Source organism: Macaca mulatta, chromosome 12 (genome assembly GCF_049350105.2).
Source record: "Macaca mulatta isolate MMU2019108-1 chromosome 12, T2T-MMU8v2.0, whole genome shotgun sequence".
Classification (NCBI taxonomy): domain Eukaryota; kingdom Metazoa; phylum Chordata; class Mammalia; order Primates; family Cercopithecidae; genus Macaca; species Macaca mulatta.
Genome location: NC_133417.1, coordinates 81,091,752 through 81,162,996, shown reverse-complemented (window position 1 = coordinate 81,162,996; position 71,245 = coordinate 81,091,752). Strand labels below are relative to the sequence as shown.

Genomic DNA, 71,245 nt, shown 5'->3' with positions numbered 1-71,245 from the left:
GAGGCTGTCCAGATGAGACTGGTGCAGAGAGCAAGATGGACAATGGTGAGAGTGGATCTCAGGGGCAAATGGAAGCTCTCCAGCACAGCTATGCTTTTCCATTCTCCAAGAAACTGTGTCTGTAAAACCCCACTCATTTCAAGTGAAAAAGACCTCCTTTAGACTAATACAGTGAACCAAAAGCAAATAGAATTAGGGAAACAAGACCCTACATTCTAATCCCATTTCTACCAGTAATTTGTTGTGTGAGGCGGAGAAAAGTAAGTTTTCTGCATTTAGGCTTCTTTCTTTGTATGCTGCTCACTATCTCTTGAGAGTATTGTGAGGATATTTGCAGCACTTGAATATGTATCAGCCTCCTTTTTTTTATTCAATCACTTTCCTTTATAGCATAACTACCAGGTGCTTCCTTGATTCTCTTTGTATTCATTTCTTCTCTCTCTCTCTCTCTCTCATTCTCTCTCTCTCTCTCTCATTCTCTCTCTCTTTTTCTCTTCTTTCCCACTGTACTTTATCTCATATTGAAGTCTGCCTTGTGGTGTACTGTGAATACTGTGTTGTGGTTTAATTCTGTTTGTTGTAGTTATTGTTTAGCTCTGTAAAAAGCTGATCCTTCAAATTCATGTTGAATCATCCCAATGATAATTTTATTACAACTTGTTCAAACCACGAATATTGCTCACAAATATTGTTCTAATCTCCTTGCACTGCAGAATATGACAGAGACAATAAAATGCCAGGAGCTGCATTACCCAAAGAACAACCTATTCTGTAGGATTGTGTTTGTGATGATAATGACAATGATTAGTCAATAGGTGTTTATATATTACATATGTTTACAAATTACTAATAAATAATTTGTATTTACTATGTGGCAGGAACCATACTAAGTAGTTTGCATATGTAATTTTATGCCATTATTAATAGGTACTATTAAGTGTAATTATTATCCCCACTTTGTAGAAGAGGAATATGGGGCTTAGAAAGTTAAGTAACTTCCCCACAGTTGTAAAGTATTACTGATTCAGGACTCAAATCCAGGTGTGTCTAACTCTATAGCCCATGCTCTTAGACACTACAGTTTGCTTGAATTTTAAAAGTTAATAGACACGTGATTTAAACCCTCTGACCCTATAATCACACTCAGGAGCATTTTTCCTAACCTAAAAGAAAAACAGTATCATTCTGATGTTACATGGTGAAGATAGTTGCACAACAATGTAAATGTACTTAATACCATTGAACTGTACACTTAAAAATGGTTAAAATGACAAAATTTATATTAGGCATATTTTGCCACAATAAGGACCACAATAATTTGTAAGAATCAACAGGAACAAAAAAGAAAGCATTATGTCAAACTAATAAAGCAACTTTGCAAGGTTGCTTTAAAATTAATGATGAAATTAAATATCATAAATATCTATTACCTACTTTGTTTCCGTGTATAAAACTGTATATTCAAGCTGCTTAAAAACTTTGAAAAACTATATTCTTATTGGGGAGATGGAATTTTTCTTAAGTTTGATATTGCCATGTATTTGGGCATGACAATTTTCAATATAAAATGAATAGCTGTCTAAGCTAATACTTAATGAGGAGAAAAACAAAGATAGCTTTGGATATGATCTGACCCAAATTTTGCTATCCATTGACCACAGAGGATTATCTGAGGAGTTATTACAGCAATTACCAAGGAAGAGAATGGCATGGGAGAAATTGAAATGGAGAGGATAAAAAGGAAAGTACTATAGAAACAAAGATTCTGATTGCAACATTATTTTTAATTGCAAATGAACTATAGGAAGTAACTGAAATGCCCACCGAGAATGAGTAAATTAGCTGTTTTATAGTACCTTCACTTGAGAGAATATTGTGCAGCCATTAAAAATTATAATTATGAAGATTTTTGTAGCAACATGGAAATACTTATGGCTTAATGTTAAATAAAAAATAGGATGCAAAATTTTATTCACATTATGCTTACAGTATAAATATATGTGTGAATATGTGTGCAGACTGAAATAAAACATGCAAAAACTAAAACAATGTTTGTGATTCAGTGGTGAAATTATGGGTGATTTTTCCCCTCTATTTTCCAAACTTTCTTTAATGATAAACTTCATTGTTGTGTTAGTTATCTACTGTTATAGAACAAATTACCACCAAACTTAGAAGCTTAAGACAACAAGCACAAATTTTCTCACAGATTTTGTGGATAGAATCCAGGCATAAGCTTTGCCAGCTCTCATAGCCTCAAGACTGCAGTCAGCTCAAGTCTTGACTAAGGGAATATTCTCTTCTAACGGTTGTTAACAGGATTCACTTCCTCTGCAGCTGTCATATTGAGGGCTGGGGTTCCTCCCTAGCTGTCACTTGGAAGCCTACCTCAGTTCTTTGTCACATGACCTCTCCATAGGGCAGCTCAAAACATGGCAGCTGTTTTTTCATCAAAGCAAATATGTGAAAGAGCAATCAAGGGCAAGTATCATGGAAACCAAAGTATTTCTGTAGCCCAATCTCAGAACCAAAATCTTATTACTTCGGCCTTATTCTGTTGGTTAGAAGCAAATTACTAGGTCTAGCCCATACTCAAGAAGTTAGGGATTATTGGGACTGTCTTAAAGGCTGCCCACCACAAGAGTTATTAGAACTGGAAAAAAAAAAAAAAAAAAAAGGATGAAATAAGGGCACTTGGGCTGGGCATCGTGGCTCATGTGTGTAATCCCAACACTTTGGAAGTGATTTCCATCCTCCGAAATGGGAGGATGGCTTAAGGCCAAGAGTTTGAATTAAGCCTGGGCAGCAAAGTAACACTCCATCTCTACAAAAAAATTTAAAAATTAGCTGGGCACGGTGGTCCCAGCTACATGGGAGGCCAAAGTGGGAGGATCACTTGAGCCCAGGAAGTTGAGGCTGCAGTGAGAAGTGATCTGGCCACTGCATTCCAGCTTGGGCAACAGACCGAGATCCTGTCTCCAATACACACACACACACACACACACACACACACACACACAGCTGTTCTTCTGATCATCCAGCAGGATCTGAAATCAACTCATAGCCCATTATTCTTTGGGAATAGGATTTAGCAACTCCTTTTCATGTGAGTATCAGCAGGAGCAATTATCATCAGAAGCGTTTTGATATTGAAAAGCTTATGCTTGTAGGCATGTAAAGAGGCCCGTTGGGGCCCTTTCTGAAAGGGCTGGAATGGAGGTGGAGGCTGAGGAGTGGAGGAGTGCAGAAACAGACTGCTACTATTACCTAGGAATAGAATGATACCTCCCCTAACTCTACAAATCCTAAAAGATTTCATTACGTTTTGTTCTTGACCAGCATGTCTTTGAATCTTTTGACTTAGGAAAGACCTATTATATTTTTTAAAGGATCAGAGGGGGAATTAAAAGGCAATAAAGAACAACAATTCTAGCCAAGCCCGATCTGGCAGTTCATCACAGCTACATAGAATTCTACTATAAAAGCTGCATGCATTTTACAGAATGGTAACTTACATCTTTTCACTGGGAGGTACTGGGTATCCCTGACAGAACAAAAAACATGTGCAGGAAAGTGGGAGGAAGAATGGGGAAGACAAAGTTGATCCCATCCTCCCAAATAGTCAGAAAGAGAAAGAAAAAGATGCATCAATGATGGGGTGTTAGTATCTAATTATGCCCCAGATACCAGTAAAAACCACTGTCTGTGAAATTACCTACCCACGGTCTGTCAATACTGTAGTTAATGTCTTCATGTCTCCAACAGGGGATTACAATGTACGCTCTGAGGAAAGGGGAAGCTTGTCCAGCTTTCTTCAGCCCAGGTCAGATTACAATGGTACATCTTTCAACTATTCCCTTCAGACAATGGCAAGAAAGTTATTGTTTGCCTCACTTTACTTTTTTTTTTTTTTTTTTTTTGAGATGGAGCTTCACCCTGTCGATTATTGGATTATTGGTGCAATCTTGGCTCATTGAAACCTCCACCTCCCAGGTTCAAGCAATTCTCCTGCCTTGGTCTCCCAAGTAGCTGGGATTACAGGCATGTGCCACCAGGCCCAGCTATTTTTTTTTTTTAATTTTTATTTTTAGTAGAGACGGTGTTTCACCATGTTGGCCAGGATGGCCTCGAACTCCTGACCTCAGGTGATCTGCCCACCTCGGCCTCCCAAAGTGCTGGGATTACAGGCGTGAGCCACCGAGCCTGGCCTTAGTTTACTATTTGAAACATTAAGTGAGCCCCCAAAGGACTCAAACCTCAATTCTGCTTCTGTGACTGTCACAAATCTGGGAAGTTTCCCCAAGCTAGACAAGGCTCACTTGGAATCTGTGATTCAAAAACAGTTGCTCCCAATCCTCAAACCAAATGACAAATCTGTCCAGCTGAAAAGGGTTTTTATTTCACTCTCCTGAAAAAGAGAAATGGATTGCCTTTTCTGTTGTTGTTTGTGTTTTGTTTGGGGAGGTTGTTGTTATTTAATGGGAGCATGGGAAGATTTTTTTTTTCTACCTTGTGGTAGGCAATGTCCATGTCCTAATCCTCAGAATTTGTGAATATGTTACATCGCTGGACAAAGAGGAATTCAGATTGCAGATGGAATTATGGTTGCTAATCAGCTAAACTTAAAATAGAGAGGTTATTCTGGATTATCTAAGAATCACAAGAGTCCTTGAAAGTAGAAGCAGCCAGGCGCAGTGGCTTATGCCTGTAATCCCAGCACTATGGGAGGCCAAGGCGAGTGGATCACCTGAGGTCAGGAGTTTAAGGCCAGCCTGACCAATATGGTAAAACCCCATCTCTATTAAAAATACAAAAATTGACAGGAATCCAGTATCTGGCCTCACTGCCGCCTGAGACATGGCTTCTGTTCGAATTCTTCTTACCCAAGGAAGACAGTTGTTTTCATGAGTCCATTTGGTCATGCGTTAAGCATCAGATGTGTTAAAAATAAATACAGAGGAGATCTGTTCCAAGATGGCCGAATAGGAACAGCTCTGGTCCGCAGTTCCCAGCATGATCGATGCAGAACACGAGTGGTTTCTGCATTTCCAACTGAGCATCCGCTGGTGATACCCAGGCAAACAGGGTCTGGAGTGGACCTCCAGCAAACTCCAACAGACCTGCAGCTGAGGGACCTGACCAGTAGAAGGAAAACTAACAAACAGAAAGGAATAGCATCAACATCAACAAAAAGGACATCTACACCAAAACCCCATCTGTAGGTCACCAACATCAAAGACCAAAGGTAGATAAACCCACAAAGTTGGGGAGAAACCAGAGCAGAAAAGCAGAAAACTCTAAAAATCAGAACGCCTCTTCTCCTGCAAAGGATCACAGCTCCTCGCCAGCAACGAACAAAGCTAGATGGAGAATGACTTTGACAAGTTGACAGAAGTAGGCTTCAGAAGGTCAGTAATAACAAACTTCTTAGAGCTAAAGGAGCATGTTTGAACCCATCGCAAGGAAGCTAAAAACCTTGAAAAAAGATTAGACGAATGGCTAACTAGAATAAAGAGTGTAGAGAAGACCTTAAATGACTTGACGGAGCTGAAAACCATGGCACAAGAACTTCGTGATGCATGCACAAGCTTCAATAGCCAATTCGATCAAGTGGAAGACAGAGTATCAGGGATTGAAGATTAAATTAATGAAATGAAGCAAGAAGACAAGGTTAGAGAAAAAAGGGCAAAAAGAAACGAACAAAGTCTCCAAGAAATATGGGACTATGTGAAATGACCAAATCTACGTTTGATTGGTGTACCTGAAAGTGATGGGGAGAATGGAACCAAGCTGGAAAACACTCTTTAAGATATTATCCAGGAGAACTTCCCTAACTTAGCACGGCAGACCAACATTCAAATTCAGGAAATAAAGAGAACACCACAAAGATACTCCTCTACAACAGCAACCCCAAGACACATAATTGTCAGATTCACCAAGGTTGAAATGAAGGAAAAAATACTAAGGGCAGCCAGAGAGAAAGGTCAAGTTATCCACAAAGGGAAGCCCATCAGACTAACAGCAGATCTCTCAGCAGAAACTCTACAAGCCAGAAGAGAGTGGGCACCAATATTCAACATTCTTAAAGAAAAGAATTTTCAACCCAGAATTTCATATCCAGCCAAAGTAAGCTTCATAAGTGAAGGAGAAATAAGATCCTTTACAGACAAGCAAAGGCTGAGAGATTTTTGTCACCACCAGGCCTGCCCTACAAGAGTTCCTGAAGGAAGCACTAAACATGGAAAGAAATGGCCAATACCAGCCATTGCAAAAACATGCCAAATTGTAATGACCATCAATGTTATGAAGAAACTGCATCAATTAATGGGCAAAATAACCAGCCAATATCATAATGACAGGATCAAATTCACACATAACAATATTAACCTTTAATGTAAATGGGCTAAATGCCCCAATTAAAAGAAACAGACTGGCAAATAGGATAAAGAGTCAAGACCCATCAGTGTGCTGTATTCAGAAGATCCATCTCACATGCAAAGACACAAATAGGCTCAAAATAAAGGGATGGGGGAAGATCTATCAAGAAATGGAAAGCAAAAAAAAGCAGGAATTTCAATCCTAGTATCTGATAAAACAGATTTTAAACCGACAAAGATCAAAAGAGACAAAGAAGGCCACTACATAATGGTAAAGGGATCAATTCAACAAGAAGAGCTAACGATCCTGAATATATATGCACCCAATACAGGAGCACCCAGAATCTTAAAGCAAGTCCTTAGAGACCTACAAAGAGATTAGACTCCCACACAATAAAAATGGGAGACTCTAACACCCCACTGTCAATATTAGACAGATGAACAAGACAGAATGTTAATAAGGATATTGAACTCAGCTCTGCACCAAGCAGACTTAACAGAGAGTTCTATAGAACTCTCCACCCCAAATCAAAATATACATTCTCAGCACCACCTCACACTGTCTATTAAGCTCAGCACTACACAGACTTAATAGACATCTACAGAACTCTCCACCCCACATCAACGGAATATATATTCTTCTCAGCACCACCTTGTACTTATTCTAAAACTGACCACATAATTGGAAGTAAAGCACTCCTCATCAAATGTAAAAGAACTGAAATCACAACAAACTGTCTCTCAGACCACAGTGCAATCAAATTAGAACTCAGGATTAAGAAACTCACTCAAACCCACACAACTACATAGAAACTGAACAACTTGTTCCTGAATGACTACTGGGTAAATAATGAAATGAAGGCAAAAGTAAAGGTGTTCTTTGAAACCAATGAGAACAAAGACACAATGTACCAGAATCTCTGGGACACATTTAGAGCAGTGTGTAAAGGGAAATTTATAGCACTAAAAGCCCACAAGAGAAAGCAGGAAAGATCTAAAATCGACACCCTAACATCACAATTAAAAGAACTAGAGAAGCAAGAGCAAACACATTCAAAAGCTAGCAGAAGGCAAGAAATAACTAAGATCAGAGCAGAACTGAAAGAGATAGAGACACAAAAAACCTTCAAAAAATCAATGAATCCAGGAGCTGGTTTTTTGAAAAGATCAACAAAATTGATAGACCGCTAGCAAGACTAACAAAGAAGAGAGAAGAATCAAATAGATGCAATAAAAGATGATAAAGGGGATATCACCACTGATCCCATAGAAATACAAACTACCATCAGAGAATACTATAAACACTTCTATGCAAATAAACTAGAAAATCTAGAAGAAACGAATAAATTCCTGGACACATACACCCTCCCAAGACTAAACCAGGAAGAAGTTGAATCTCCGAATAGACCAATAACAGACTCTGAAATTGAGGCAATAATTAATAGCCTATCAACCAAAAAAAGTCCAGGACCAGACGGATTCACAGCCGAATTCTACCAGAGGTACAAAAAGGAGCTGGTACCATTGCTTCTGAAATTGTTCCAATCAATAGAAAAAGAGGGAATCCTCCCTAACTCATTTTATGAGGCCAGGATCATCTGATACCAAAGCCTGGCAGAGACACACACAATAAAAGAGAATTTTAGACCAATATCCCTGGTGAACATCAATGTGAAAATCCTCAATAAAATACTGGCAAACCGAATCCAGCAGCACATCAAAAAGCTTATCCACCACCATCAAGTTGGCTTTATCCCTGGGATGCAAGGCTGGTTCAACACATGCAAATCAATAAACATAATCCATCACATAAACAGAACCAATGACAAAAACCACTTGATTATCTTAATAGATGCAGAAAAGGCCTTTGACGAAATTCAACAGCCCTTCATGCTAAAAAACTCTCAATAAAGTAGGAATTGATGGAACATATCTCAAAATAATAAGAGCTATTTATGGCAAACCCACAGCCAATATCATACAGAATGGGCAAAAACTGAAAGCATTCCCTTTGAAAACTGGCACAAGACAAAGATGCCCTCTCTCACCGCTCCTATTCAACATAGTGTTGGAAGTTCTGGCCAGGAGAATCAGGCAGGAGAAAGAATTAAAGGGTATTCAATTAGGAAAAGAGGAAGTCAAATTGTCCCTGTTTGCAGATGACATGTTGTATATTTAGTAAACTCCATCATCTCAGTCCAAAATCTCCCTAAGCTGATAAGCAACTTCTGCAAAGTCTCAGGATACAAAATCAATGTGCAAAAATCACAAGCATTCTTATACACCAATAACAGACAAACAGAGAGCCAAATCATGAGTGAACTCCCTTTCACAATTGCTACAAAGAGAATAAAATACCAAGGAATCCAACTTACAAGGGATGTGAAGGACCTCTTCAAGGAGAACTACAAATCACTGCTCAATGAAATAAAAGAGGACATAAACAAATGGAAGAACATTCCATGCTCATGGATAGGAAGAATCAATATTGCAAAAATGGCCATACTGCCTAAAGTAATTTATAGATTTAATGCCATCCCCATCAAGCTACCTGTATTCTGTGAAGAAAGTTTCTTCTTCACAGAATTGGAAAAAACCACTTTAAACTTCATGTGAAACCAAAAAAGAGCCCACATTGCCAAGACAATCCTAAGCCAAAAGAACAAAGCTGGAGGCATCACACTACCTGACTTCAAACTATACTACAAGGCTACATAACAAAGGCAGCATGGTACTGGTACCAAAATAAAGATATAGATCAATGGAACAGAATAGAGGCCTCAGAAAAAACACTACACATCTACAACCATCTGATCTTTGGCAAATCTGACAAAAACAAGAAATGGGGAAAAGATTCCCTATTTAATAAATGATGCTGGGAAAACTGGCTAGCCATATGTAGAAAGCTGAAACTGGATCTCTTCCTTACACTTTATACAAAAATTAATTCAAGATGGATTAAAGACCTAAATGTTAGACCTAAAACCATAAGAAATCCTAGAAGAAAACCTAGGCAATACCATTCAGGACATAGGCATGGGCAAGGACTTCATGACTAAAACACCAAAAGCAATGGCAACAAAAGCCAAGGCATGGGCAAGGACTTCATGACTAAAACACCAAAAGCAATGGCAACAAAAGCCAAAATAGACAAGTGGGATCTAATTAAACTAAAGAGCATCTGCATGCAAAAGAAACTATCATCAGAGTGAACAGGCAACCTACAGAATGGGAGAAGATTTTTGCAATCTACCCATCTGACAAAGGGCTAATATCCAGAATCTACAAATAACTCAGCCAAATTTACAAAAAAAAAAAAAAACCCAGACAACCCCATCAAAAACTGGGCAAAGGATATGAACAGACACTTCTCAAAAGAAGACATCTATGCAGCCAACAGACACATGAAAAAAATGCTCATCATCGCTGGCCATCAGAGAAATGCAAATCAAAACCACAATGAGATATTATCTCATGCCAGTTAGAATGACAATCATTCAAAAGTCAGGAAACGGGCCGGGCGTGGTGGCTCAAGCCTGTAATCCTAGCACTTTGGGAGGCCGAGGTGGGCGGATCACGAGGTCAGGAGATCGAGACCATCCTGGCTAAAACGGTGAAACCCCGTCTCTACTAAAAAATACAAAAAACTAGCCGGGTGAGGCGGCGGGCGCCTGTAGTCCCAGCTACTCGGGAGGCTGAGGCAGGAGAATGGCCTGAACCCGGGAGGCGGAGCTTGCAGTGAGCTGAGATCCGGCCACTGCGCTCCAGCCTGGGGGACAGAGCAAGACTCCGTCTCAAAAAAAAAAAAAAAAAAAAAAAAGTCAGGAAACGACAGATGCTGGAGAGGATGTGGAGAAGTAGGATCGCTTTTATACTGTTGGTGGGAGTGTAAATTAGTTCAACCATTGTGGAAGACAGTGTGGTGATTCCTCAAGGATCTAGAACTAGAAATACCATTTGATACAGGGATCCCATTACTGGATATATTCCCAAAGGATTATAAATCATGCTACTATAAAGACACATGCACACGTATGTTTATTGCAGCACTATTTACAATAGCAAAGACTTGGAACCAACCCAAATGTCCATCAATGATAGACTGGATTAAGAAAATGTGGCCCATATACACCATGGAATACTATGCAGCCATAAAAAAGGATGAGTTCATGTCTTTTGCAGGGACATGGATGAAGCTGGAAATCATTATTCTCAGCAAACTATTACAAGGACAGAAAACCAAACACTGCATGTTCTCACTCATTGGTGGGAATTGAACAATGAGATCACTTGGACGCAGGGCAGGGAACATCACACACTGGGGCCTGTCAGGGGGCGGGGGCCTGGGGGAAGGATAGCAATAGGAGAAATACCTAATGTAAATGACGAGTTGATGAGTGCAGCAAACCAGCATGGTAGATGTATACCTATGTATCAAACCTGCACATTGTACACATGTACCCAAGAACTTAAAGTATAATAATAAAAATAAAAGAAAATAAAAATAAATTTAAAAAATAAATAAATAAATAAATAAAAATACAAAAATTGCCTGGCACTGTGGCTCACACCTGTAATCCCAGCACTTTGGGAGGCCTAGGTGGGCGAAGCACCAGGTCAGGAGTTTGAGATCAGCCTGGCCAACATGGCAAAACCCTATGTTGTCTCTAGTAAAAATACGGAAATTAGTCGGGTGTGGTGGCACATGCCTGTAGTCCCAGCTACTCAGGAGGCTGAAGCAGGAGAATTGCTTGAACCCGGAAGGCAGAGGTTGCAGTGAGCCAATATCGTACCACTGCACCCCAGCCTGGGCAACAGAGCGAGACTCTATCTCAAAAACTAAATAAATAAAATGAAATTTTAAAAAATACAAATACAAATACAAAAACAAAAATTAGCCAGGTGTGTTGGCATGCACCTGTAGTCCCAGCTACTAGGGAGGCTGAGACAGAAGAATTACTTGAACCCAGGAGGTGGAGGTTGAGTGAGCCAAGATCGCGCCACTGCACTCCAGCCTGGGTGACAGAGCGAGACTTAATAAATAAAAAAGTGGAAACAGAAGGTGGAAGATAAGTGTCTGAGTGATTTGATGTGAGAAAGACTTGCCCAGCTGTTGCTAGTTTGAAGATGAAAGGGGACCATAAGCCAAGAAGTATGGTGCTTCTGGAAGTTGGGAAGAAAAGTACAAAGATTCTCCCTAGCCCCTCTAAAAAGAAATGTACCCCTGCCAACACATTGATTTTAGCCCAGTGAGACCCAAATCAGACTCTGACCTCCAGAATTACAAGGTAATAAATTTGGGTTGTTTTGAACTACTGAGTTTATGGTAATTTGCTAAGGCAATCATAGAAAACTAATAGCAGCCACAAGCCAAACAAATTGCTAAAGTATAGCTTATTCAGTCTCAGACTGAATGGTTGTTTTATTGGGAGAAGTTGCACAGAAATGGATAAGGATTGGTTTTGGCCTGGTTTACAGGAATATTATTTAAGCAGTCTAAGCCGCCACGGTGATCATTAGAAGTGGTCGTAGAAACAGCAGTCTTAAATTTCTCATTGACTTTTCACACTGAATTGTGATAATAACTATCATCCACTGTAGAAATTGATTTCAGTTAGTGGAGAAATTGGAAAATACAGATTTGTTTATTTCATTGAAAAATGAATGGAGAAACAAAGACATTTAACCTTTACTAAAACTCTGAGAGCACAAAGCCTGCTCTCAGCTTTCTTTAAGTCCTGCAATTTAGAGACACTCTGGATTAGGCCAAAAAAAAAAAAAAAAAAAGAAAGAAGTCCTTTTATGCCCATGTAAATCAGAGAGGCCAGTCTTTTTAAAGCTTGTCCTTCATAAAATAAGTTAGAGGAAATCCCATTAACATTATCTAGAAAGATAAAGAGCAAAATCCATTCTCCAGGGATGAGAACCTGTGATTACAAAGAGTTTAGCCTTTTTAAAGCTAAGGTTATGGTGTGGTGAACTGGTAAGTATAAAAAGATGGACTTCTATTGCTTAAAAAGCTTCGAAAATGCTATGAGATTTTCTTTCCTTTTCCTCCGACCTTTAAGAGTCTGTGAAATGGAAGACTGACAGACGACTGTGGCTCTTAAGAGGTATACTCTTCCGGTGATGCATTTGTGCAGCTTCCATTAACACTTAGGGGAATTATGTGCAACTATCAGTGAGAGAATATATCCCTAGCACTCTATTTTTAATTTTTTTCAATTAACAGTTATGTTTAGTCAATCCCCAGCAGGGTTTGTTAGTGAGATTGCTGGCTTCCTAATGCAAGTTTCTTTTTAGTTAGCCGAGCTAATGCTGATGACCTGTTTTTACTTGATGATGCATTGTTAGATATATCCAATATCTACCTAAATGGATTTGTGAATTAAATCTTGTCTGGGAAGGTTTGCGCATTCAACCTAGGGATTAGAAATTATATTGACCCAAGAAGCAAGACTTGCTATATTTAGTCTGGATCAGTGCCAAAAATTCACAGCCAGACCAAGGACCTTTTTTACTTTTACTCCAGCATCTTACAAAACATAAAGATTAGCAATTATGCTACATCATTTGAAAGATACAATTCTTAGGTTTCAATTGTTTTAAATTTTGTTTGGAGCCTTATTTTCAAATCAATGCTATTCAGTGCTCAAAGGGAAAAGAAGAAACTAGAAGGGGAAAGAATCAGCCTTTACCAATGACCAACTGATATTTTAATTCCCATTCTGTGATGAGGAAACTAATACACAGATAAACTAATTATGTAAATTAAGAAAGGTACAATTGAGTTGGTAGCAGGATCAACATTCTGCCCATACCTATCTGAATCCAGATCCCATATAACTGTCTTTTGATTATTAATCCTACCTTGATATGAGAGAAAAGGGCTATGTTTCATTTCAGTTGGAAAAGTAAAGAAGTGAGACAATTATAATAATGGAATAGGTTCAGAACCTCCCAAGGAAAATCAAATAGCTTTTGACTCAAGCTTCCATTCCTTTTTTAGACATTTTCCTCCTCTCCTCTCTTGCCTTTCCTTCCTAATAAAAGCGCTGTTGAAATTAAACATTAAAACTGCAGGAAGAAAAAAATCTCCAGGAGGGCACAGATTGCAATTTATCTTTGTATCTCCAGTAACTTGTACAATACCTGGCCCAGAATAGGTGCTTGTCACTGGCTCATCATAGGAAAGAGAGAATTAATAAACCACTGAATCAATGAAGATTGTTCTATTTATAATGCTCTTTGGAACTGCTGTTTCACTTTCAAATATAAGAAAGTATTATGTTATTATTTTAAGCCAGCTTTGAATATGTTAAATGTTTCAAATTTCTGACTTCTATTAAGAAAGACATGTAACTATTTTTCTCTCTCACTATGTACAGATAAAACCATACATATATATTTAGTCATATATTTTTATTACACCTCCAAAAATGATTTGAAACAGTTTAAATTCAGGGGTGTAAGCACTCTGACCTATCCAGTAACATTCTTAGAAAGAGCCTTTAAAAATTCCATTTATTTATTTATTTATTTATTTATTTATTTGAGATGGAGTCTCAGTCTGTCACCCAGGCTGGAGTGCAATGGCGTGATCTCAGCTCACCGCAACCTCAGCCTCCTGGATTCAAGCGATTCTCCTGCCTCAGCCTCCCAAGCAGCTGGGATTACAAGTGTGTGACACCACGCCCAGCTGATTTTGTAGTTTTAGTACAGATGGAGTTTCACCTTGTCGGTCAGGCTGGTCTCAAACTCCTGACCTCAGGTGATCCGCCCACTTCGGCTTCCCAAAGTGCTGGGATTACAGGCGTGAGCCACCATACCCATCCAAACTTCCATTAATTTAAAATAAAGAAGGCCAGGCACGGTGGCTCACGCCTGTAATCCCAGCACTTTAGAAGGCCAAGGTGGCCGGATCACAAGAGGTCAGGAGTTCAAGACCATCCTGGCCAACGTGGCGAAACCCCATCTCTACTAAAAATACAAAAAAATTAGCCAGGTGTTGTAGTGGGTGCCTGTAATCCCACCTACCCAAGAGGCTGAGGCAGGAGAATTGCTTGAGACCAGGAGGCGGAGGTTGCAGTGAGCCGAGATCAGCCACTGCACTCCAGCCTGGGTAATAGAGCGAGACTCTGTCTTAAAAAATAAATAAAATAAAGAGACCTTTAAAATGATAGTATTCATAGACCTCTCTAAAATGTAGTGCCTCTTGGACAGGATTTATAAATTGCCCAACTGTAATAGAGAATAATTTCAAACCTTGGGTAAAACATGTGGATGATGTTACCATTAACAAGATTTTTTTTCAGTAGTTCATATTTTAAATCAGGCTGCATTTGAAGTAGTGGTTTTATCCATATCCACCCAACCCCAAAGAGCAGTCAAAAATTTCCAGAAGTAATAGAGTGATGCTCTGAGAGTTCTTCTCAAAATGTACACCTAATATTTCCCACATTAGGTTTTTCTCTAGAAGAAAGTACAGTATCTTAAGTGCCTTTCTAGCCAAAAAAAAAAAAAAAAAGACAAATTTCAGATTTTTTTCTCATATAACATTCCATGAAATGCCTTGTTTCCAAGTGAAAAAAAAAAAGAATTCTAAGGAATCATAATAAAATTTGTTTTGCTTCAGTAAAAAGACCATTCCTAGAACTTTATTTTTTGTCATGTATGTGACATTTCCTATGAAAGACTTCAGTTCATATTCTTGAGAATAGATAATTTTTAAAAATAATACCACCTTTGTAGAATGTATTGGTATAATGATAATGTCAGTACCCATAGGTCATACATGAGGTGTGCTTGGATTGATTCTATCTTCCAATAGCCTGAAATCTAAATGAAGATATTTTTTAATAAGAAGCTAATAGGACTATAGAGATCTTTGTATGACATAAAATACACAGAGAGGTGTGTTGTAATGTGAATAAGACTAATTGATCTTCTTATTGGAGAAACACTTATCTTGAGATGAAAAATGGCCACACTGTTGTTTGACATTTGGATGGTCGATGGCTTGACCAGAAGAATCCTTGGTCAAACACTCCAGAGACAAGAATAGTTCAAGAGATCAGTTGCTTGCCAAAGGTCACTGATGGAATAATAGGGTTTTTTTCTTCACAGTCTTAGGAAAGTTATCTGACTCTACTTATATCCTAGTGAAGGGGAAATAAACTGATGGCCAAAAGTCATCCTTTCATTAAAAATAACATCATTCAATATTACAACCCATATGACAGGACAAACCAAAATTTCCTCATAATATTATAAGTCCCTAAATAGCATACTTAGGCCTATAACCCCTATACTTTGCTCATGTGGTATATATCAAAAGTAAAATATTGCATTATTTTTTAGCATAAATAAGCTAAGAAAACACCTGAGTTGAGTCAGTATTTATCTAGCTTGAAAATGATCCAAATGAGTAGAATTCTCAAATATACATTTAAATCTATATTTGTTTTTAAATTTTCATAGAAAAAGAGAGTTTAGGTAGGCTTAAAATGATTTTTAAAAAGTAACAAAGAAAGAGATTCAATCCTCTCCTCTTACCACGGAGTTAAGATTTTCAAGGCCGGGCGTGGTGGCTCAAGCCTGTAATCCCAGCACTTTGGGAGGCCGAGACAGGCGAATCACGAGGTCAGGAGATCGAGACCATCCTGGCTAACACGGTGAAACCCCGTCTCTACTAAAAAATACAAAAAACTAGCCGGGCGAAGTGGCGGGCGCCTGTAGTCCCAGCTACTCGGGAGGCTGAGGCAGGAGAATGACTAAACCCGGGAGGCGGAGCTTTCAGTGAGCTGAGATCCGGCCACTGCACTCCAGCCTGGGCAACAGAGCCAGACTCCGTCTCAAAAAAAATAAATAAATAAAAAAGATTTTCAGATAGAAGAGTTGGTGAATGTTCTTAGTCATTTCGTGCACCTTTGCTCATTTTATAATTTCCCATCTCCCTGAAGCAGCTCACATTAAGAACTGTAAATTAAAATAAAGAAGTGTCTAACCTAAAATGAAGGAATATCTGAAATGGTGACATTAATAAGTCTGTCTAAAATATAGGTTGTCTTGAACAGGACTTATAGATTATCCAACTGTAATGAAACATAAATTCAAAAACTCGGGAAGATATAGATGATGTTACCGTTAGGAAGAAATTCATTTTGAAAAACAGTAGTTCATATATAATTTTTAAATAGTTGTTCATTTTTTAAAAATTGTCTGTAATTTTAATGCCACATTACCTAATACCTCACAACTGAATTATTTAACAAGGTGTTAGTAACAGTGCTAAGATGTGCTGGTGGACATGAGGCACTTCCAAACCTTGAACTTCTCACTTTGTGCCAAGAAAGGTTTTCACAAAACCACCCATTTTAACTAGTACATTGCCTCTCCAAGCGTGCAACGACATCTAGGATCATCTCTGGGAAAGTTAAGATGTCTTTACTACCACCCCACCCAGTAGGGAGACTTGAGAGCAAAAAGAAGTCAAAACAATGCAACGGGAAGCCTGCATTGTGTGCAGGGGAAGGGAGAGAGGCAGCTCCATTTCCCTTTACCTTGGTAAGAGTTGGCTGTACGTGAGCTTCAGTGCCACCTTTTTGACTCAACCCTCCTCTCACACAACAGATACCCACTCCTTCCTTGGCCATCTTGGTCACTCTAGCAACAAAGGGCCCTCTAAGAATTATTGCCCCAATTCACTCTACCCCCAGGGATTGTTCTGAGGATTATCTGCTGGTGTTAGGTTAAGTAACTAAATTAACCACCAAACTTTTTTCTGCCCACAGCAATGTGAAATAAATTTTGGGTCACTTAGGCATGCAAATCTTATCTTGTTGATTAATGACATTATTTGTCAGTAAGCTCTGAAAAATACAGCACAGTTTGGATGAAGAAAGGTTGACCTAATAACTGAATTACTGTGAGATCCAGATTCTCACTAGTACTTTATCCATAGGTGTCTAGGCCATCTCTTACAACTTGAATTGCATGGAAGAAGCTCAACAATATTTCATCTGCTCTCTTCAACCAGGAATCCGTATTTTTAAATCCCGAAGGAAAACGCATGGGTCTCTAAAATACTCTTTTCCAAGTGGTTAGCAGTGCTTGAGTTCAGTAAAATTAGCTTATTACAAACATTAATAAGATTATTTTGCAGAACAAAGTGTTATTTGCAGTCAAAGATTACCAAAATCCCATAGATTCTTTTTTTTTTTTTTTTTTTTTTTTTTTGAGACGGAGTCTCGCTGTGTCTCCCAGGCTGGAGTGCAGTGGCGTGATCTCGGCTCACTGCAAGCTCCGCCTCCCGGGTTCACGCCATTCTCCCGCCTCAGCCTCCCAAAGTAGCTGAGACTACAGGCGCCCGCCACCACGCCCGGCTAGTTTTTTGTATTTTTAGTAGAGACGGGGTTTCACCATGTTAGCCAGGATAGTCTCGATCTCCTGACCTCGTGATCCACCCGCCTCGGCCTCCCAAAATGCTGGGATTACAGGCTTGAGCCACCGCGCCCGGCCCAAAATCCCATAGATTCTTATGAGCCATATATAAAGCGTAGCTATTCCACTGGACAGGCAACTACCTTTGGAGCTGAAAGATTACTTGAGACCAAAGTGTCATGAAGTACCAAGCTGAACTGCTGGTCCACAGTAAGATGGTAGCATCTAATCTTCTGTCTGATTTTGTGGGTAGGTTATATCTTAACCAAATCACTCAAGGGTTTGAACAGTTTTATCATTATCGCCTCTGAATCATAAACTAAGTTAAAATGGTGAACCAGAGCTCCCAGAAGGCACCCTGTTCACCAAGTGTTTCTGACTAATCTTAGAAAGAAGTCCATGTCAATAATTCTAAAACTCTTTCTCTCCTCTATCTCATTCTCTTGTCCTCTACTTTTTAGAGTTTATAATAGTCACACTACTTAATAATTAAGTTCTCAACAATGGACATTTCACTAGGAGTGAAGATGTGTTGAAATTTGTTTCATATCAGATTGTCGGGCAGCAGATCAGCTGAACATTATGAACCTATGATTTCCTAGTTGTGTGATCCTGGGAAAATTATTTAACTTATTTGGGCCTGTTTTTCTGTTTTCTGTTTTTTTTTTTTTTTCCATTAATACAATGTAACAAATAATCCCTGCCTCACCAGGTAGACTGTAAGGATTAAGTGACATATAAAAGAACTAGAATGTTACAGGCATATAAGAGATCTTAAATATTTTAAACAAAAATTTGAGTTTATTTATTTTAAAAACTTGTTATGGATGTATTTTTCTTTTGACAGAAATACTTTTACTGTTTTGTTTTTTGTTTTGTTTTGTTTTTTGAGACGGAGTCTTGCTCTGTCACCCAGGCTGGAGTGCAGTGGCGCGATCTTACCTCACTGCAACCTCCACCTCCTAGGTTCAAGCGATTCTCCTGCCTCAGCCTCCCAAGTAGCCGGGACTACAGGCACATGCCATCAGGCCCGGCTAATTTTTTTGTATTTTTAGTAGAGATGGGGTTTCACCATCTTGGCCAGGATGGTCTTGATCTCCTGACCTCGTGATCCGCCCGCCTTGGCCTCCCAAAGTGCTGGGATTACAGGCATGAGCCACCATGCCTGCCCCTGACCTTTACTGTTAAATTATCTTTATTCACCATTTTAAAAGTAGAATAATCAAGCTTGTTTAAGATTTCCATTATTTAAAGTATTTATACAAATACAATATTACATTGCTTCTACTTTTGAGTTAACTTACATTTTTTAATTTATATAATCACATAGTCTTTATCATATTCATTTTGTGCATTCAAAATTTTCATAGAGTGATGTACCATAATTATCTCTTTCCATTATTGGACATGTATTTGTTTGCAATTCTTCAACACTATCATCAATAATATTGGATAGGAGGAGAAACTTTGTACACAAGAGCTTTTTTTAACTTGTCAATTGTTAATTTCTTGGGATACAGTTCCAGAACTGAAATTACTAGATCAAAGGATGTGAAGACATTTTTATGGTTCTGCTCTGTTTTGTTGATTTGAAGTGCATGGAAAGGAGAAACTACTGTAAGAAAGGATAGTCAGAAGTCTCAAGTTGTGGATTTGGAAGGTTGGGAAAAGAATATTTCAAAAAGAAAAAAAAAAATCCTTAAAAAATCAGAATCAGGCCGGGCATGGTGGCTCACGCCTATAATCCCAGCACTTTGGGAGGCCAAGGTGAGGAATTCAAGACCAGCCTGGCCAAGATGGTGAAACCCCACCTCTACTAAAAATACAAAAAAATTAGCCAGGTGTGGTGGCGCATGCCTGTAATCCCAGCTACCTGGGAGGCTGAGGCAGAAGAATTGCTTGAACCTGGGAGGAAGAGGTTGCAGTGAGCTGAGATCATACCACTGCACTCCAGCCTGGGCAACAGAATCAATACGAATAAAAGGCAATGGAAAATTCACCTGACTAAAGCTGGGTGCAGTGACTCGCACCTGAAATTCCAGCAATGTGGGAGACCTAGGCAGCTTGAGCCCACGAGTTTGAAACCAGCCTGGGCAACATAGCAAGACAACATCTCTACAAAGTGCTTTAAAAATTAGCCAGTGTGGGCGAGGTGGCGGGCGCCTGTAATCCCAGCTACTCGGAGGCTGAGGCAGGAGAATGGCATAAACCCGGGAGGCGGAGCGTGCAGTGAGGTGAGATCTGGCCACTGCACTCCAGCCTGCGTGACAGAGCGAGACTCCGTCTCAAAAAAAAAAAAAAAAAAAAAATTAGCCAGTGTGGTGGCATGTGACTGTAGTCCCAGCTGTGAGGGAGGATCCCTGGAGCCCAGGAGTTGGAGGCTGTAGTGAGCTATGATTGTGACTCTGCACTACAAACTGGGTAACACAGTGAGATCCCATCCTAAAAAATGACTTCACTTGGGAGTAAAAGATTTATTTTGGCAGTAGTGAGAAATCCGGCTGGACAGATTGAGAAGATTCTTAAAAGAAGGGGCCCTTGAGAGTGAAATAAAATAAACTGAGCTTTCTATAGTATGCCTAAAGTCCAGGACAGTAGCAAAATTGAGAGAAGCGGATGGTTTATGATGAATCACTGGCAGTGGGATTGAGGCTGAATTGGATGAGGACGTGAAGTTGTGGAAAATAGCTATAATTAAAACTTCACATGTGATATTAAAGAAGAGGAAAATAGAAAGCAAATACAGACCGTTGAGAGAAAAATAAAAGAACTTAAAAAGAAGCAGTGTAAGAGAGTGAAGAAAAGTATAGTTCCCCACAGTTGGCACCTGAGTGACTAGAAGTGAGGAGAAATAGTTGTCACTCAAGTGACAGCAGTAGGGCAATTTTGGGAAGGGGAGTAAGTTTATTGGAGGGGTGAAATGGGCAGGAGATAACTGATTTTGAGTTGAGAGTAGGATATTCAGGTGAAAAGGCCAAGTATAGCCTGTTGGAAGGCTTTACATTCTTCAGGACTTTAATGGTTTAAGTTGGATACAGGCAAAACAAGTTTATATTGCAGAACAGGGCATTTTTACCAGAAAATGGGGAAGATACAGTGGAGTTTCTGAGATGGTCTCATTAGCCAAGGCCTTGGACCAAAGCAGCAAGTGATCCTGGCTTATCAGCCATGGCCTCCCAGGATTGATCTAGTGTCGGAATTTCATCAGAAATCATATCCCATTACTATGGTCTCAATGTTTGTGCCCCCCTCCTCCCCGCCACCAAATTCCTATGTTGAAAGCTAATCTCCAATGTAAAAGTATTAAAAGGAAGGGCCATTGGGAGGCGATTAAGCCATGAGGGCAAAGTCCATGTGAATGGGATTAATTCCCTTTTAAAAGAGGCCTGAGGAAACTTCTTTGCTACTTCCACCATGTGACAACATAGCTGGAAGGAAGGCACCACCTATGAGGAAGAGGACTCTTACTAGTCACTGGTATGCCAGTTCCTTGATCTTGAACTTCCCAGGCTCCAGGACTGTGAGCAGTAAGTTTCTGTTGTTTATAAGCCACCCAGTTTATGGCACTTTTGGTATAGCAGCTGCAATGGACTAAGATACTCATTCTCTAGTTCTACCATCGTATGTGGTCAAACATAATTGTGGTGGCCGGGCGCTGTGGCTCACACCTGTAATCCCAGCACTTTGGGAGGCTGAGGCAGGTGGATCACAAGGTCAGGAGATCAAGACAATCCTGGGTAATGTATTAAAACCCCATCTCTGTTAAAAATACAAAAATTAGCTGGGTGTGGTGGCAGGTGCCTGTAATCCCAGCTACTTGGGAGGCTGAGGCAGGAGAATCACTTGAATCTGGGAGGCGGAGGTTGCAGTGAGCCAAGATTGCACCACTGCACTCCAGCCTCGGTGACAGAGCAAGACTCCGTCTAAAAAAAAATAAAATTAAAAAAATTTAAAAAAGCATCAGGACAAGAAAAAATGAAATTTAGATTTATTTAAGGTAGATGCAAAACTAGCAATACTATTATAGGCTCAACTCATTGTATTTGGGGGCCAATGACATATAATTCATGAATAATTAATTTTTTACTTTAGAAGGTACCTGTGTCGAAAGACTCCTCTAGGCCAGGCACAGTAGCTCAATCAGTAATCCCAGCATTTTGGGAGGCCAAGGCAGGAGGATTGCTTGAGCCAAGGAGTTCAAGACCAGTCTAGACAACATAGTGAGACCTCATCTCTATTAACTCGGGAGGCTAAGGAAAGAGAATTGCTTAAGCCCGGGAAGCAAATGTGGCAGTAAGCTGAGACTACACCACTGTACTCCAGCTTGGGTGACAGAGCAAGATTCCATCTCCAAAAAAAAAAAAAATTTAAAAATTAGCCGTGCATGGTGGTGCACACCTGTGGTCCCAGCTACTCAGGAGACTGAGGTGGGAGGATCACATGAGCCCAGGAGTTTGAGACTTCAGTAAGCTATGAACACACCACTGCACTCCAACCTAGGTGACAGAGCAAGACCTTGTCTCTAAAAAATAAAAAAAGAAAAAAAATATTTTAAAGACTCCTCTAAAATATATCTGAGAAACTCTGAAACTTGAAAACTCTTCTCCATTAAGATGAGGATGAATAGGTTTTAAGACACCACCCAATAATGAAAATTTGGCAGGCCTCCCACCTGCAAAAACTTACAGATAGACTCGTGTCCACACCAGACAGTCAAAATTCTGGATTCATCTTTTAACTATAGAAAATTCCACAAGAAGAATATAATAATCTCCTGGGTCACATACCCAGTATTCTAAATATAATCCTTTGCATTTTTCCTTAGAGGAATACTAATGACATGTGTGGACCATATGTTGCAGTCTAATATCTCTGCAATCAGCAAGGAATTTCCTTGGATTTTTTTATAGGATCCCTGAGGAACCAGAATTAGACAGCAGGAAAATTCAGTCTGAAGTAACCCTCTTAGATTGAATTAAATATAGTTGTATCTGTAATGGTATCAGGATCTGCTAGAAAATTTGGAGTGTACAAAGTGTTCCTGAATTTGTATGATTTATCTATTTTTAATTATTACTTTTAAATTCCTGGGAAAAAATATTTTATTAAAATGAGACAATTCCGGAATCATAAATAAGACCATTGGTTTAAGTAAGGCCATAGTTAGTCACCTCAAAAAAGGCTCGCGCCATCTTAGAAATGAATAGAGAATGCAACAGAATAACTCATAGCCAGTGCAACTGCTCATGGCCCAGGGATCCCCTAGCACAATGAAGTGGCTAAGCATTCTCAGTTTGCAGAAGGCTCTGGAAATTGCTATTGGTGAGTCACTCTAAAGCCCTGTATCAGAATCAAGCTAGGAGAGTGTTAGATACATCTATCTCCCAGGAGTTTTCAACCACAGGTCTCCAGGGTCTTCTGAGTACAAAAGATGCTCTGGCCCAGGGTCTCCTGCTTTCTTAAAATCCGCAAAACTAGAATGATGAGAGAAGGGAGGAAGAGACGGAGAGGGAGAGCATGGAGAATCACTCTCTTGCTCATTACCAGAGGTTATTTTGATTCTTTTAAATTGATAGAAGTATAGAATTACATATTTTTCCTTTTCTGTAGTTTCAGTAAATACGTTCATTGCAATTAAATAAGATTTTGCAGTCCATTACCTTGTAATGGATGTAGCCTTTGGGTATTTTTGAAAACTAAAATTAAAAGAAAAATGAGCAAGTGAATGTGTTGATTAATGCATCTATGAGGATCTTATACCAGCTTTTAAACAGACTAATAAACATTTTAAAGAAAATTAAAACACAGAAACAGGTATACTGTATGTTTGTTTTTATTCTACTTACTTTTCTTTTCTTTCTTTCTTTATTTAGACGCGGTCTCCCTCTATTGCCCATACTGGAGGGCAGTGATGCAGTAACAGTATGCTGCAGCCTCAGCCTCCTGGGCTCAAGGGATCCTCCTGCCACTGCCTCCTGAGTAGGGATTACAGGCACACACCACCACACCTGACTAATTTTCTAAATTTTTTTTTGTAGAGACAGGGTCTCATTTTGTTGACCAGGTTGGTTTTGAACTCCTGGGCTTAAGCCATCCTCCTGCGTCAGCCTCCCAGAGTGCTGGGATTACATAACGTTCATGAGCCATCGCACCCAACCTATATTGTATTTGTAATGACAAACTTGTTTTTCAAAACAACCACCAATGAATTAATATTGTTCAATACATTCTGAAGACAGAGACAGTAAGTCACAAGGAGATCACATTGCTATTGCACACTGTAACTTGGTAGAGGCACCAGCCACTAAAACTACTGCCCAGTCAGATAACAGTGATTATCATGAAATTAATCTAGAGTTTCAAAGCTGTACCAAATTTGCTTAAAAGAAGAATCATATGATCTATACTTTTTAGGCAAGGATGTGTTCTGAGGTCTGTAACTTCCTTCAAGGGCTGTTTCTTCGTGATTGAAGCTGGCTTTAGGGCAAGCAGGGGCTGACAAAGCTTGCTTTTGGGTCTTTCTACCACTCCCATTGGGGCCACTTTAAAGTCTCCCTCCATACCTCAATCCACCCCATGTTTCTCCTGTTCCTGAGTTAACTCATAATTAAAATTGGAGCTAAAGGTGGGTGTGGTTGCCAGCCTCCCAGATGGCCCCTAGTGATCCTCAATCCTGGATCTTCAGGTCCTTGTCCAGGTGCTTCCACACTAAATCAGAGCTGACCTGTGTGACCGCTAGAATATTCCAAAGTGATAGTATACAAGTTCAGAGGCTAGGTCATAAAGGCGTTGCAACGTCTACCTTGTGTTTTCAGATTGCTTGTTTTGAAGGAAGCCAGTAGCCATGTTTCAAGGATACTCAAGCAGCCCCACAGAGAGGCCCAAATGGAAAGAACTGACCTGCCAGCCATGTAAGTGAACCACGTTGGAAGTGAATCTTTTAGGCCCAGTCAAATTGCAGCCCAGCTGACATTTGGCTATAACCTTCTGAGAGATCCTAAGCCAGAATCACCCAGCGAAGCCACTCCAGAATTCTTGACCCACAGAACCTGTGAAGTTTAACAAATGCTTACTGTTGGTTTAAGCCACTAAGCTTGGGGGCAATTTGTACATGGAAATGGAAAACTAATATAGTAGGTTAATATGTAACTCCTCTTGAGGGGTATTTATACTTTAACCAGAGTCTTTACTAAAACAAAACCAAAAAATGGTGAAATGACTGACAGAGTGTGGGTGGGTGGGAAAGGGTCCCTCTGTGGTCTGTCCCTCCATCCCCAGGCAGCCCTTCCCTTCTCATTTAGTCCATCCTTCTTTCTATTGTGGGGACAGAAACTGCAGTGCTTTTGGTGTCAGGTGACTTTTTATCACTCAGACCTCAACAGAGAGATTCTTTTTTTTTAATTTTCTTGAGACAGAGTTTTGCTCTTGTTGCCCAGGCTGGAGTGCAATGGCGTGATCTTGGCTCACGGCAACCTCCACCTCCCGGGTTCAAGCGATTTTTCTGCTCAGCCTCCCAAGTATCTGGGATTACAGGCACCCTCCACCACGTCCACCTAATTTTGTGTTTTTAGTAGAGACAGGGTTTCACCATGTTGGTCAGGCTGGTCTCAAACTCCTGACCTCAGGTGATCCACCTGCCTCAGCCTCCCAAAGTGCTGGGATTACAGGCGTGAGCCACTGTGCCCAGCCAAGAGATTCTTAATTATAACCTGATGTTCTCCCCTCCTCCTAGCTCAAGAAACCCAGATAGCTATTAGGCACATAAAAGTTCTGGTGATTGTAGCTTCAATCCTGGCTGTACATTGAGCCATCAGGCCACATCTCTGTGCCTCATTTTTCTTCAAGACTAAAATGAAAGATGACTTACATAGAGTTAGTACTATTATATGTCAAAAACTACAGTAAATCCTTCTTTTTTTTTTTTTTTTTTTTTTTTTAGACTGAGTCTCACTCCGTTGCCCAGGCTGGAGTGCAGTGATGCAATCTTGGCTCAATGCAACCCCCGCCTCCCAAGTTCAAGTGGGTCTCGTGCTTCAGCCCCCACCCGAGTAGCTGGGATTACAGGCACGTGCCACCACACCTAGCTAATTTTTGTTTTTCTAGTAGAGACAGTTTTTGCCATGTTGGGTGAACTTAATGCCGCTGAATTATACACTTTAAAATGATTAAAATTGTAAGTTTTATTTTGTACATGTTTTCGCATGATAAATTCTTTAAAAAATCGTTGGTTCCTGGGGCTCTAAAGTCTGCATCTGATCTTTCTCCTCTTTCGCATCAGTTGCTAACTCCTTCCCATTCTTCCTCCAGAGTGACTGTTTTATGTTTTTCTGTCTTCATTGCCTCAAGCCTTCATCATCTCTCATCAAGGCCACTGAAATGAATCCCTAAATAGCCTCTCTGACTTCTTCCTCTTCCAGTCTAATCCATCTTATAATTCTGCTTTCTATGTCATCTGATGTTAAACTCTCAGTGTCTCACTCTTGTCTCTAGAAGTTTAAAACATATCGAGACAGCCTTATCTCTCACTCAGAGGGAAACCTGGTATGTTTAGGAGAGGACCTATTTTTAAATGTGCATTATTTCACTTCTTTCCATTATAAAATGTAACATAAATGCAGAAGAGTACACCAGACTTTGTATACAGTCTAAAAAGTAGAGGTTAAGCTAGAACACGCTAATTAGAACCTAGAGCTGCCTTAATCCACTACTGACTGGACAGTATTGGTAGGCCTGTACAGAGAGGCTGTTAGTGGCCGGAAGAGTCTCAGAAAAAGAAGAGACAGAGACAGACTTTCCCACTTCATCATTGTAACCCAAGCATGGGATGCAGTACCTTCTAGCAGGACCAAAGTGGGCAAACAGACAAGCCTTTTTAAAAACTCTTCTCAGTACTTACAATATGTAAAATGAACATAATACCCAATACAGCAAAAGTTAATATGGTAGAGAAGCTAGAGCTAGGAAGATGAATATGTTATAGCTCCTGCCCTGGAAGAGACAGACATGGATACAGATAATTGCAATCAACAGCAATTGTTATATAATAAAGATGTATACAAAGTGCAGTGTGGAGCACAGAAGGGTTTGGAAACAGAAGGAATTAAAATTAATTCAACCATGAAACTAAGCCAGAAGCAATTAGTATTGGGATCTTTGTCATCACTTAGTCCAACATTCCCACTTTGAGCTGAGAAGGAAAGTTCTTAGGAATCAAAAAAGTTGGAGGGGGAAAAAAATGACTTCACTTCTCCATTGCCAGAGTCTCTGAAGCAGCTAGCAGCAAATTACCCGTGGAAGTTGTGGAGTTCCCTTCTCCAGAGGTCTTGTGATCGACACTGTAGCCCTATGTTTTCAATGCACTGCCAAATTTGTTAAAGCAACTGGATGCTTGCCAGCCTGCAGCTTCATTTTGTGCTGTGTGGACACAGTGTGTCCACGTGGCATGTGAAGTGTCAATAAAGCACTTAACATTATTTTCGGACTTATCCAATTTTCCTTTCTACTGAGTTTGTAAGTTCCTTGAGGGCAGTGCATCACACTGTGTTCTGAGTGGCAAACATTGGACCCACTAAAGGTAGCTTAAAAAGGAAAAATGATTAACTTTAGTTATCTCTAGGAGGGTTAGGAAACTAGGTTCGAAGGGTACTCCACACCCAGGAGACAACAGCAACACCTGGAATGTAACTCTGGCACAGGCCCCAGAGCAGGTATCACTATCACAGGCACAGTAATCAGCTGTTCCTTTCCCCACAGAAAAAGTGTCGGGTTGTTAGAGGGACAGTAAATGAATACTGGGCAAGCCAAAACAATGGCAGCTATGTAGTAGATCCTCCACAGGATTTAAATAATTTCAGCCAAATGAAGATACCTAATACCATTAGAAAAAGAATATATCTGACAGTCAGGCAAGGTGGCTTACACCTGTAATTCTAGCATTTGGGGAGTCTGAAGCAGGCGGACCGCTTGATTCCAGGAGTTTGAGACCAGCCTGAGCAACATGGCAAAACCCCATCTCTACAAAAAATTAGCTGGGTGTGGTGGTGCGCGCCTATGTCCCAGCTACTCAGGAAGGAGGCTGAGATGGGAGGATCACCTGTACCCTGGGAGGTTAAGACTGCAGTGAGCCAAGATCACACCACTCCACTCCAGCCTGGACAACAGAGTGAGACCCTATCTGAAAATATGTCTGTTTTAAGTCCTCTCAGGCATACTCAGAGGGATCAAGTTGCTAGTGAAATAAACCAACTTCTAAATAAAAGTAACGGAAGGACTAGCATTTTCTTATCATGGTTACCTAACCCTTACTAACCTTCTTGAGGCTTACTTAGACTTGTATTTGTATGTATGTTACACAGACCACTATCAAATTTTATAAATCTTGCTACAACAAAAATGAAAGAATATTTTAGTGTTGCTCCCTAGAAAACTGCAAAGCTTACTGAGACTATGCATCCTTTAAAAAGTGTGCCTATATCTTTATATACCTGCTTTTAACATTTCTTTAATTTTGTATTATTATAAGTATAGAAAAATGATAAACAGAATAGTTTTCCACGTTTCTTGGATTCTCCATTTTACTTAAGCTAAAGGTATACTTTTCTTATTAGTTTGCTAATCGTGAATTCTGCTTTTATCAACACAGTTCAGAACTTGTTTCCAACGGGTAGGATGAAAATTGAACATATGTGACACTCAAATGCTCAATTCCCTATTGAAGAAATGAACGATAGACCCTATCTATCATTTATTTGACTCATGTGTACACGCATGTATATCGCAGACATTTTTATTTAATTATTCAAGAATCGGCACATGAGAAGCATTATCTAATTCCTCTGGGACCTTCCCCTGGCAAAAATAAATGCAATGACTGTGGCTACCAGATGAATTTTGCCCTTTTTCTTATATTTGTAAGTAATGACTTTATTATTTCTACATTTAATGATTTAAATTTTAAGCAAAACAGAAAATGACTACAAATAAAAAAGTCAATAAAATCTTACTCTGTAGAAGTTAACCATCATGAATATTAGGTGAACATCTTTCTTGACAGCTTTATGCAGACACTCAGATATTAGGAGTGATAGGTACATAGATAACTTGGTACACAGAAATAATTTTATGAAACTGGATACATATCATGCATGCTATTTTTAAATAAAAATATTAAATTTACATTGACTCAAATGTAATAAGAGAGAGAAACCAGATGAAACTAACAGATAACTGTTTCTTCTTCACTAATAACCTTCTAGGAGTATGGGAGAAAAATATTTACAAGTTTGGATTTTTTAGCAACCCAGAAGTGTTGTTGAACTTTATTAAAGTGTTCCTAAAGTTAAAAATATAACAAATAAAATAAACCGGTTGGGCATGGTGGCACACACCCGTAGTCCCAGCTACTGGGGAGGCTGGGGCAGGAGGATGGCTTGAGCCCAGAAGTTAGAGGCTGTAGTTAGCTATCTATAATTGTGCCTGTGAATAGCCACTGTACTCCAGCCTGGGCAATATAGTGAGACCCTGTCTCTAATTTTTTAAAAAAATAAGTAAATAAATAAACAAGTGACCCTAATTCTATATAATCTTAATTGAGAAAGTTTTAAGCTAAATCTATTCATCTTGAGTTCCAAATGATAATTACATGTTTTACAACTAAAATTGGAAAGAGGCAGAAATGGAACGTCTGAAACCTTTAGTCTCTTTATTTACATATGAATTGGAGCTAGCTTACCTTTGTCATTGTGATACTTGTTGAATTAGGGACAGGTATAAAGCAATACCTTTATTCCTCTTAGTTCATTCAGAACAAAGTTCATTCACTTCATCGGTGTAATAAAATATCTAAACTGCAATTGTTTGTGTTTACATGGAACGAGTTGAGATAACATTGTCCTCTAAAATATATAAAATTTTTAAAATCAAGGGCCAAGACCCAAATTACAAACCTTTAATAAAAAGAGGCTTTGACAATTCTCAGATAGCTTCCCCATGTGACAATTCTGAAGCACCTTCAGGCATACAAACACAGCTGTTTCTGAAGTTTCCAAAGGAATTGTACGCTGCTAGAAAAATAGATGATTCTGGTTGTATGTGTGCTTTTATTTGCAGTCAAAACAGAAGCATATTGGACTTCCTTGGCAGGTTAACCCAAGGAAGTTTAAAATTTAAATCTATTTAAGATTTTTAGGGACAAATAGTATGCTATCTTTGTCTGAATAAGAAATATTATCGTTTTAATTCATCATTTGAAGCTCATTTTATATATTCACATTGAATCTACCTTGTCTACAATTTTTTTTTTTTTTTTTTGAGATGGAGTTTCGCTCTCGTTGCCCAGGCTGGAGTGCAATGGCATGATCTCGGCTCACCACAACCTCCACCTCATGGGCTCAAATGATTCTCCTGCCTCAGCCTCCCGTGTAGCTGGGATTACAGGCGTGCGTCACCATGCCTGGCTAATTTGTTGTATTTTTAGTAGAGATGGGGTTTCTCCATTTTGGTCAGGCTGGTCTCGAACTCCCAAACTCAGGTGATCTGCCCACCTCGGCCTCCCAAAGTGCTGGGATTACACACATGAACCACCACGCCTGGCCTGCAATTATTTCATAAGCTCGTAGTTTCTTTTTTTCCCTCTGTATAAAGCTAACATGCTTCACATATTCAAAATGTGACTCAAGTTTCAAATGTAAGAGGAAGTGTAAACATTTACATATAATAGAGTAATTACTCATACAGGCAATTGAATACTAACACTATTTTGACAATTAGGTCATAAGCAATTGGGAAAAATAGAGTAATTTCTATTTACATAGAACTGTCCTTCAGCCATTAATTAGACCACAAAGTGTCCTTTTTGCCGTTCAGCCATTAATTAGACCACAAAGTGTCTTAATTAGACCAGAAAGTTTTTATTTATGTTTTTCAGTTTAAGGGTAGGTTTTTATAGACCCACAGTAGAAATAGTTACAATTTTATGCACAGTTGAGAAAATTCATAATTCCCCACTGCCAAAGTAGGTAGAGGGAAGAATTTCTTTCTGCAGCAACAAGAGTTAATGTGGTTGATCACTCCTGTTTTCACTTTGATGTCCACAGAACACAGTAACCCGAGCCTCTGTATTTTACAGAATGATAAATTCAACCCAGGGGAGGTGCTACAATGTAGGAAATGTATGTAAATCATCATTGCATTCTAATTTATGGCACCTGACCTCCAAAGTGCCATGCATGTGAATTCACATGTCCTTTTGGATAGGAAAAAATTGAACAAAAGTGTGATGGATTTAAGTTTTCTGCACTCAGAATGAGCCAGTAAACTAGAAGCAGTGGGTAATGGCCTGACACCTCTTCCATCCTTTATTTCTCCCGGGCTTCTTCTAAGATCTTGGAGTCTTAATTTAGTGAGTGCCCAGCCGTTGCAGTCATCAAGCGTTCATTAACTGCCACTTTCCTTTCCTCTGTTATTATGTACCACCAGTATTTTGCTAAATGTATTGATAACCCTAGACTTTACTTATTCTCTCCAGCCATATCCGCTGCAATGATTCTTCCCTTCCCAGTATCTCTTCATTCCTAGTTGGTAATAGTCTGTGCATGGCACCTGGAAACTCAGTACATATTTGTCATATATGTAAATATTTCTTTCCCTCAGTCCCTGTCTTTCCATCCTAGATGCCTATCACAATGCTCATTACCCATTCTGTCTTAATAGTTAGCAAATGTTACACTAGACATTGTGCTAAATGATCCACATGTATTATCTCTGCTCTTCCTCACAAGTCAATGAAGTAGAGACATTAATATTCCCATTTTTAAGGGAGGAATGTAGAGCTGAATGATACTGAGTCATCTGTCCCAGGATTTGTGCCCAAGCCTGTCTGCTTCCAAGGTTCACTGTAATAACTACTACATTTAATTGTCTCCAGAAACTCTCTGCTAGACCTCATTTGGTTTCATCAATCTTTCTCTAGGAGTTCTGTTTCCATAAGGTACTCCAACAACTATAACAAGTAACAAATACAATATATTAAAAAGCCTCAAACAACAACCAAAATGCATTATAAATTACATTCTGTAAGAATAAAAGGGATTGGCCAGGCATAGTATCTCATGTCTGCAATCCCAGCACTTTGGGAGGCCGAGGCGGGTGGATCACTTGAGGTCAGGAGTTTGAGACCAGCCTGACCAACATGGCGAAACCCCGTCTCTACTAAAAATACAAAAATCAGCCAGGTGTGGTGGTGGGCGCCTGTAATCCCAGCTACTCAGTAGGCTGAGGCAGGAGAATTGCTTGAACCAGGGAGGCAGAGGTTGCAGTGAGTGACCCAAGATCGCACCACTGCATTCCAGCCTGGGCAACAGAGTGACACTCCATCTCGGGGAAAAAAAAAAAAAAAAAAAGGAATAAAAGGGATTGTTTTCGATAACATTCACACTTTATTGGTATACAAAGCATTTAATCAAAAGAATGTACCAGATGCATAAGGAGGAAAGTCTATAAGCTCTCCCTCCTTCAGCTTTCTAGCCTCCTATTTGTATTTTACTGTGTAGTCAAAAATCACTTGTATTCTATTATAAGTAATGAAATATAGAGAATACTTAGCAAATAAGTCATCAGAGTGTTCCTCACCTGGTAGAAAGCACTTGATGAGCAGCACTGTAAGCTTTGATCCACATTCAACATTCAGCAAATGGTATAGGACCATTATTATGTATAAAATACTCAATGATAGATGAAATATACATATGCCCATGGAGGGAGAACTAATGAGAGGGGAAGAAAGGTGGAAAGAGAAACAGACCTCTCATAATATGGCAGGAGATTCTAAGTGCTTAAGCAGATGATACAAACAATAAATACTACAGCAGCTCAGAGGAGTTAGCTTTAAGTTTGGATGATGTAAGAAAAAAGTTTTGTAGAGGTGGTGAGGTTTGAGCTGTGCCACAAAGGATGACTTTGGATAGGCAGAGAGAAGGTAGAAGTATGAGAGAGGAATGACATGAGAAAAGGTTCAGAGGCAGGAAAGCATAAATTTCTTGCAGGGAGTATAAACAGTCCACACTAACTGGGGGTAAAGTTTGTGTGTCAGGCAATGGTGGGAGATTATCAGGGAAAAGATAGCTGGAAACAGGTGTTGAGGGCCTTGAATCCCGAGTTAAAAACATCTGAGTTTCTTCTACTTGCTACCAGGAGCTACTGAGAGTTCAAAGTGCAACAATACAATGAAAGCAGGGCTTTCGAATGGATTGACTGGGAAGAAGACGGGAGGCAAGGAGACCAGTAAGGCATCAGTTGCATTGCTGAGTGAGAAATGATAAAGACTCAGCCAATGGAGAAGGAGAAATAGACAGGATTTGGTGACTAATGGAAAGGAGGAGAGATTTGTTTATGCATGTTTCTTTTCTTCAAAAGAACGGAGCATTCACTTCAGAATCCCATTTATCTGAAAGTAAGAGAAAAGACCCAATATCACTTCTCTATTCTGAAAGTTGTCAACTTTGAAGTATGGAATTAAGGACAAGGAGATTGAGAATCCAAATAGGAAGCGCTGACACCCATTTGAAAAATCTCTTGTTAAATCTCTAGTTTATCTCTTCAAAGGGAAGTGGTCTTTTTGGAGGTTCTCACCATCGTTAGCTTTTAGTTCATCAGGTAGACAAATGAGGAATGTTACCTAGCTCACATATACATATGCACATACACCCAGATTCTAAAGCCAGATAATTTTTAAAGGTCTCAGAAACTGCTTCAATACCAGCCTCTTGTTGACATTAATCTTACAGAGCTACAGTACTACTAAATAAACTCTTCAGTAATAACCAACAAAGGATTGTGAAGAAATGCTAAGGTGATAAGGGAATGTAATCGTCATCCAGACCAACCCACTTTGTTTTATAGGAGAATCTAAGACCAGGCAAGTTATTTTTCCTTTTAATCAGAAAATACAACTGGTACTGAAATCCAGGTCTCCTCCCTTAAGAATAATGTTCTTGGCCAGGGGTGGTGGCTCACGCCTGTAATCCCAGCACTTTGGGAGGCCGAGGTGGGTGGATCACGAGGTCAGGAGATCAAGACCATCCTGGCTAACAAGGTGAAACCCCGTCTCTACTAAAAATACAAAAAATTAGCCAGGCATGGTGGCGGGCGCCTGTAGTCCCAGCTACTCAGGAGGCTGAGGCAGGAGAATGGCATGAACCTGGGAGGCAGAGCTTGCAGTGAACGAGATCGCGCCACTGCACTCCAGCCTGGGCAGCAGAGTGAGACTCCGTCTCAAAAAAAAAAAAAAAAAAAAAGAAGAAGAAGAAGAAGAAGAAAAGAATGATGTTCTTACTGGGTATGACAGTGCATGCCTAAATTCCCAGCTACTTGGGAGGCTGAGGCAGGAGGGTCACTTAAACCCGAGAGTTCAAGACCAGCCTGGGCAACAAAACGAGATCCCATTTCTAAGAAAAGAAAAATAATAATGTTATTTTTTCAGGGTCCTTTACTTCAGCTTCAGTGGTTCCATTCTAGGAAATGTTTAGATGCTAACAATGTGGCTGCATTGTCTCCAGCTATATCTTTCTCTTCTGTTCATATCTTTGAGAAGAAAACGCAACAGAAGAGGACCTCTAGGATGAGGTAGGGTTCCCATTCTAACGCAGTGAAGTAAGACCACTAGTTAAAGTCAGCCACCCAGTAGCCCAGAAGAGCACAGTGAGATTGAGATGTTAAGACAGTAGAACAGAGTGCCAACCTGCCCTTGTCCCTATTATCCACTATTTGATGCATTTGAAGAGTAACAGTGACTCTGGCTCTAAGATGTTAGAGAAAAGCAGTCATTGCTATTATGTCACAGGCAATGATGGCAGTGGAGAAAAAGCAATGGTTTCAAGGAAGGGGCAGATATGGATTTACTATGAACCCAGTGAAATTTAAACTTCACTAACTTGAACCATTCCACATCCTGGGAATTTTGTATTAACAATTTTGTATTTTTTTCCTTAAAGAGGTTTCCCCAAATTGTATAAGCTTAGGCTCTACAAAATCCCTAAGAATTCAGTGTGCTAAAGAGTCTAGTACCTTCTAGAAATGCCACAAAAATGTCAGTTTTAATAAACTTGTAATAGTTTATTAGCTATTACAAGTCCAAATGACTCTCTTCGGCCCTTCTTTCCAAAATATATCAGTAAGATTTCTAGAAGGCGAAGAGATTGTGTTGAAATCTTTACAAACTAAGTAATAGACCTTCCTTCCACACCAATATTTAAGATTTTCATCCTCTTGGTTCATTATTGAATCTAGTCAAACAGTTTCTATAGAAATTTTATTTCTGAATAACACATACAATGTAATAAGCAATTACAAATGAGATGTTGACATAGAGTTATTTTGCAGATTATGTTGCATGTTCATGACTTGAAAACATTAGATAGAGGTAAAAACCATGAACATCTTTGTTTCTATTTAGACGGATATTTATCTTTATTTGTGAGATATGACCACTATGGTTTTACTTTAAAACCACAAATAAAGTTTTAACAATGGGCATTTTTCTTGTTGAGAGGTCTGTGGTCAGACTGAACATCTCTCGGAACCTGATTAGATCCTGAGGTTTTCAAATTCAATATTCAGCAAATATAGATCATTTCTTTGGCCAAAAGAAATAATTAAGAACTTCAGAGCTAATGCAACTCTCCTGAGCCTGCTTCTGTTTTTTTGGATGACATGATAATCAGACAGCCTCTTCTGGTGTTGCTTCTCACCACGTTTGAGATTGAGACAGCATAAATCACACACAATCTTTTGAAACTCTAGGTGACATTGCTTTAGGTTTTTATATCAGCAAAGCCTTCATTTTCTAGTACTCAACTTATGGGAATTTTATATATTATTAAATGTTTTCCTTTTCCTCACTCCCAATTATCCTGATCCAGAAAAGTAGACACATGGTCATTATGTGAAGACGAAGGAACATTGAATAGTTAATTATACAACAGCCAGAACTGTCCACAGTAAATTCATCCTTGTAACAGATTTCTGGAGGGTAAATTAGCATATCTAGTTAGAAATCTTGTAAAATAGAAATGGGATTGTTTGAGTAGCTGCAGTTTACATAGTAACCTCACACTTCATGGAGATCTGACTCAAAATAACACAAGGCTCAAAAAAATGGGAAAAGGAATGCTCTGTAAATGATCCACATTGCCTAGGTAACTCCACTGACAAGATGTATTTGATAGTGTCTAAAATCCTCTTTTCCTGTATAAACACAGTGTCACTGTAATCCTAGAGAGTACATTTGCTTTCTCTTAGAACCTAACTCCCTTCAAATGATAGGTCTAAAATAAAATATGCAGAAGTCATTAAATTGTAGCATTTTCATTGCTGGGAGGGACCTCCAGAGGTCACCTAGTTCATCCCGATCTCCAGCCAGGACTCTTCCTAATACTGAATATAGCTGTACAGTGATCTGCATTAAGAAAGCTTTTAAAGATCCCTGGGGTTGGGCAAAAAATAGCTAATATTGGCCTGATTCATAGAACAGCATTATACGAATGTCATAATAGCCACCCTCATCAAGAAAGACATCCATCAGGGCTAAGTGCTAGTGCTCGCTTCAGAAGGAAAAGCTTTATTTTCTCAGAGAAAATGGTGGTAGATTAAGGAAATGACCAAGCATGTTGGTATTTTGTTGTTGTTGTTGTTTAGGTGTACATTTAAATGCTTATCAAAAAGGAAACATTGTCATGTCAAAGACCACTGCAGGGAAGCCCAGAGGTGGCTGTAAGCAAGCAGATCACAAGTCCTTTAACAAGTTCTTTCAAATAGCAGCAGAGCTCAGAGGGGGGCTGTTGTTTCAAACAAGATTCAATTAGCATCAAGTTATTGAAGGGCAGATGGGGAAACATAAGAATAATATTGACAGACCTGCTTTTTAAGCAATATCTTTTCCCTCTAATCAGCTGAGTTTGTTAGAGCTGATCATTTCTTCAACTCCACTCAATTATAGGTGCAAAGAATGAGAACTTCAGTGTAACTCCAATTTTCTAAGAGAACTACTCACATTGCTGTTTTATAGAAAAGGTAATCTTTCACAGTTGCTTAGATTTAAAGCATTATGCTGGAATCTAGAAATATAGCTAAAAGAGCTGAGGTTCTTATCTGAATTATTTGGGCCTTTAAGCCTTTCTGTTGAACTAAAGAAAGAACTTAAAGATACAGCTGTAAAATGAGGAAAATAACCTACTCCCCAAAATTGTCTCAAGTATCCACTTGATTCTGTGTGTTTATGTTGCATCTTTTTCTCATATTTCTGCAAGGTTATATAAACTCTAGTCAACTATGAATGCCTCCATGATGAGAAATGGGAGGTTGGGTGGAAATAGATTAGAGAATAGGTTTTGTGGTTTTTTTAAACCACATACTCTCTTGTCAACTTTCAAATTTTGTGCTTGTACCTCTTCCAAAGAATTCATTTGAAAATATTTCATTTTTGAAATCAGAAAGGCACTGTCTGTGCTCTCTCAGCCAGATACTCAGTCTGGGTTACAGGAAGTAGAAATTTGTGACTATTAGCCTTTCCCAGCCTCCTTTGCAACTCTTGACTTTGGAAATGGGAATTCAGCCACTGAGAACTTTTTGATGTGCAGCTGCCTTTCTCAGGGAACACTAACCAAGAAACAAAGTCTTCAGGTCACCTTTCCTCTTCCTTTTGTGAGGACAGAAGACAAAAAGTACAAGATCTCCCTGAAGTGTCTCCTTGGCTTTACAACATTCCACAGTAGGCACCTAACACTTGAGTTAATGTGCAGACTACACACCTACCATAAAACTAGGACACTCAAGGCAAGGAAAGTATTTCCATAGTTACTTGGACATTTGGCAGAGTAGTTTTCTCTCTTAAACTACTGAGATAATTGTCCATAACTTGCTGGGCATGTACACAACCTGTAGGAAGTATAATTTTTAAAAGTTATCCACCGGGCGCCGTGGCTCACGTTTGTAATTCTAGCACTTTGGGAGGCCGCGGTGGGCGGATCACCTGAGGTCAGGAGTTCGAGACCAGCCTGGCCAACATGGTGAAACCCCCATCTCTACTAAAAAAAATACAAAAAATTAGCTGCGCGTGGTGGCTTATGCCTGTAATTCTAGCTACTAGGGAGGCTGAGGCAGGAGAATCACTTGAACCTGGGAAGCAGAGGTTGTGGTGAGCCAAGATTGTTCCACTGCAATCCAGCCTGGGCAACAGAGCAAGACTCCATCTCAAAATAAATAAATAAATAAATAAAGTTATCAACATAAACAAATTCTCATAGCAGAATCAAGAAAATTCAAATACAGGAAACTGAATCAACTTTAAAGAAAGAGAATCATGATTAAAGAATGTAAGAAAAGCAGACAGCAGCAGATTCTACAATTTTTATTACAAAAAAAAAACCCTTTACATGCTATGACATTAAATGTCACTTACAAGGTCACTGCAAGCAAATCGTTTTTAAAAATATACATACTGTATATATTTACATTCAAGTTTGATAATATTTGTCAAGATATAGTTCAGATTCTACTCTTTACCCACTCTGTGGATTTCTTTATCTAGTAACTAAACAGCGATTGTATCATCACTCAGGCACATAGAGAGGTAGAAACCGCTTCTTAAAGGAAAAAAAAAATGGAGTGCAAATGTGAAGATCATTGAAGCAGCTTAGCTACATCAAGGAGACCCTAACTAGCTTTGGTCATCTCAAAAAGCTGAATATATGTAGCCTTGTCCTTTAAATTAAAACCAGAAAAACTTTGGGCAGGTGCTCTTCTGAGCACATCAGAGTGCTGACAGAACTCAGCAGCTAATGGTCTGCCACTCTGCAACGAGAATTGCATATGACTAAGTGAGGCAAAGATAGCAGCAGAGCTGGGCTGGCAACTGGGCACCTTTTCCCTGATAAGACACAAATCAAAACCAAACAAGTGGCTTACAAGACAGCCAATTAATATCTGGACATATAGTCTGGGATTCAGAAGCCAACTAAAGTACTTCATTTCCCAAGTGAAACCCCTATTCATTTCTGTTCTCCCACCTCCATCCCAAACTGAGTTCCTAAGTCTAGATAGGGGTAGGGGTGACCTGGGACTTCTGCAGGCCACAGTTTTTCGGTCCCAAGTCCCGGCCTCACGAAGGCTCTTGGGACTGAGAAGGGCTGCCGGGGTTCTTGATAAACTTGGTGGGGGTTGTTCCAGAGAGGGGAAGTTGGAGGGGAGCCACAGGAATGGCCGTGGCCAGAAGCCCTTCTCGTTCCCTTTTCTTCTGTTTCATCCTGCGGTTCTGGAACCAGATTTTGACTTGCGTGTCATTCAGTTGCAAGCAGTTGGCTATCTCGATGCGTCGGGCTCGAGTTAAGTACTTATTGAAATGAAACTCTTTTTCCAGTTCTGTCAGTTGCTTGGTGCTGAAATTCGTGCGGATCGCGCTGGACGGGTTAGCGGTCCCATACTGGGCGAGTTTGCCTGCAACGTAAAGACAGGGCGTCAGCCAGGCCAGAGGCCGGGGACAGAACGTGGGTGAGCAGTGGAGCTAGTTAGAATCAAAGTCCCAGCGCAGCCCTCCTGGGTTCCTAGTAACACAGTTTGTGCCAGGAGAAATTTCACGGAGAGCTCCTTCCTGAAATTTTCTCAATGCCTGGCACATTTTCCGAGTCAGTACTCGAGGCAGACTCAATGGAATTCGCCCAGGAACGCGTCTTCTCCACAAAACCCAAACCGCTGTCTGGAGAGGCAGCGGCACCACGCTCCCAGCGCATTTCCGCGAGGGAGCCTCCGTCCCCAACCCCAGGTGACCCCATCCAAGCCCGCGGACTTACTTTTCTTAGAGGCGTTCCTCTTCACTTTCATCCACTCGAACGTGCTGAAGGCGGCGGGGAGGCCGGAGGCGGGAGAGACGGACTTGGGGTAGGTGCCTGGGGCCGGGGATGCGGTCTGGAAAGCACCAGGGTGGCCGTCGGCTGGCTCTTTGAGACACGCCGGGAAGGGGCCGGGCTCGCCGAAGGCCGCGTAATCCACCTGGCCGCTGAGGAGGAATGAGCCGCCGCCCGAGAAGACGGCCGAGGTGGCGTAGTGGACGTGAGCCCCGCCGTCGTCTGCCGCCCGCCCCAGCACGCCCGGGAAGTCGTACGCGGGCCCGGGCCCCAGGAAGCCGTAGTCCGTGCCCGCCCCTGCCGCGGCAGGTGCCGCACCCGGTTCGTAGCTCCCCTCCAGGGTGCACGGCGCGTACTGGGGCGCGGCCGGAGGCGGTGCCGGCGGCCGCGCGGGGGTGGCCGGGGGCGAAGGCGAGGGTCGGGCGGCGGCCAGGGGCAGACAGCTGACAAAGGCGCCGTCGCCGCTGCCCCGGGAGAAGGCGGGCTGCAGAGCCACGGGCCGGACGTCGGAACGGGAGAACTTGGGTGCCAAGCTGAGCACGTCGCCGCCGACCCCGCCGCCGCTGCTGCACGACACGTACTCCAGATAAGAGCTCATGGTTCCGGCCCCACCTTCCTGAGGGCGCAGGCCGGGGCCGGAGTGCGGAGCCGGGCAGAGGTTGGGCAGGACCGCCGCCGTCTGCGCCGCTCCGCCAGCCCTCTCTACCCGAGCTGCCCTCGCCGAGCCATGGCGAGTGTGCCGGAGGTAAATAGTGGCCTAATATACCGACGGGGGCAGCCACGTGGCGCTGGCCGGCCAATGGGCGGCCTCCCCGCACGGCCCGGGTCCCGACTGGCGCGCCGCTCCTCGCGCCTGCCCCGCAGCCAACTTAGCCAAAGCAGCCCAGGGCCGCCGCCCAGCGTCCCGGAGCCTTGAGGAGAGCCGTCGCGACCCGGGGTTGCCTGGGCAAGGGCGGGGCGAGAGTGCAGAATGCCTTCTCTTGGACAGGTATTGGGCGAGGTGGGGGGAGAAAGGCAGGATTGGCCGCTTGGGTGAGGGTGAGGGGATGCAGGGTCGCGAGCCGCTTCTGCTCTGGATCGTGGGGGACAAGTCCCTCGGGGGCTGACTATGGGCGTCGCGGCGTGGAAAAGGTTAAACGGGAGCGTGACTCTCGGGCGGTGGAGACTGCTCCTCGCCTACCTCCAGGACAGGTAAAGTTATTCCTCTTCCCCTCTTCTGAGTCCTCTGCGCTTTCGGTTTGCTTGGCACTGATGTTATCCCTCTTCTAAACCTAGAGCAGATGTTTCGTTTTTTCCTTTCTTCCCCCTTTCCTATGACTCATGGAACTACATTTTATGCTGAGTGCCGTGTGCCGGACAAAATTTTCACTTTTTGACTAGGCTTCCTCTTAACGTGACTTTGCAGCTTTGTTATCCCTCGCAATTTGTGGCGGCGTGATGAGGACCAGTGTTGTAGTGCCAGGTTTTGATAAAGTTTCTGCCTTATGGGGTAGTTTAGCAGATTTTCCCCTCCGGCTGGGTTGTTGGAATAAAGAATCCAGAGTCGTGGTGAAACACTCCTTGTGCTCCTATCTGGGAGGCTGGCACAGGCACCCGTGCGGCGCTTGCTTTCACTGAGGAGCTTGTCTGGAGGGCGCAAAGGCTTCCCGGGGACGGGTGAGATCTCAGAGGTTTGGATGGACTTGTACCTCGAAGCAATTAGAGCTTCTGCTCCATCAGATAAGTGCTGCATCGTCTCTTGCGAGTGAAATTTGAGGGCTCACGATGTTAATGGGCTCACGTCTTTCCCTTGATAATATGGTTTTGTGTACTGAGTGTAGAGAGACGGGAAATAAAAGTGCAATTGGCACAGGCAATGAAGAGTAGAAAGGTTACAAAGACCAGCTTTACATTGACAAACTTTCCAATTTCCTATAGTATTTCTTTTAATGTTCCCTTTTTGGGGGACTGTAGGAAAATTACAAATTAGATAAATAGAGGTTGTTTACGCACAGTAGTTATGAAAGATGGTGGTTTCCTAAAACCCTGTGTGAATAAACACTCTAAAGAGTCTACTCAAAGCTTATATCAAGTGCCCTTGAAAACTTAATCTATTACAGCCTCTAAGTTATGGTAACCGAGGTTTTATTATTGTTTTACTGATCCACTTGTCATAAAAGAGCGATTGAGCTGTTGCCTAAAATTCCACTCTGAGGAAGTTTTTAGAATAGGAGCCATCACAGCCCAGGAAGCCAGTTCCTTCCAGGGTTGTGGACTTGTGGATAAACAAAGCCCTACCAAAATGTGAACTACTGATGGACCTGAAGTTGCTGCAAGATAGGGGAGGGGTGTCCCCAGGTTGAGGGGAGCCGGTAGAGGGTGGATGCCTAGGAATGAGCACAAAGTTAAAGAGATCTGTGGTTCCTGCACTGCTGGAGTTCTTGAGTTTGATTGGAAATGGAATACCTGGGCTGAAACAAGCCCTTCAATCTTGATTTTGCTATTTCAGTTTTGTGCTATAGCCAGTCAGATGACAAAGGTCGTAAATATTTATTTATTTATTTATTTATTTATTTATTTATTCGTGCAGTGGCGTGATCTCGGCTCACTGCAAGCTCCACCTTCCCGGTTCACACCATTCTCCTGCCTCAGTCTCCTGAGTAGCTGGGACTACAGGCGTCCACCACCACGCCTGGCTAATTTTTTGAATTTTTAGTAGAGACAGGGTTTCACCCTGTTAGCCAGAATGGTTTTGATCTCTTGACCTGCTGATCCACCCGCCTCAGCCTCCCAAAGTGCTGGGATTACAGGCGTGAGCCACTGCACCCGGCCCTAAATAATTTTTTTTTTTTTTTTTTTTTTTTTTTTTTTTGAGACGGAGTCTCGCGCTGTCACCCAGGCTGGAGTGCAGTGGCCGGATCTCAGCTCACTGCAAGCTCCGCCTCCCGGGTGCACGCCATTCTCCTGCCTCAGCCCCCCCGAGTAGCTGGGACTACAGGCGCCCGCCACCTCACCCGGCTAATTTTTTGTATTTTTTAGTAGAGACGGGGTTTCACCGTGTTAACCAGCATGGTCTCGATCTCCTGACCTCGTGATCCGCCCGTCTCGGCCTCCCAAAGTGCTGGGATTACAGGCTTGAGCCACCGCGCCCGGCCTAAATAATTTTTAAGAAGAGAAAAATAAAAGTTCTTCCCTAGCACCCCAGTTAGAAAATGATAGAGCTCCTCAGCACTAGCTCTATAAATGTAGACACGTTTCTTCACTGCTCTCCTGTGCTATTTATGCAAAAGTAACAGCAAATAAGATGCTGCTGAGTTCACAATGCCCCCTCCTCCACCTCTGACTAGATTTTAATAGCCAGTTTTTACCTGCAAGATGTCCCAGCTCTCACAGTGTTCCCTCAAATGGTACTTATCCTATCACATCTTCTAAGCCTAGAGGCCCCATGGATCAAGAAGGTAGGATGGCTTTGTAAACCTCTTTGGGGAAGACATCCAGCCAGCTGCAACCCAGGGTTTAGGGCAGAAAAGTCAGCCTGACTGTCTGGCAAGTCTGACCAAAACCCCTCAAATTAAGGGCCTTTTCTCTAAGGTTCCAGAAAAATCAGGCTGCCTAGGTGTCCTGGCAGCTTTCATGGCAACAAAGACTAAGTTTTTCCTGCTGGGCATTTGGGGCAAAGGGTGGGTCCTTCCTGATATAATTAGGCCTTGACTTTGATGCACCCATGAGCTATCCACACTAGCTCCATCAGGTAAAATTTTGGAGATTTAGCCTTTCCGAGGGAAGAAAGTGTCCTAAAAAAGAATGAAGTTTTAAAAAATACTGTTTTGTTTTGTTTTCACAACCGTGGGTGAGAGCGAGGGAGAGGTGTTCAATATTTGTTCAGACCCAATAGCATTTCTCTGATAATCGCATGCAGAAAACTACATTCTGTTCGGGCGCGGTTGTTCCCGCCTGTAATCCCAGCACATTGGGAGGCTGAGGTGGGTGGATCACGAGGTCAGGAGATCAAGACCAGCCTGGCTAACATGGTGAAACCCCATCTCTACTAAAAAATAAAAACAAAAATAAAAAATTAGTGGCACATGCCTGTAGTCCCAGCTACTTGGGAGACTGAGGCAGGAGAATCGCTTGAACCCAGGAGGTGGAGGTTACAGTAAGCCGAGATCACACCACTGAACTCCAGCCTGGGTGACAGAGCAAGACTCTGTCTCAAAAAAAAAAAAAAAAAAAAAGAAAGAAAGAAAGAAAAAGAAAAAGCTATATTCTGTTCACGCTTCTCTCCACTCCCTTAATCTCCAAATCCTTGGCATATCCCACACCTTGGGGCTTAGAGTTGGCATCTTCATTCTTGGACTGGTTCTTGACTTGCTCAGGTTGGAAGTCAAGACTCTAGTCATCTCATACTCAAATTCAACAGATGTTTGACAAGGATTTACTATGTAATGACGTTTTATTAGGAGAAAGTTAGGCTAGGGAAAAGACATTCTCAAACCAAAGGAGCTAGAGATTCATTTCTGACACAGGTTTTAGCTATACTATAAATCTACTCTAGAGGAATCTTAATGTATAATTATCTAAGGAGAAGTTGGAAGATATTATTGGGGAAATGTAGAAAGATGTGAATATAGCATATTTTGAGTAACATTAAAGTTTGTCTCTTAGATGTTCACAAAGTATGGGAGAAATGTCTTACTAATTTTATTACTTGTCAAGCCATGAATTCCCCAGGGTCACTTGCCCTGCTGGGTCCTGGTGCTGAGTTCTCCACAGGAGGTGACAGCAGAGGGGCCTGACTACCAGCTTGTGTTTGATGTCGGAATGCTTTGAAATCTCTCCCATCCTACTCACCACAGCAGCCACCCCCTACCCACTCCCTATCCCTTTCATGACTACCTTTCTCTCCCTTTCTAATAACTAGCCTCTTTTCTGCAGACAGAAGTGATAGAGGGTGGCAGTCTGGTTTTCTGTGTGTTTATTTTATTTTATTTTTGAGATGGAGTCTCGATTTGTCACCCAGGCTGGAGTGCAGTGACACGATACTGGCTCACTGCAACCTCCGCCTCCTGGGTTCAAGCGATTGTTGTGCCTCAGCCTCCCGAGTTGCTGGGACTATAGGCGCACGCCACCACACCCGGCTAATTTTTATATTCTTAGTAGAGACAGGGTTTTGCCATGTTGGCCAGGCTGGTCTCGAACTCCTGACCTCAAGTCATCTACTCACCTCAGCCTCCCAAAGTACAGGGATTACTTCTGTGTATTTGAAGTTGTTTTCAAGAAGCTCCAGGTAAGCCCTCTAGACAATTCCCACTATGTTACTGCTTGGAGGCACTTGACCACTTTGAAACTCTTGGCTTCCTAACCCCAAGTCACAGAAAATCTTGTTTGTTGGGGTAAAAAAGAGTGGGTGTCTTTTTTTTCTTAAGCCACATTAAGAGAAAGTGCAGATTAAGATGCAGTTCTCTGTAGCATCCCTCAGTCAGCCTAGGATGGAGGTAGGGATGCAAAGGAGTCCTAAGGACAAGAATTCTAAACCTTTTGGAAATCTGACAATGTGACCTTCCCTGAGGAAAACCATTTAAAGTGCTGTGCCTTTCCCTGAGAATTTTGTGAATGAAAGGCTCACTGGTCAAGCCAGTGACTGACATATGGAGGCATTCAAAAGTGTTTGTTGGACATAAGCAGAGGGGACAGAATGGTGTGTCTTTACCATGACTAATACTGGCTGAAGGATATCTTTAGATTGTTGCCTCCCAAAACCACATCAGGTGGGTAGAAATCACCATAGAATCTTGTTTAAAAGTTCAGGTTTCTTGGGTCACCCCCAGAGACTTTTACTTAATAGTCTGACTCCGAAATGTTTTTTTAATTTTTAATTTTTTTGTAGAGATGAAGTCTTGCCATGTTGGCCAGGCTGGTCTTGAACTCTTGGGCTCAAGTGATTCACCCACCTCAGCCTCCCAAAGTGCGAGGATTGCAGGCATAAGCCACTGTGCCTGGCCTAGGAATCCTTTTTTTTTTTTTTTTTTTTTTTTTTTTTTTGTGATGATGATCCTAAGGCAAGATTTTTTGGAACCACACTTTGAAAAATTATGCTGTAGGAGTTGGGGTGGGAGGGGGCAGGGTGGGAATAAAGGAGATGTTCCTGTGGGAGGGACCATGAATGATGAGAGGTCATGGCTAGCTGGTACATGAGTATACCTAAAAAGTATCCAGAGGTTTGTTGGGTTGTAGAGGTCAATGTCAAGGTAAAACTTAAGTCTACTTGGGCTGAAGTTCTAGAACATATCCTTAAGAAGTGGTCAGTTGGAAGTTTCCCAAGTTTTGCTGACCAATTCGGGCTTTGCAGAGACTGGGCTCACTTCTGCTTCTTGCCGCTTCCCTACCTTGGCTTTGATTATGCCAGGGGTGGTGGAAGAGAAAGAGATTTGTGTCTCCCAGTCTCTTCAGAGAAAATTTAGAGTGGTTCTGAGGCAATGGGAAGAAGGAAGGAGTGAGAATGGGCATCTGAAGAGAGAGGACTCAGCCTTTTTTTTCTTCCATCTCTCAAATTGTCTGGAATATGCCTTTGAGTCCCAGGGATCCAGAGGGGGCCAAATGTCCCTTAGCCTAAGCGATAACTCTATCCCTGGCTAAAGGCTGACCTTTCACAGCCTAAGATGTCAAAGCTAGAAAACACCTTCCAGATAAGCTACATCAAACCCCTAATTTTAGAGAGGAAGTCACTTTACTCAGAGGTTAAAAGAGGTTAAAAGCCATCCTGCAAAAAATGGAACCACCTTGGGTCTCATGACTTTCCACAGTCTACTGCCTCTTCACAGTCGGCAAAGAGGAAGAGGTATAGTAGCCACTCCTTGGCATTGTGGCAGGCCTTGATCCCAAGCAAGCAGAGCAGCGTTCAAGGAGGTGCACTCATTTCCGAGAGGCCCCACAGTCAGTGGCTCTGAGAAGCCTGCTGTTCTGCCAGACTTCTGTAGCCTCATATTGAGTCCTCCTAGAAGAGAGGGTAGAGACAGACCTGGGACCCCACCACCAAGCAAGAGTAAAGAATCCCCTTATTATCGTTGAAGTAGATCAGCATCAGGACCCCAGGGGAACAAAACAACAGGTATCCCAAGATTAATTTTGCTGGATAGAACAAGTATAAATAAGGACACATATGAACACACACAGGCACACCCAGGTTACTTGTACTAACCATTTGTTGTTGTTGTTGTTCCTTTATTATTTTACTCAAGGTGAGTTCCATTTCTTTTTAATGGCATTGTTTTGTTTTGTAACTTTTATTTTAAGTTCAGGGGTACATGTGCAGGTTTGTTACATAGATAAACATGTGTCATGAGGGTTTGTTGTACAGATTATTTCATCACCCAGGTATTAAGCCTAGTACCCATTAGTTATTTTTCCTGATCTTCTCCCTACCCCCATCCTCTGCTCTGTTCCTTTATTATTATTATTATTATTTTTAATTTTTAGGAGACAGAGTCTTGCTCTGTTGCCCAGGCTGGAGGGCAGTGGCGTGATCTTGGCTCACTGCAACCTCCACCCCCTGGGTTCAAGCGATTCTCCTGCCTCAGCCTCTGTGTAGCTGGGACTACAGATGCGCACCACCACACCCACCTGAGTTTTGTATTTTTAGTAGAGATGGGGTTTTACCATGTTGGCCAGGCTGGTCTCGAACTCCTGACCTCAGGTGATCCACTTGCCTCAGCCTCCCAGAGTGCTGGGATTATAGGCAAGAGCCATTGTGCCCGGCCTCTTTTATTTTTTCGAAAGGGTAATACATTTAAATGTGCCTGCTTCAAGATTCAAAGGGTACAAAGGGGTATACAGTGAAAAGTCCTCCTCCCACTCTTGTTCCCAGCTACCTAGTTACCCTTCACATAAGCAACCAACTTGTATATCTTTCCAGAGACACTTTTTACTAGCATCATTTTTATGTGTGTATGTGTGTACTCCACAGATTTTTACACAAATGGTAGCATGCTAGGCAGACTTTTTTGCACCATGCTTTCCCCCCATTGTATCTTTCATACCATTCCATATATATCCACACATAACTTCCTGGATTTGTTGTTGTTGTTGTTGTTGTTTGAGACAGGGTCTGACTGTGTCACTGAGGCTGGAGTACAGTGGTGCAATCATGGCTCCCTGCAGCCTCAACTTTCTCGGGGCTCAGGTCATCCTCCCCACCTCACCCTTCTGAGTAGCTGAGATTACAGGCATGCACAAGCATGTCCAGCTAATTTTTGTATTTTTTGTAGAGATAAGGTTTCATCTCTACAAAACCAGGCTGGTCTCGAACTCCTGGGCTTGAGTGATCTGCCAGCCTTGGCTTCCCGAAGTGCTGGGATTACAGATGTGAGCCCCAGCATCTGGCCCTGGTTTACTTTTATAACTTCATACTGTTCTACTATATACACCTGCCACAGTGCATTTAGCCATTCCCTATCGATGGGCATATAGCTTGTTTTCAACCTTTTGCTATTACAAACACATGGTCAAGCTTTTACCTATTAGAAAAATTTGTAGAAGTGAAATGATTTAGTCAAAAGGTATGTGCACTGTCAGTTTTAATACATTTCTCCACAGAAATAAATTAATTTACACCTCTATCAGCAATATATGAGAGTTCCTGTCTCCTTATGCCTTTGCCGAGTCAATGGGATGTTGAAGTTTTTATGTTTGCCAATCTGATAAGTGAAAAATAATACCTTTTACTTATCCTTATAACATCTCCCAAAATATCTCTCTTCCTTATCTTGAGCCTTTCATAATTCTGTATTACAAATGATAATACTAACATAGAAAAGATAAACAACTTGCTGTAATCATGCCCAGTGTAAATGGCCAAAGTCAGATGTTCAACACTCTTCCCTATACTACACCATTCCACACAGGGCTCAAGGAGGTTCAGAAAAGAGTAGGTGGCTTCAAGCATTCCCTGAAAGACACATGATATTTAAAGAAAAAAAAAAATAAAAGCATGGAAGCTTTCTGACATCTGCTAAAAGACCTCTTCTTTAGTGGTTTGATACCAATAACACATTTCTGCATGAATCATCCAGCGAATACTGCTCTTGAAGGAGAAGGCACTGATTAGCAATTTGATCTGACCTAGTCCTAAACATTAGCTTGGATTCAATATCTAGGAAGCAGTAGGATGTTGTTGTTTTTAGTTTCTCTAAGACATTTCTCACTTGACACCCAGGATCTAAGTATTCATCAGCACGGTGTGAGTGCAGGTGTGTTTTTCCTAGGTTTTAGCTTTATATAGAACACTCACTTGGACCTGGTGAAGATACCAATACCTAACACACATTCCCATACAACTCTAATGATAAACCTATGAGGTAGATATCTTTATTGACTCTTTCACTGGTGAAACTGAAGTCCAGAAAGATTAAGTGGGTTGCTTAGGGCCACACAGTATATCAGTAGCAAAGCAGAAAATACAATGTAGACTGCAACTGAACTCAATAGATTCCTTGCAAAGCCTTCTCTTCTTCCTCCTCTATTCATTTTAGGGAATGACGTGACTCAGTCCTTCAAATCTAGAGGTTACCATCCACAATTCCTCTTTTACTCATCCAGTTGATCACTAAGCCCTGTGAATTCTACCTCTAAATGTCTTTTCTCTTCAGTCTTGTTACTTTAGTTCATGTATCTGCTGTGTTGTTGCAGTCGCTTCCTATTTTGTTCTTCTTGCCTCCTACCTCTCCTTTCTCTAATCAGACACAGCATCCCTGAGCTAGCTTCAAAATACATAACTTCACATCCCAGCTTAAAACCTGCAGTGGCTCCCCACTCTCTACAGAGTACGTCCAGACTCCTTCACATGAGCCCTGTGCAACCTCTCTTTTTAGCCAGGATGACCACACTCCAAAGTACTCTCCTTGTTCCGAGTCCAGACTTTGCTTTTTCCTCCTTCTTTCCTTTTGCATGAGTTGTCCTCTCTACCTGGTATGGCCTTCCCTTCTTGACCTGAAAAACGCTTATGCTTCAGGAGCCTGAATTCACCTCCTCTGAAACTGTTTTTTTGACATTGTAGTACTATTAGTGGCTCCTTTTTTATTAGAGGAACATTTTGACCACACCTCTGTTATAGCACCTGTCATATTGTTTTAGGATTATTTCTCTTCCCTACTAGATTGAAGGGCACACACCATCAGTGACTCGTCTTTGTATCCCAGAGCCCAGCACAGTGTGCATAGGAGCTGTTTACTAGGAATTGGTGAAAGGCAAGGAGGAGAAACAGACTGAACCAAGGACAGCAGGACCAGTAGTTTCATTGCTCAGTGAGTTCAGGACACTGTGTGAGGCTTAATACTTCATCTTGTATCTATCTGAAGCAAGATGATAGAACATTTTTCCAAGCAAGTTAATTTTCCACCCAAGAGGATGAAGGGAGAGAAGCCTGAAGGAAGAGAGGGCAAAGCTAAGGCTTTCTGTCCTTCAGGGACTCTTTCCTGTGGGCTGAGGTAACACATTTAGTAACTTCAGAAACATTTCAGCTGATGTCCCCAAGCAAAAAAGGGTAAAAGGGGAACTAGGCTGGAACTTTGTTAGGATTTACAAAGAGAACAGTATGACCACTCCAGAAGGGTTATAAAAGTGCTCCACCACTAACTCCACCAAACCTTCCTGCTGTAAACAGCTCTAATCCTAGTGACTACCCTCAGAAACTTGCTGTCTATCCCTTTAGGGTGTTCTTAAAATAAGCCGGAAAGAATGGAGGTAAAAATACTGGAGTGTTTCCTCCACACTGGAAAGGAGAGGTGAGTCATATCATTGTGATTGCTGTTTTAAGTATATTTTTATTGTTATGTTAAATGGCATTCAAGTTTAGCTTCAAGTTCAACAGCAGTCTTAGCCTACCTCCTCCCACACAAATACTCCTGCCAGTAAATAGGCACTCTTAAATAAAACAGTGCCTGCGAGAACCTTCTGACCCATTGAAATTAGTCTTGCCCTGCCTTCTGAGGTGGATTCGTTCCTCTCTAGGTGTAGAGCGGTATTTAAGGGTGACACTCGGGCACGCAGGAGGTGTGGCAGGGGGCGGGGAATGCAGGGTCACTGTAGGTCAGGGACGGATGTAGGTGCAAGCGCGTTGGGAGGGCCCTGGGCTCCCTGGGAAGTCCGAGGGCAGGCGGCAGGGCTGGCAGGTGGCAGTGCTGGCCCCCAACGTGAGGCGGTGACGGCGGGCCCTGTGCCCAGGCCCTGCGCTGTGGACCACTGTCCCGGCTGCGCAGCTCCCCAGCAGGCCCCGGGCTCAGGTCGCGCCTTCAGTTAGCGCTCAGCCTGCACGCCTGCCTCTCCTCCGCTGCGGTTGCTGGTCGGATCCCAGCTGGCCCAGACATGCTCTGAAGTAGGAGGAACCGCTGTCGAGCGAAGAGTGCACACCGGGTGATTGATGAACTCTTAATAGAACTAACCTCTCCCGCCCCCCGCCCTAGACACACACAGAGAAATCCTCCACCCCAGCCCCTTCTCCAGTCCTCCTCGCGGGCGAGAGGGGACGCGGCCGCCAGCCGGTAGGGTGATTAACTCACCGTCTGTCTTTGCAAAAGTGCTCCAGGTGGATCAGGAGCACCCGCCCACCCCTCCCGCAGCCTGGCCGCTTGCGGAGGCGCGGAGAGCGCGGAGCGAGCGCGCGCGTCACATGGCGGCGCGGACCTTTGTGCCGCGCGCCCGCCAGACCGCCCAAGAGGCGGCGGCTATTGTTCCCCGCCGGGGCCCGGGGCGCCCTGAAAAGGGGTCCACGCCAACCCCCTCCCCAGCGTGTCCTCAGGTCCAAGGACGGGTGGGGCTTCCTTTGTGTGTTCTCTGGAAGGGGCTGGGATGGCATCGTTGCTGCCCCAAGGGGTAACCGAGGGGGGTTGAGGGAAGATGGTACCAGCTCCCTAGAGCTCAACTCACCAGACCTACTCTTCGGCTCGGCCCTTGCAGAGGAGGTGGAGAGGGGTATGGTATTTGTAGGGCAGCGCTGTAAACAATGGAGCCATCAAAAGGCATTCTACCAGCCTTCTCACCAACCACGCACATTCCTGGCCCAACAAGCCCTCCTGGCCTGGTTTTGAGCCCTGCTTCCTAGGTAAAAACACTCTGTACCAGAACTCTCCATGTATTCTGGTTTAAATTAGGATTTAAATTCTTCTGGCCCTTACTAACGTTAAAACACAGCTTTTATGATTCTCCAGATAGTCTTTCCTTAAAATAATCCAGGAACCAATCAGGACATTTTGCCCAAGATCTAGGACAGGAAGACTCATGCAGTAACTCCTGCCTTACAGATCTGGGGGCCCTTCACCTGCCTCTGCTACTGCAAATGATTGGATATTCATCTGCCTTGGCTTTTCCCTCATGTGTGGAAATAATTTTGTTCACTCTGTTTCATGCTGGACCTGGCCTGAAAATGGGCCCTTATGTTGTCTTTGCACTTTCCAACTTGCCAAGGTAGGTGTGAAACCTGAGGGAAGTTTTTAGGAATAGGCTTTAGGCCAGGTACTTAAGTGCATTTGTTCCTAACCTTGGACTCCAAAGATAAGGGCATTTGTAGCTGGAGTGGAAAACAAGGGAACATGAGAACTAAGATTTCGTCCTCTGTGATGATACTCATCATTCACTATCCTTCTTCTCCAGCATCACCAGTGCAGAAAGTGCAGAATATGTACCCAATTTTTTTTTTTTTTTTTTGAGATAGAGTTTCACTCTTGTTGCCCAGGCTGGAGTGCAATGGTGTGATCTCAGCTCACTGCAACCTTGCCTCCCAGGTACAAACGATTCTCCTGTCTCAGCCTCCCAATATACCCAATCTTTCTCCTTCCTATCCAGGCCTTCTGCAAGAGAGATCTAAGAACCAGCCCTCAAAGATAGTAATACAGGCTTAGCTAGTGACAACCCAGTCTCAGCTCCCTGTTCCCAAAGTGTCTAGGAATAGGGCCACTCACCCAAGCCCTACATATATACTCTCTCTGGGAAGTTGCAGTGCCTTGAAGTGATCAGGCCATAGGCCTGTGAAGACTGGGGTCGTCCATGTCCCTTCCTGCCTGCTCACAAACTTCTGTTCTTCCTATTCTTTTCTTTCAGTTTCTGAAAGAAGGACCAAAGTAATGCCAAGAACTCCCAGATGAAGAGGACCTTCCTTAGACCTGTAACAGATTCACTACTTGACTTCAGAGGGAAGTTTCAGCTAATTCTCAGGAAAAGGTCAAAACAGGCCTGTGACTGTCCCTCCAATACTGAAGGTATAAACAAGCTTCTGGCTCCCCCAGGTCAAGCAGAGGAACACTTTTTATTAGAATGAAGGGTTACTTCTTTGTTATTCAAACACACACCCACACACATCCTCTTTAGTCTCCCTAATGAAAAACCTCAACAGATGGACAGCCTGAGCTCCCAAGTCCTCAGGCTGAGAAGATGCGCACTTCACTCAAGGGCCAGTGGGCTGGTACAGACTAGGGAAGGGAAAAGGGACAAAGGCTGCTAGTATAGGTAATCACTATCTTTTAATACTCCTAACACACAGAAATTCGAAAAATCTTGTTCAGCAAGGTTAGCAGCCTCTGGAGCCTCAGAAACTAATTTGGCTGATGTGTCTCTGATAGGGAGCTTGGGGCTGAACCAAGGGGAAACATTCTCCTCCTATATTCTCTCCTCTCTCTCATTTGAAAGCCTGTACAAAGAAATGGTACAAATGGATGGTTAACTTAATGATTCCATCAGAGGCAGATTTTTCTCTGTCAGGTCCCTGGATGAGGTACAGATCTGAAAGCCAGGAGGCAGAATATGTACTTAATTGCCCTTTCTGACCTGCTTACCAGTGGCCAGGACTACTCTCCAGGCCTTGCTGCTGCCACTTCCCTATTCTCCCTGGCTAGTTCAGCTGGGTCTCAGCACTTCAACTCCTGGCGGGATCCTGGGTTTTTCTTGGTTGCAGGGAAAGCTCTCACTGTCTGCATCTCCTTCCCCACCCCCACCTCCTGTTTTGCAGCTGGCCATTCTGGCTGCCTCACAGCTCTCCTGCCTTAATTCACATTTGATTGCCTGGACAGAACCACCAAGAATGTCCAGACGACTGCCACCCGTCACCCATGGGCCTGAGATCCTGCCCTGATGCCTTTCTTCAGACCCCGGGAGGACCCACAATCTCCCTGATCCCCACCTTCCCCAGAGTGGTCTCTATAGGAAAAAAGCAGAGCTAGCTAAGGCCTGAGACAGAGCCATTTCTTCCCCTTGGGCAAACGAGGTAGACCCTCCCAGAGACCAATGCCGGAGAAGCCCGGCCCCGATCTCCCTTTATATGGCCTCCCCCATCACGGAACCCGTGGGAAAACCTGGCACACAATGGCGCGGCTGCTCCGGGCACCCTCAACCCAGCGCCCTACGGCAAGGCCTGGAGCAGCCTGGTGGTCTTGGTGCGTTCCCTTTGCCCTCCCCCCAACCCTCCCCGAGCACCCGTCCCGGGAGAGAGACCCTGGCTAGGGTGGAAGTTGCCTCCCGCAAAGGGCGCTGTTGCTGGGGCTTCCCCTCCCCCATTCTCTTGTTTTTCTGCTTCTGAGACTCGGAAGGGAGGTGGCAGGCGCCTCCACAGCCGATAGAGCAGCTATTGTGACCTTCCCTTGCAGAGCGGGAACCCAGCCGAGTGTGTACCGCCGGCGGTGGCGGGGGAGGAGGCGACTGTGTGTGCAAACCTCAGTCGCAGAGGGGGTGGCACTGGGAAATAAAGGTTTGCAACCTCAGGCAGTTGGGCCCTTCAGAGGGCGTTTGGTTGTGTTTAGACTCGGGTGCTTTCTAACACTAATTGCAGGCTCAAAAGGAGCGGAATTTATAGCGAAGGCCAAGGCGGCTTGTTTATAATTTATGAAGTTTTAAATGGCTGTGCCGCGGGCCCCAACTTTCTCCTGGGCTGGCAGCCGCGCGGAAACGAGCCCTCCCACGGCTCGCCGCCCACCCCCACCCACGCCCCTCAGATAAGTCTCACGCCAATGACAGGAACAGATCCGAGCCATTCTTAGAAGTCTCGGGAACCTCCAGAGGTGAGAGAAGGTGGCAGATTTGGTCCAAGCCCTCACCCCACTCGAGAGGAGGGCATCAGGGAAGGCTGCGGCTGCCCGGAGAGGAAGCCCCCGATCCCACACTTCCTTGGAGCCTGAGTGTGAGAGGAAGCTGATGTCAGCCGGGCTAGACACCGTTTAAAGTCTAATCCATGAAACCCTAAGCCGCAAATGACACTTGGGGCTTTGCAGACACCCGCAGACTCAGCAGATACTCCTGCGGTAACACACTGTGCTGGAAAACGCCTGGAGCCATGATACATTATGTATTTTTATTATTATTTATGGTAGGAAGAGGAGATGAGGGAAAATCGGGCTGAATCTAAGCAGCCTGACAATTCAACTATTTAATATCTAGCCAGTTAAGAAAGGTGGTTGTAATCCCTGCAAGGCAGTGAGCTCTTCTTTGATTTCGCTAATTGCTTAAAAAATAAATTCTTACAAGACAATTAGAAATTCTGCCTATGGATGCAAATTTCATAGAAAACAATGTTAAGCCTTGAAAGTGGGTAAAATATGCCTTCGATTGAAGTCATTTATTCTGTTGATACACTTCTACAACATATATATTTTAAACCTGCTCAGATAGAGTGAAATTTAGCAAAAGGATATCCCCGCCCACCCTCAAATCTAACATGCCATTTTAAAAACAGCACAAAGGAACAAGGAAACTAAATATTATTTTGAGCCATCATTACTTAGTGAAATACAAACATCCAAATAGAAACGATTGTTGTTCCACCAGAAGATTAGAAGTTAAATTATTTCCACACAATAGGAATTTCACCTTGTGTCATCGGGGATGTAGTAGGAGTTGCATTATTTGTCAAACCAAATAGAGATGCGTGGGCTGACTTTGCTGAAATACAAAAGAATTGAACCTTATCAGAAGGCGTTTTCTAAGTGGCCCCTCCCATAGAAGCAGGGAAGTTGTCCACCCCTAGCAGAAGCCACATTATTTACAAAATGGTTATAAATCCTTGAAGACATTTTTGCCCATTTTGTACAAAGTAACAGGAGTAAACAAGGTGTTTATACTTATTATGTTTCATTAATGAAACTTTTATTACTTTACGTCATGGGGAATGCTTGTTTTCTTTAGAAATGAACTAATGATCACTACAAAGGAAGAATTCATGACAGCATTTCCTAGAGAAAAAGCTTAGGTGCACGTCTCCAAATGATGGTTTCTTTTTCTACACCTTAGCTTTTTCATAGCTCAATTTTTCTTACAACTTCTCTTGTGTTTTTTCTTTGATTGTCAGTTTTCTTTCAAAGTTTATTTTTTGTTACTTAATGCAGAAAAGTGAGCTCTGGCCTCCCCAGTGTAAAAGTCAATTGTGTCTAGAAAGAGGGCAGTAAAAACAGCAAAGCAGGCGCTGCTTTCAAAAAGCCCTGTCCAAATCATCCTGCCCAGAACCTTTTTAGGTTTGCATCCTCATTTCCCCCTCCCCTAATTTCAATAGCTGGAAAGTAATCAAGTATCCCCAGAACCAATTTATGCACTAGACTCCAAATAAATAAAGTAATTTTTTCAAAGTGTCAGTCTGTTTTGGGGCCTTCCATAGGGATTGTGCGAGATAAAGGCATAGTGATCTGCTTGCAAGTGTGCGTGATTAACACAGATACACTTCCGACTGAGAAATTTTTTTATTCTAAATATTTGTTTCAATAGTACCAGACAATTTGAAATCAATAAGCTGTGGTGAGGGCTGTGTTTTTTGAGAAATGACCAACGTGTGTTGTGCCACGCCACCGGGCTTCCTGACTCTACCCATGAAGGACAGTTTGCGGTCTTAATGCTTTACATCAACTACAAACACCAGCCACGGTTACGACTGTTCAAAACTACTCTCTCAACTAGTTCAGACCAAAGGGGACTAAGGAGGTAAAATGTGGCCCCCACGGCCTGGAAGCGAATTTCTAAGATCGGCTGGAGAAATCTACAAATATACACATAAATACATTCAGACAAGGATAAATAATCAGGGAAACGAAATGACTCGCTTCAAATAATAAATACAGATAGTTTAGTCCGATGCAATCCTTACAGGACAGGAAGGAGAATATAAATTAAGATCTCCGAAACTAAGCTAGACGTGGGCCAGGCCCAAGACTCTCCAAGCTCTGGTCCCTCTGTAGGGCGCGCCGCCGATGGGTCTCAGACTTACCTTTGGGACACCATTACCAGATTAGAGTCCCTCGGTCCGCAGTATGTGGCACTGTCAGGTTTACAGGGAAGGATCCTTGCGGCTGATTTATGGCGAGTCACCCAAAGGAAGACGTCCATGCAGGGGAGGCTCGGTCGCCTGCGCCTCCACTGCTGGAGGCCTGAGACCCGGGAGGCGGAGGCAGGGCAAGAGCAGGGAAGGGGGTTCCCGAACTGCCCCGCGGGTCCCGCCCGCCACCCCACCACTACAGCAAGAGAGGTAATTGCGCCGCGAGTTCAGGCCGGCGGCGGCCGCTACAGATGCGTCAGTTTGGGAGCCTCTGGCAGTCGTCCCTGAGACGAGTGGTGGGCGGAAAGATCTGTGTAGGTGGGATGAGGGTCGCACGGTCCATGGTGATGGTTGCCTGGAATCTGCGCGGCGCAACTGTAGTCCACACTTGCCGACGACGGGTGCGAGAGGTGGCCCAGGTTGAAGACAGGCCCGGACGCGGGCGCCATGGACTCGACGAAGTTGCCGCCCACGTACACCGGGCTGCCCTGCAGGTTGGCGCTGGCAAAGCCGCCGCCGTTGCTCGCCATGGGATGAGGCTCGAACTCCGGCGCCGCGTAGCGCTTCTGTTGTGGCAGGCAGCTGCTGAGCGGCGCCGTGTAGGCGGCCAGGCCGTACATATTGGGCTGTGATTTGGCGAAAGCAGGCGGCGAGGGCGCGTCGTAGGCCAGGCCGGGCACTGGCGGCAGCTGGCCGGAGTAGGCCACGTGGCCAGCGGCGCCGCCGAGCGGTGGGCTGCGCTCAGGTGACTGGCCAGCCGGCGAGTGCAGGATGCCCTTGGCCTTCTGGTCCTTCTTGTACTTCATGCGCCGGTTCTGGAACCAGATCTTGATCTGGCGTTCCGTGAGATTCAGTAGGTTGGCCATCTCCACGCGGCGCGGCCGGCACAAGTAGCGATTGAAGTGGAATTCCTTTTCCAATTCCACCAGCTGCGCGCTGGTGTATGCCGTGCGTACCCGCTTGGATGCTGGGCCTGGCGGGCTCTTGTCCTCGCAGCTCTCTCCTGGGCAGGGAGGGAGAGAGGGAGGGCGCTGAGCGAGTGGGTGGGGACCCTCAGGACTGGAGAGGGGTGCTTCCCTGGTTCTCTTTTCCTCCTCCCTCCCCCCACCTCCAATCCTGGCTGGGGTGGGGAGGTATTATTTGAGAGGTATGATTCCAAGGGGGAATTCACCTACCTACCTACCCCCTACTAGGCCTACCTATCAGTCGCACCTGAAACCCCCATCAGCCTTCTGAGATCCGGTTCACTCTGCCCACCCTCTCCCCTGCAGCCCAGTCCATCATCCCATACCCACCCAAAGGCCATGAAAGAGTTTAATGAGAGACCAGGAACAGCTGGTAAGGCCTCCCCCTGTCAAAGAAGGGCCAGACTCCTTTGAACACTCCTCCCAGCCTCTGCTGCCAGGGGTGGGGTGTGGAGAAGGAAAGGAGGAAGAAATAGTTCCAGCCTGCCTTGCTTAGGAGCTAGCTCCTTGGCAAAGTCCCCCACCAACCCCCAGCAAAGTATGGGGATGGAGATCTTGGCACCCCACTGCAGCCCAACTGCTCCCAAAGCCAGGGAGGTGACAAACCAAAAAATAAAAAATAAAAAAATAAAAACCAACCAACCAACCAAACAAACAAGCAAAAACACTGCCTGGGTGTTTTAGGGAGTCCAAGGCCAGGCTGGAAGTGTTTTGAGTATTCACAGTGCTAGAAGCAGCAGCCTCAACACTGGCTTTTACTACCCTGCCACCTCTCAGCTGCTTGTCCACTCCCTCCCAGGGAAGACAAATGGATTTCTCCTGGGAGGGAGGGCCTGAGCCTGCAGCTGAGGAAGGAGGGGTAGGAAAAGGAGGTTGCAGGCAGGAGAATACCTTCCCCCTAGGAGCAGCAGCCCCAGAAAGCATCAGGCAAACCAGATCCCTGATAACAAGCCACACCCCAGGCCCCAAACTTGCCCTGGACCGGGAAGCAAGTTCATCTACCTGAAGATAAACCACATCAGATACCACATGGTCAGAAAATTTCAGGAACCAAGCAGTCTAAGCAGAGAGAAGGAATGGCCCTCAGAGCTCCTGGCCATGCCTATCTTCTACAAGATAGGGTGGACCTAGAGAAGGCCCCAACTGGAGGGTCTCCCCTTCCAGTTAGAGAAATCCAAGGCTGTTATTGTCTTCCAGAATATCCTCTCCTACTAGGACAGGCACCTCCCCATTATGGATTTGCTGGAGTGGGAGAATTGGGCCAAGGTGGGCCAAATAGAGACTCGTGGTTATGCTTAGCAGCCCTTAAAGCCAGACTGGTTGGATTCAAACTTTGCAGTTTCATGATCTTGGGCAAGTTGCCTATCCTCTCTAACAGTTTTCTTATCTGTAAAATGAGGATGTTATCATATACCTACCTCAAAAACTTCTTTGAAAAATTAAATTAGATGATGCTTAGAAAGTGCTTAGTATAGTACTTTCTAAGATTTTAGTTTTTATGAGTTTAAGGGAATGAGATTCATGTGATATGGGCTATGTAACCACCTAGTCTTGGGGATTGTAATACCTATCTTCAAATCTTGAAGAGCTGTTGGGTGGAAGAAGGAACGGAGTTATAATTAGCAGCCCAGGAAAACAGACATGCCCATATAAGGAAGCACTCTCTATTAATAGCTATAAGACCTGTCCACCAATAGCACCAGCAGCCTGGAATGGAAGGGAGCACCCTGTCACTGCAAGGTCATGACCCCAATCAGGAACACTAAAAAAAAGAACATTTGGACATAAGTAGGAATTTAGACTTATAACCTCCAAGGTTGCATTTCCAGCCCTGACTAGGCTTCCTTGGGTCAATCTGGAGGGGGCTTGGTCTGGGGGTGAGCCACCTCAGGGAGCTACCTGCAGTGGCACAGCTGTTCTTCTGCTTGGAGTTCTGTCGAGACTCTTTCATCCAGGGGAAGATCTGCTTGCTGATGGTGGCTGAGGAGCTAGAAGCATTGGGCCCACCTTTGGGCTTCTTGGCAGGCACTCCACCTCCAGGATTGGTGGGTGAAGATGGGGGCAGGGTCGGTGGTGGAGGAGGGGGTTGTGGTGGCTGCTGCTCTGAATTCAGACCAGGAGGCTGGCTGCTACCACCTCCACCCTGGCTGTTCCCAGTGCCAGGCCGCATGCAGCTGCCATTGAGTTCAGCTCCTTTGTGGGCTGGGGCTCTCAGAGGGGCAGAGCTCTGGATGGAGCAGGCAGAACCTGGATAGTCAGTGTCCAGGGAGTTGGCAGCAGCCGGGGGTGGGTAGGGCTGGTGGGGGTTGCTGTAGCCATAAGTGTCAGTGGTTTTGCTGTAGCCATAGCCTCCAAACAGTCCTGGGTTTTCATAGTAAGCAGCCTTCTGCATTGTGCACTCAGGAAGCTCCAGGGCCTGTTGACCCTGCTCAAATAACATTGACTACCACTGTATTCTTCACTGCCACCTCCAATGTCTGCTAAATCCTGAGAGAGCTGGGCCAGCCCCCAGGCTCCAGGTGACCTGTCAGAAGAAAAGCAAGAGGCCCCAGAGGGAGTGTCATTGGCAAGACCAGTCAATATAAAAGGACTAGCCCATGCTCTTTGCATCCCACCCACTTCATGGTGGGGAGACAGGCAAGGTGCTGGATCTGAGTTTATTATTTATTTATTAGCACAGTGTCTTGCTTGTTGCCCAGGCTGGAGTGCAGTGGCTTGAACATGGCTCACTGCAGCCTCAATTTACTGGGCTTAAGCGATCTTCCCACTTTAGCCTGGTGTTAATAGCTATTTCAGAGTATTTCAAAGTCTCAGCTACTCTGCAGTATTAATAGCTATTTCAGAGTATTTCAGAGTCCCAGCTACTCTGCAGTAGCTACAGGAGTACACCATGTCTGGCTACATGCCTTAGTTTTTTGTTTTGTTTTGTTTTAGATGGAATTTCGCTCTTGTTGTCCAGGCTGGAGTGCAGTGTCATGATCTCATCTTACTGCAACCTACGCCTCCTGGGTTCAAGTGATTCTCCTGCCTCAGCCTCCTGAGTAGCTGGGATTACAGGCACCTGCCAACACACCTGGCTAATTTCTTGTATTTTTAGTAGAGACAGGGTTTTGCCATGTTGGTCAGGTTGTTCTTGAACTCCTGACCTAAGGTGATCCACCCGCCTCCGCCTCCCTAAATGCTGGGATTACAGGTGTGAGCCACCGCACCTGGCTCTTAGTTTTTTTTTGGTTTTTTGTTTGTTTGTTTGTTTGTTTGTTTGAGACGGAGTCTCGCTCTGTTGCCCAGGCTGGAGTGCAGTGGCATAGTCTTGGCTCACTGCAAGCTCCGCCTCCCGGGTTCATGCCATTCTCCTGCCTCAGCCTCCCGGGTAGCTGGGACTACAGGCACCCGCCAGCACGCCCGGCTAATTTTTTTTGTATTTTTAGTAGAGACAGGGTTTCACCGTAGTTAGCCAGGATGGTCTCAATCTCCTGACCTCATGATCCACCCGTCTTGGCCTCCCAAAGTGCTGGAATTACAGGCATGAGCCACTGCATCTGGCAGATTTTATGAAGTTTAACTTATTTGAACCTCTGGAAAAATCAGAAGGAATTTTTCCTAAATGTAAGAAGAGTTTCCTTTTTAGCTCAACTCTAGCTGAGGGAAAGGGCTTCCCTCTACCTCCAGATACAATTTACTTTCTTCAAGATTGTCCATTTAGTCTTTATTCTGTGCAGAAAAGCACTTATAGCCTCAGACATTTTGTTGGCTGATTCTCCCACTAAACTGTAAGCTCCTTGCAGGGAGGGACTGTGTCATTTGTCTGTATATTTCGGACATCCAGCACAGTGCCCTGCATGTAGTTAGTGCAATAAATGCTTATTGAATAGGTGAATTAATAAGTGGATCAATCAGTCAATCATTGGGTCAGCACAAAGTTTTGATGGGAAATGAAAGTCCTATAACACGCTCAGAACAGCCAGAACTTAAAAAAAAAAAAAAAAAAAGTGTCTCCCCCACCTTGTTTCAAAATCACAGCATCTTTCATGAAATCATCCAGATAGTCCACTTAGCAATGACAGAGTGAAAATCAGCTGAGTTAGCTCTATGAATCAGCAGTGTAAAATCTATAATGTAGAAACTAGGGGATAAAAACCAACAGGAGGACTTGCAGACTTCCAGACTCATTTTGAGGCTAGAAAATGTTTCTTCTCTTTCATCTACATTTTTCTAGACCTTTTACTTTTGACCTCCCACTACTTTTAAATGGATACCACTGAAAATGGGCAAAGAGATCTAGCATTTGAAATGCATGGAACATGGGTGAATGGAGAATGCTTTATAACTTTATTATTTTTACCTTGGATCTATTGTATAAATAGATATTATTATTGACATCTGCTCTGGATAATCTATTCTACCCCACCTCCCACCCAAACCACAACCAATGAGAGAACCTTTCATGACATGATGAATGGACCCAGAAATAGAAGAAGAAAAAAAAGCTAAGAAAAATTCTACCCCTTTTGTATTCCCTTCTTGATGGGGGTTTCCCTTCTCACCCTCCCTCCCTACTTCTTCTGAAAGGCTCCTAAAGAGTTAAAGTATAACTAATACCATTCAATCACTTTGTTTGATAAAGAAAACTCATAGGTCAGCTCCCTGGTCTCAATTCTTTATCTGTCTTTCAGGCAACTTTCCTTCCTAGAAACTCTTCCTGGTTTCCATCCTGGTCATCGTGATGGACCACATCATCTAGACAGCTTATGTGGCCTAGTGGATTTGACCACAGGTACCAAAATGATTCACTAGTTTTCCCTCCACCTTCACCAAAGAGCCTAACCCAATTTTTAAAATTATTCTAAATAGTCTTTGGTAGGTAGTGTTGTTGTCCTTTTTTTATTTTGGTTTTAGAATATAAGTGAGTATGCCATTTGTCTTGATGAGGAACAGGCTCTTAATACCAAGATATTATGTTGTAGAAATTGTTTCCGTTATTGTTCTTAAATGTATGAGGTAGGATATCTACTTAACAAAGCAGGACTTAATCTTTCTTTTGATTAATTTTGTATATCATACTCTGTTAACAGTTACTGGGTGTCAAATGGACAGCTAAGTCTTCATTCTGTGACTAATATTTACATATGTTTGCCCCCTGCTAAAAAAAGAGGCACTCTGGATTTGGTTGTGTTTCAGGCTTTTCTGGTATCCTGCTTTCAGTCTTAACCCTCTGGAGGCCTAATGGTGAGACACTCAGACCACCAGAACTTGCTGCTGCTCTGTCATTCCATTTACAACCGTGGAAGCAAAACATCCCCCCTCCTGCCTCCCAAGTTGACAAAGTTGATATAGATAGGTGAACCACTCACGTTAAAATAGCTTATTTAGGAACTGACCAGTTCTTCTGGGACAGATGGCTTTATATATATATTTGCTCCTATGGCATATTCCTAGAAAAAGTTCTGTGTACAGACCTCAAAAGTACAAATATTGGGCAGCTTCCTGAAAAACCAGTCTGTTTTCCTGTTTACACTGTCTTAAGAAATTTCCCACTCAATGACAATCCACCACCTTAATGTCCATTTCCCCCAAAAGCAAGAGCCAGTGGTGGTGCTGTCCTTACTGGAAATGGCTTTGCAGCCCCCCAAAAATGCAGCTTCCCAAAAGTGATCCCTCTTAAAACAAAACCTGAGAATATAGTTACAAAACTGGTAAAAAGGCTTATTTCTTTTCAGAAATCCCTACTCCTTGTGAACTCTGCTTGAACCTAAAAAGCAGGAACGGGTCATAAATCACTTGGACAATGGTCAACTGTTCAGTGGCTCATCTTTTCGATCACCCCCTCACCCTTTTTTTAAAGCCTTTCTTTTCTCGCCCTTTGGTACCTTTGCTCATTTGGGCTCCAAGACCCAAATGCCTTGGGGTGAAGATGAGCCAGTGTTGGGGGAGGGGTGGTCGAGCAGGACTTCGCATTTCTTCCAAGTCCTCAGCTGCCCTTTCCTCTCCCTCCTCCTCACCTCCACCCTCTAACCCAGGGAACTGGCCAGGGCAGCCTCGCCAAAATCCGCCGGCGCCATCCCCTGCTCCTCCTGGGAAAGGGGTGCCAAATAGGTCTGGCTCGCCCTTTCTTGCGGTGCTGGGAAGTTGCCCAACTCAGCTTGGAGGCCCAACCGCAGGCCGGGAATACAGGGCAAAACGGTCTCCCGCCGGAAGGAAGGTATACTCTGAGCGGCCACCGCCCGCTTCCCCGGCCCCGCCGGTCCGCCGCAACCACTGCGTCTCTGAAGCAGCCGAGCCCTGATACTTGCTCACTGCACTTAATTCTACCAGAGATCAATACCTAATATGATACCAAATAAATAAAAGGCGCTCACAGCGACCAGGGGACGGGGTTATTAAGCAGCTGGAGCTCTCACGGTGCATATCAATGCACCTGTCATTGTGGTTTGTAGCAAAATTTATGACTGCGACCACGGCAGCAGTAAACGCTTCAGTAAGGAATGAAAAGAAAAACACTTCCCAAGGCCCGGCACTTTTCAGAAGTGGAAAGCAGGCTCCGCGTAGGAGGCAGCGCAGCAAAAGAATTCCCTACTCCGCACTTTTCCCGCTCTTGCACCCTGCGAGCAGCAGGATTATATAAAGTGACCTGCGGCCTGCCTCTGCTAGCAGCTCTGCTCGGCGGCCGGAGGCGGGAAGAACATGCGCACCCTTGCCGGGGACTAAAAATCTGCTGCCCGTCGTGACCTCGGACGCCGGGAGGCTAGTCTGACTCGCGGAGGCCGGCTTGGGGCTCGCTAGTACGCCCGCCCGTGGCAGTGGAAAAGCTGAGGGGGCTTGGGAAGGGCGGGGGCGCCAGGCGCCAGGCTGTGACTAGCGCTGCAATCGTTGTAAATCACCGATGGGTAGAGTCAGCCCATCCAAGTTGAAAGAGAGGGGGAAGGAGATGGAGGTTTCGGTCAGTTTCTCTCAAAATCCGCTAGTGCTCGAGCTGGTCTTGGCGTCTTTCCCCGTTTTGCCTAAACCAGGGTCAGAAGCCCACGGATCTCTTTCTGGCGGCCAACACTTTCGCTGAGCATCCCCACGAATTCACTGGAACCGAGCAACGATTCTTCCTTTCCTGTTGGCTTTGCCACTTCGGGATTCGAAACCACTGGTTTTCGGGTTTGCTCGAAAGGGGACTTCTTTGCTTTCTGCCCAAGTTCTCCCATCTCTAAGCTTGAGTCTCTTTTGCTCTATGAGAAGCCCTGGACGCGCCTTCTAAATCACTCTTATTTAGCCCAGATAACTCAATACTGTAATGCACCCTGTATTTAAGGCACTGGGCTTGCCCCATTAAAGCGCCATAAATTTGAAGACCAATGATCGGTTTTCATGTAATGGGTGGCAGTTCGTACTGAAATGACCCACTTCAAAGCTGCCCTTTGTTCTATGTCTTGATGTATGAATTTTGAGATGGCCACCTTGAGTTGCAGGACAGATGGAAATGTAGTGGAAATTATTTTTTAAATGATGCCCACTCACCACAATTATGTATGTGTGTGTTTTCTTGAATTTTGTCTTTATCTCTTTTTTTTTGTAGGCTCTTCAGGTTTCTTTTGATATCTGTGGAGGCGAATCTGGAACAAAATGGAAAACTCTCAGTAGCAGCCGGTTCTTGCTTACAAACACTTACATGTTGAAGGGCTTTTCCCACTTGAAGGATGTCATAGTCAATGTGATTATTGTATATGGTACCCGTGACCATCCAGACGCCTTCTCCCCAGCAGAAAGCAGACTCAGTTGGCTCCTGGGGAGCGAGGGCCGCTTTAATGCCAAAATCCATGGCTGGACGGGGGAGGGGAAGGCCTGGACCTGAGGGAAGCACCAGACCCTCTAGCCAGGTGGGTCAGAGGTGCGGGGAAGCCAGTCTGCTCTCCTTCTGCCCCCACCAAATTCTAAATGCTCCTCCAGGTCCCAATCCCGGAAGCCAAACACCCTCCTAGGGGCAGAAGAGAGAGACTGTGCAGAATTAAGGTGGGGGTTTGGCAGGGGAGGCTGCAGACTAGGGCACCAGGAAAGGAAGATAAATTGGGTGGATCTTGGTCAGGGGCTGCTCTACAGAGCCTCAGTGAAGAAGACCTGGGCGCTAGTTCTTTGTTTATACATTAAATATCTCATATGGTTTCCCTGAGTGTATTCATTCCGGTAAGTACCCACCACACTTTTGGCCCTGGGCTGCCCACTTCTGGGTCAGGATCAGACTGCAAATCGCCTAAGAAACAAATATCCTTTCCACCCCCACCCAAAGCCACAGACCAAGCTCCCCCACCACTGTCACCGCTCAGAGGGTGCCACCCCCGTCAGGTGAAAGGAGAGAGACAGAGTCCCCCTCTTGCATCTGCCCTGTGCAATTTGTCGACTCAGTAGTTTGCGAACACTAAACTACACCCGGGAAAGCCTCACACAAAGCGTTCCCGGCGCTTCTAAAGACTAGAGCGCGCAGCCATAAGCCTTTGAAGTGACCTTTGGCTTGCACCGCAATAACTCACCCCGTAATGAACACCCAACAGAAGCGCCTCGAAGAGATCCCAGCCCGGTAGGGCTCCTAACTTCGCGCCGCAGCTTCAGTTTCCCAGCCGGCCTGGACCCAGGGAGAAACGCCACTTGCCTGCCCCCCTCCCCCAAGCACTCTTGGCTGGGCCGGGCCCTGAGGGTGGCGCGAGGTACCAGGGCTCTCAAGCCAGCTGGTCCTGAAGCTGCTTTATATAATACATTCACGTGGGCGGACGTCAACTTTCGCCGCTTGATTATTTTTTATTTATTTATTTTTTAAAAAGAGTTCTTTAGAAGTGGGAGCATTCCCTCAAAAGAAGAGCTAAGTTGGGAGGTCACCTGGGGCCGCCATCCCCTTATGCCTCTAGCTAGATTTTCTTTTTCCAGCCGCGGAGGAACAGGGTAAGTTTGCGCCTGGGGATTCCTAGGTGCGCGGTGCGCTTTGAGCTCTTGGCGTAAGAAGCTTGGGAAGAAAAAGGAAAGAGGACCCCAAGTTGACCAAAGTTGGACCACTAGAAAAGCCTTTAGCACCTTCTCCCACGCTCCCTACCCTGCCCACCCACCATACCACGCGAGTCCAACTTTGGCTCCTTGTTTGCCCAGATTCTCAGCCTTAACCGGGCTGGGTTTGGGCCACCAGCACTCGTGCCCTTTCTGGAGCCAAAAACGGGGAGAGCAGGAGGGAGCTGTTTCCGCAAGCTGTCAAGGAAGAGCTGAGTCCAGGCAGCCCCAACCCTACACCTCATTCCTCAGCAGCACCCTACGAAAACTCTTTAGGATAGGGCCAGCATGGAGCCTTGGTAGGGATTATTGAAATTTTCGGGGGAAGTTATAAGTGAGTGCTCCATGGGGCCAAATGAAATGCTACTCGCGGTAATTGGATTCAGCTGACTAAGCTGGCAGGCGCGCAGCTTCAAGGCAGCTAGCAAAGAAAAATGTCCAGCGACTTTTAAGTTCTGATGAAGCCAAGCGCAGGCGATTGACAAAAAACTTTACTGCTCTCCTATGATGGTGAAGCCCCTGGAAGTCGGTTCCTCTCCTGCTGGGGCCTGTCCCAACCTAAGCTAAGGGAATGCTCCTTGCTTTTGAGGTTCCTTCCCCATAGAGGTCTGGTTGGGTCTGGCCCAGTGGCATTACCATGAGCATAGAACCACTCGCTGGAGCTCATGGAGCTGCTCACTCCATCCCTGGCCTGAAAAGACCCGGGATGGGTTGTCTTCTCCTCTCCCAGCCAGCAGCCACAGAGGCCAAGTAAACAAAAGGAGAGATGGGATTCAGGAACCAATATACGATTTAACTTTCATTCAGGGCTTTTTGGGGAGGAGAACCCAGAAACACTAAACCTTTTCTCTGCCACTATGGTAATCAAAAGCCTAGATTGGTAAAGGGAAGTGTGGAGGAATCTCCCAAACTCTTCTGGGTAGTTTGGGGGTTCTCTCAAATTTTGGGGAGAAAAGCTCAGTAGCATTTTAATCTCCCAAGAAAAAATTAAGCCAACAGCAAGAGGTAAAGACTGTGTGTGGAGCTCGCTACCCGAACAATGCAGGGAGCTGGCTGCCTACCGAGTTTATTTTAAATACATATAAATCAACCCGCCTGCACCCAGCCCGGCAGCTCAAGACACAGAATTAATATGACGCTCCATCTTACTTTGGCAGTGACAGTGTAAAAAAGTTTTAATTTCTTTTTCAGCCCATTCTCCTAACTGCACATTTAGCCCCCAAATATTTCCTCCAGTCCCCAATCTCCTCACCCGTATCCCCTTCTTAAACTGCTACTACCACCCCCAATGCTGCCGGCCACCCTCCAAGCCTGGCAAGGTAGCATCTTGCTAACCCTTTGGTAGGCGGGGAACGTCCCCACAAAGCGCGCCTTGTTACGATTAATCACCGTCCTCGATGTATATGTAGCAGTGTATCTAGGTCTACGCGGGCTGCCTCACCAATTGGCAATAATCAAGATCACAGATTACACAAAATAAATCATATTTAGTATCCCGCTCAGGGCAGCAAGCAGCCCCGTGCCCAAAGATTTCCATTTTGTCATGCAATTGCTTACCTGGATCCCAATTTATCATAAACCTGGTGTTCTCGGCCTCAGAGTGGGCGCCAGTGGGGGGCAGAGCTAGCCTTCCCCCTTTGTCTGCAGACAGCACTGTCCCAACCCTGGTCTTGCGCGCTCGCAGACACAGCCATATACTCGAGCACACGGAATTCCCGGTAGAACGGAACCAGGCTGAGGTTCAACTACCAATAAACGCAGGAGGAACGAGTCCGCAGTCCCCGAGCTGGCTTCGCCTGCGCTGCGCGCCCATCGGTCCACCCGCCCGCCCGCCCGCCCGCCGGTCCGCTCCCGGGCCCAGAGAGGCAGCCACCCGCGCCCCCACCCACTCCTGGGTTTCTGCCCAGCCCTCCCAGGCCCCCCAGAGCTTGGGATTTGTTTTGCTTGCGGAACGTGGTCGTTTCTGGATTTGGAGAGAGCCCCGGAAACCCCCTCGGAGTCGGGAAATACAGACGCTGCCTTCAAATGCAAGCATATTTGTTCACGTGACCCCAAGGGAAGATTGTACTGATTGAGGCTGAAACTTTCACGCCACCCAGCCTCGGAGCGCAGCCAGGCCTGGGGGCTGGAAGGAAGGGCGCAGGAGGCTTGGGACCTGGGCCCCATTCCTAGGGCAGACGCAGATGGGTGTGGGGCGGAAGGAAAGAACTCATTCTCGCAGCTCAGGGTGACTCAGTCCTGGCCTGGCCGCCCTCAGTGGGTTGGGGGCGTTGAGAGTCTCTCCCCACAACGACCTCTGACCCTGGCTGGGCCTTCTGCCAGACTGGCCCGGGAGTTGGAAATTTTAGAAGCTTCCTCTCTTAGAAGCGTCTCTGCAGACGGCCGTGGAGCAGCAGAGGCTGAGGGTACCCCCAGCTTCCCGGGCCCGCGGAGTACTCCGCAGCCGCATGCACCCTGGCAAGGCGGCCTCCCCGCAGCCGAGGTCGACGCCGAAGGCCTGCTCTCCTCCTCCCAGGGCGAGGACCCGCTCCGGCCCTAAGGTGGAAACCGCGGCTCTCAGCACTGGCCAGTCACCTCAGAAAACCCTGCCACCACCACCACTCCGTGGCTCGTTCTGCGGACTCAGCAGCCGAGGCACCGCCACTTCTGAGACAGAAAAGGCGCGTAGCAGGCGGCCCGGACCCAAAGCGACCTCCCCTCTCTGATCCCTGAGCACCCCAACCTGGTCCTTCGAGGCCTGGAGCCGCCTAGGCGCTGAGCCACTGCCCGCCGTGATCTGTGCGACTCCAGATCTGGGCAGGACCCGCAGATCCCATAGGCCCAGCGATCACCAAGCCGCGACTTCCCGCTTCCTGCGGCGCCTCCAGGAAGGCGAGGAGGACAGCGGAATGAGTCCTGGCTGGGCTAACCTGGGGGACAATGAAACTTATATTTTAGAAATATTAAATCAAGACAGATTCCCACCACTCTCCGAGTGGCTGATGGGAACAGTTGTGAATGTGGGAAAAAGAATTAAGCGTGCCAGAGCCAGCAGCGGACCTCCTGGCCTGTAATGAGCGCCCAAGACCCTCCCCCAGCCGGACCCGCACTCGGGAATCCAGCACCACGGGGAACTCTCCACCCTATCCCTGAAGTCTTGGTTTCGTTGCCAGCTCTGCTCAGCGGCATCAGGCACAGTGAAATGCTCTGTTGCTGATTGCAGGGTCTGAGACCGGTGAAAGCGCAGCCATAGACGAGCCCGGGAGGAGTGGGTAAGGTCCACCGCATCCCCACTCTAGAGGCGCAGGAATGTCCCGGAGGCCCGAGCCCCCAGAACCTTCCACGAGCCCATCCTTTTGTTCACCTGGCCGGGCCTGGCCAGAGGCCCACTCGGGGCGTCTCTCGAAGCCGGATCGTGGGTGACCCCAGCCCACCCCCACCCCGAGGACCCCGCCCCCAGTCTCTTGCCAGAGGCCAAGCCGACGGTCAGCAGCAAGTGTTAATACCCAGTCAAAGAGGGGGGCTACTTTGCGGGAATTTGTCTCCAGGAAAGGATCTAAGCCTTCTTCAATCGGAGCATATGTTCATAGAGCAATAAACCGGAAAGATTTACAGTCCTCGCCCGGCCCCCAACAGTCTCGCACCCTTTCAGGAATTACTTACGATGATTTATCACACCAACCTGGGCAATTGTCACACTGATAAAATAGCCCGGGCCGGTGCCCGCCAAGCCGGGGCCTTGGGAGCCTGTTGGCTGCCGGGCTTCCAGCAGGGCTGGGGAAGCTTTTTGTGGGTTCCTCCCTGGGCCTACAAGGGGATATCTAGGTGGGTTGGAGTGAATGAGGGTGGGAGAGGAGACGATTCTCATTGAGAAAAATGCAAGCATCTCAGAGAAAGCACCCGGAATCTGCGCCCGAGTCACTCGCAAAGCACATAAACATTTGTCATCTTTGAATAATTGAATTAATGTGTTATTGTTTGAATGTATAATTCATAACGGGGGAAACTTTGTTTCTGTCCTGACGGGGAAATATACACACACCAAAAAAGAAATGAAAACACACACACACACATACACACAATCCCAAAACAACCACCACGCGCAGCCAGCCCCTGCTCGCTGAAATGATTCTGAAAGCCAATGGAGGCATCTCACAGCAACAAGAGGGAAGGAGGCAAATGAAGAGGCGCCCGGGTCGGAGCTGCAAGCTGAAAGAAAAGAATGCCCGCTGCTGCCCCAGTCCAGGTCCCTGGCAAGCTGGGGGTGGGGTGGGACGGAGCGGCGTGGCTCTTAGGACACCCAATTTTCTTGCAGTGCCG

At 44.1% G+C, this 71,245-nt stretch overlaps 2 protein-coding genes and 2 long non-coding RNA genes across 5 annotated transcripts; 1 reads left to right on the top strand and 3 right to left on the bottom strand.

Annotated features, from left to right (window-relative positions):
- Nucleotides 1-38,204: 38,204 nt before the first annotated feature.
- HOXD1 (homeobox D1) lies at nt 38,205-40,444 on the bottom strand. The gene is made up of 2 exons (XM_015110416.3): nt 39,659-40,444; nt 38,205-39,305 (listed from the first exon to the last, which is right to left on the bottom strand). The coding sequence occupies exons 1-2, from the start codon at nt 40,308-40,310 to the stop codon at nt 38,971-38,973; spliced, it is 987 nt and encodes a 328-aa protein (XP_014965902.1). The 5' UTR covers nt 40,311-40,444; the 3' UTR covers nt 38,205-38,970.
- A 117-nt stretch (nt 40,445-40,561) lies between these two features.
- On the top strand, nt 40,562-56,292 carry LOC106992625 (uncharacterized). The gene is made up of 3 exons (XR_001438648.3): nt 40,562-40,700; nt 52,781-52,938; nt 53,685-56,292. It is a non-coding gene; the product is annotated as an uncharacterized LOC106992625 (long non-coding RNA).
- LOC144333315 (uncharacterized) lies at nt 50,493-51,362 on the bottom strand. Its single transcript, XR_013401883.1, has 2 exons — nt 51,244-51,362; nt 50,493-51,072 (listed from the first exon to the last, which is right to left on the bottom strand). It is a non-coding gene; the product is annotated as an uncharacterized LOC144333315 (long non-coding RNA).
- Nucleotides 54,999-65,529, bottom strand: HOXD3 (homeobox D3). 2 transcript variants are annotated; one of them, XM_015110410.3, is made up of 3 exons: nt 65,435-65,529; nt 59,831-60,455; nt 54,999-57,969 (listed from the first exon to the last, which is right to left on the bottom strand). In XM_015110410.3, the coding sequence occupies exons 2-3, from the start codon at nt 60,369-60,371 to the stop codon at nt 57,212-57,214; spliced, it is 1,299 nt and encodes a 432-aa protein (XP_014965896.1). In that variant the 5' UTR covers nt 60,372-60,455; nt 65,435-65,529; the 3' UTR covers nt 54,999-57,211. The 2 variants fall into 2 exon arrangements, 1 of the variants encoding a protein (XP_014965896.1); XR_013401881.1 differs by lacking the exon at nt 65,435-65,529 and having other exon boundaries at nt 55,254-55,606; nt 56,919-57,969.
- Between the last annotated feature and the right edge of the window lie 5,716 nt (nt 65,530-71,245).

Bases quoted from the DNA above. Each gene is read 5' to 3' on its own strand.
- HOXD3 (XM_015110410.3), bottom strand. From the start codon at position 60,371: ATGTTATTTGAGCAGGGTCAACAGGCCCTGGAGCTTCCTGAGTGCACA. The intron at 57,970-59,830 runs GTAGCTCCCTGA...CTCCCTGCCCAG, and splicing joins GAACAGCTGTGCCACTGCAG to GAGAGAGCTGCGAGGACAAG.
- HOXD1 (XM_015110416.3), bottom strand. From the start codon at position 40,310: ATGAGCTCTTATCTGGAGTACGTGTCGTGCAGCAGCGGCGGCGGGGTC. The intron at 39,306-39,658 runs GTAAGTCCGCGG...TTTACGTTGCAG, and splicing joins GAGGAACGCCTCTAAGAAAA to GCAAACTCGCCCAGTATGGG.